General features: G+C 35.6%; 1 non-coding gene across 1 annotated transcript; it reads right to left on the bottom strand.

Moving 5' to 3' along the window:
• Positions 1 to 42,997: 42,997 nt before the first annotated feature.
• On the bottom strand, positions 42,998 to 43,071 carry TRNAW-CCA (transfer RNA tryptophan (anticodon CCA)). Its single transcript has one exon. It is a non-coding gene; the product is annotated as a tRNA-Trp (tRNA).
• Positions 43,072 to 72,089: the final 29,018 nt, after the last annotated feature.

Genomic DNA, 72,089 nt, shown 5'->3' with positions numbered 1-72,089 from the left:
GACAATATCACTATAGCGTGGTGCAACCCACTATAGCTATAGGCTGCAGACAATTGCCTTCCAATCCGAACCTGGGCTAGATTTTTTTCTGGAAGTTCTTCTCATGCAATTATATGAGTTATAATCCCTTACATGGATATTTTGTAGATTTTATGGTATGATGTTTGACATGACTGAGGAAGGTCTACCCTTTGTAAGGTTTCCTGATAACATTAGTCAAGAGAGGTACCGCGATTATAGGAGGACCATGTTTTTCTTTGAAAGGGCCTTCAAAATGCAAGGTGTGGCGGAGAAGAAAAGTGTTTTTTACACTTTACTCGATGAGTTTGGTTAGGGCCCACTGGTTGAGGCTCCCCCTGTCACCCATCCTTTCTACTGTGCATTAGGAGGATCCCAACCCCACTATTTGCATCTGAGGGGTAGATGTCCTGTGGATGCCTAGACAATCAATAAGGTGCTTGAGGTATCGAATGTAGAGTAAGAGTTCAGACTAAGAGGGATGGATCTGAGGTGGTTGCGAAACACACTAATCGAGGAGAAGTTCAGGAGCCAGGTCTTCTGGCCCACAACTGAGGGTATTACTAGATTATACTTCACTCCCGATACCAGGAGATGGCTAACACTGGTAGCCTGGAGTATTTATTCATTAGTCAATCTTGTTGATGTGATCTATTTCGAGCTCTAGTGATAGCATGTGCCATTAGAGAGATTAGAATGAATGTAAGGAACATATAGTGTCTGAATGAAAGGATTTTTATCGGGGCAACAAGAAGAAATTTTTCCTTTTATGATGAGTGATAGGGTTGTGCAAGTGGGTTGAGGTGTCTTTGATTGATTCCGACACAAAACTACGCATGGATCCCTATTTTAACTCCTTTTTAGTTAAGTTGGCCTCTTCCAAGGGAGACAAGGCGAAAGATTGGTGAGGCAGAGAGAAGACAAGTCATGACAGGTGCGGATGAGGAGGAGGAGGATTATTATGTTGAGGATGATGTCCCTCATTCCTAGTCACAACACCTATTCTCCAGCAGCCACTTGGAGGAGGATTGGACTTCCATCCGGAGGTCCGTAGGAACTTCTATTGTCAGAGTTACAACCCCATCTCCCTCTACTCAGGATTGTGCAATGCTCTATAGGAAGGTGGCAATGGAGAGAAAGAAGAATATTGTCCACGACCGCATGCTGGCTAGATGTAGAAGATCGTTAAGGTATTGCTGTGCTGCTGCTTTGTCCCTGAGAAGAAGCTTTAACATCTTACACATAAGGACTTTCAGGAGTTCCCTTTCCTAGTCAGAAGGCCCGACTAACTTTTTCACGACCTAGACCGTAGTGAGTGGCACCCACACCAAACCATTAGGTGGGAGAACCAACTACCAATCCAACTCGAAAGATATAACAATTTTAAAACAATAACAAATTTAGTTCCCATAAACAAAATCCATCATATAAATAATTGCGGAAAACATTTTCCCTTGAACCAGAAAGTTGAGATACCCACACTCTAAAATAGTCAAGAATAGGGGATGCAATCCCAAAATAATAATACTAAGTGTCTAAAGTCTAAATAATCTGAGTCTGAATAGATGGACTAAGAAATACGGAGGAATGAATCTTAGTCTGGAACAAATAACTTATCCTTGAATTTAGGAAACAGAGACCTTACAATTAAGGTCGTGAAGCAGTCGCTTCAATATGCATTGTACTCAATAAAGAAAGAGAAAATGTAGTATGAGTCCACAAAATTAGTGTACTGGTAGAATCATTGGCCAGTTTCCAAAGTATGAATGTAAACAAATTACTAGAGCATAGTAATACAAGTAGATGCATAAATCAACAAGTCAACAACAGAAATAGACTCCTAGTCACAAATATTGACTTAACAAACACATGAAACATGCCCCACATGATCATAGATAAAATTCTGTTCACTCAAGGAACCAATACACGTCAACACAATAAAACATGTACCGGATGTGGTACCTAAGCCAATCAAATGATATCTACCAGTCATGGTACATGAGCCAATTGTTAGTATCCTGTACCAAGCATGGTACTCGAGCCAACCAACAATCATAAACAACATGCACAATCACAATCATAATGAAATAACTACATTTGTAAGCCACACGAAAATTTAGCAGGTTCATTGCATGAGATTTACAACATGATAACATTTTATATTTACCCTTAGGTATTCCCCAACATGCATTGCACAAGTAACGGTATAACGCAGTTGATATGCACACATTACATAACTTAGAAAACAAACAATCATAACTTCCCTCGAATCAAGCTTTGGAAACTCTATTGAACTTGAGTTTTTCCCCTTGTTATGAATTTTGGCTTGTTCTTGCTCTTAAATAAATACAAAATAACATAATTAATAAATTGGCAGCGTATTTAAAAAAATAGGTATTCCACACGAGGTGCCTTTTCTAATAATGACGGAACCGATCGTTACAAATTGTTTTATTAATACATTTTAAAAATCTAAATTTATATACTATCACTTTATATAATTAGTTAACGATAAAGATAATATTACAAAATAAAATCTTTCATTTTCTAAAATAGATAAGTAAGAAGCAAAATCTTTTTTTTAATGTAAGGGTCAGGAGTAGAATGGAATGAAGTAAGTAAGTTAATGCAAGAAATTAATACTTCAAATCACGGTTTTCTTTCTTGGTATAACATGAAATTTGAGTCAGGTAATTCAATATGGTAAATTTATTGATTTGGCGTAAAGTCAATTTTTAGCGATCTTGATCTAGATATTATGCTCCTCTAAAATATCATTAAATATGTGTCAAATTCCTTAAAAATATATAACTTTTGGAGGATCCAATAAACATTCATTTTGTAGACGATCCGAGCAACTTAAACAAATTTTAAAGGTAAAAGAGCTTCATATATCTCTCCATTTTTGTTATTTAGAGTTGATATATCCTTCGTTATAAACATGGCTCAGATATATCTTTATTGTTAAGCAAATGACTCGCATATACATTTTTCCTCTAACAGAAGTGAAAAGATAATTTTAAATTTATTTTATTTATTATTTATTTAAAAAATAATCCATGTACGGATATATTTGATCCTTCTCACATGTCTTTGTTTTTTGACTTCTTTGATTCAACATTTAATTTGAATTTATTATTTTAATTGTCAAATTTATTTTCCACTATTTCTCTAAAATTCCCTAGACAACATTATGACTAATCAATGATATTATCATGTGATTACTTGAATTTTTAATGTCCTTGCCACATCAAATGACATAAAACAAACATATACTCTCGTTCCTATTTATATATTATCCTTACTAAAAATAGATAATCTTTAATATTTGTCATTTCACAAAATCAATGCATAAATAACATTATTCTTCCTATTTTACCCTTTAAGTTATTAGTTTTGAAAATATATACATTTGACCAACATAGAAAAATGAAGTAAATAATTCATGTCCATTGATCAAATTAATTAATTAAAATAAATTAATTCATATTCATTGATTGAAAACTTAACTTCAAAAAACATTAAATAAGGTTAGAATAGTAAACTTACTTAGTTTCTTAATATAAATAAAATATAAAATGATGACATATAAATAAGAAATTATTGAGTACAACTTGTTACTACTATTAAAAAGAATTCAAACCATGTTGAACTATATTTTAATAAACATATTATAACAAAAAATTGGTTACACATACTTTGGTCAATTTTTAGTTTAAATTAAAATGTCATGGAAGATCAATAACACCTTTATAATAATGTCCCATTTGTTATTGTAGGTGAAAACACAGAACAAGAACATTGAATTGTGTACCTAAATACAATGAAAGAATCGTATTTGATTTTGCTATCACAAAAATTTGCCCTAAGTCCACTTTGAATCATTCCACAAACTAAAAGTCCTATGTATTTTTCTTTTGAGAGAAGAGAAACCTTGTTTTTTCAAGAAACCTATTTTAGAAGAGAAGAACTTCTACTCTTTTAATAGAACAGAGAACAAAAAACGTGAGAAGTTACATGGAAAGGAGTTAACTTCCCACAAAAACTGAAAAACTTACTGTGATTTTCTCCAGTAACCTCTTTCAATTTTATCTCATCTAAACGGGTCGAATTGGGTCAGTCGATATGGATGACACACAAACCAAATTCAATATCTAACATCTCCTACTTCACACATTTTGGACCAGACTTAAGATAGTACCATGCCAATAGAACACGCATAATTTATACGAATAAATAGTTCATGCGTTTGCGAGCATCAAGAGTGTCATGATCAAAAAACACAAGTCATGATGGCACCTACCAAAACCCATTGGTAGGTAAGCTAATCCATAGCCCAAAACGACTAGTAACGGAAGCTAGTGGGCAAAAATCTAAAATAAATGGAAATTTAACAATATACATTGAAAAGAACAGCAGAAAAGAGGAAATGACATCAATATACACAATAATACAAGATCCATTCCCATGACCTTGTGGACGATGATACAAAGCTGCTAAAAAGGAGTAAGATACAACATAACCAAAATAAGTACAGACTTGTCTCGAATACAAAAGACTAGCCAAAAACTATATACATATGAAGATGAGTCAAACTAGAACACCATCAGCTCACCTTCTATCTTTGAATGTCCCTGTTGGTGCACAGAATCAACGTTGTCGGCTAGAGCTCAGATTTGCATCAGGAAAATAGATAAAGAGTTTAGTATGAGCCAACTGATCTTGGAAAGTAAACACAAAATGAAAAGAGAGGAAATAAATGGTAGCTTAGGGAAAATAGACCACATAAAGGCTTAAAAGCTAACAAAGCGCCTCAATGATCTAATAAAACATAACGATAAAGAAACTAACTATAAACTAATTGGAACCCCATAAGCCCAAAAGGTGCATTCATGCGCAATTGAAAGGAAACTAACTCATACGAACCCCCATAAGCCCAATGATTAAACAGAAGAGCTATAACTATTTCTAAATAAAAGAAAGTTTATTCTAGAATAGGGGAGAACGAAACCAAAAACTTGAATCTGCGACTAAGAGACCCCCAAGAATAGAACCATGCTGCCAAGTCTCAACCCGACTAGAGGTAATGTGTCTCGAATTCAGACCATGATTTATAATAATATACCCGAACTCAAACCGTTGTTAAAAGAACAGTCAGAGAAGATTCCTATGCCAATAGTTACTATCATAAGGGGCTACCATGGATCGAAACCCAAGCAGAGTCGCCAATGACCTACCCCTATGTAATGATCTAGCCCGTCATTACTAAAAATATCAGTAGTAAAGGTATACGAATCTCGTTCGTTATAAGACTAGGATCAATTCCTTGATATGGGAGTGCATTAGTTATAAATTAAGGTCGTACTATACTCTTATTTTAAAGTTAAGTTGAAAGTGTCTTTTTAATTTAGTTTTGGACTTGAGTTTAAATTAGGGTCAACTTCAAATGACCATATCTCTCAGCCTATAATGAATTAGGTGTTCGATGACCTATCAAACTAAAGGTATATGAGTCTTCTTTCCACTCCATTGAATTTGCCTCATTTAGAGTTCAAAGTAAAAAGTTATGCCCGTTTTACTAAGCACTGTCTGTGGTAAAGTCGCTGTGGCGGGACAAAAATAATTTAAAGTCAGAAAAAATCCAGAATGACTTATTTCATTCCCACTTCATTTTTAAACAACCAGAATCGACCTATAGCGATTTTCTACTGGTTCCACTCCAATTTATGCTAAAGGTAAGTAATTTACTCCCTAAACTTGTAATTTGATTCCTAGAACCCACAATTGTTGGTGGGTGATTATTGAGGGATGGTTTTGGTTTGAAACTAATGGTAGAAAAATCCTAGTCTGGGTGGGAAAATTATGGGACTAGCCTGGGATTTGGGATTTGCATATAATTTGAAAGTGTATAGGCCATTTCTGATTGATTTTGTATTATGCTATTATTATTTTAGACCAAGAACAAGTTAAGTTTCACTAAAGGAGTCAAGGTTCGCAATCAGACTTCTGCAATAGTTGTTTGACGCCCAAATAGGCTAGGTTTCTCAATTGAGTAGTTATAAATCTATTTTCATTTCATAATGTATCATAGATTGATGGAAGATTTCATGTTTAGGCCTTCGGGCATGGAGTCCGGATGGCTGAATGTGTTGTTATTGTTGTTTATTGTAGGAATGTACTATGTGGGTTATGATTATCCTTTGACTAGTGATGTTAGTCTAGTTCTCGATTGTTAACCTTAAAACTTCTTTATGATATGGATGATGTCCTTGTAAAGTAAATGTGTAAGAAAATTGCTGGGTTAGAGTGAGATCCTGAGACTTGTGATAATCAATGGGGAGATCCAGTATAAGGCTATTGATCCATATAAATATAGGAGATATATGTATATATTTATATGTGTGTTCGTAGTGGCAGTTCCATGTGAAATGGTTAAGTAATGCGCGTTCATGCAATAAGATGAAATAAAACTAATGAAATGACTATTTGTGAACAATTACATGCAATGAGCCTGATTACTTAATTGTAGCACGTTTGTGTGTACTTTTTTTTTTTCCAAAAATTAACTCATCATTGCATTAAAAGAGGACCATACTAAAATAAACATTTGTATACAGTCACAATAACGTTTGTGTGTACTTGTTCACTTTTGTGATAGTTTAAGTGTCTACTTTTGAAACATTAAAATTATAAGACATAGACATCAATTAAAAGTTAAAAGACACATTTATGTTTTATGCCTATAAAATTGTAATACATTCGAAGAAATCAATTTTCTCTGAAACAACATTATTTGTTTGGATATTTTTTCTTAATGTATTATAGGAAATATATAATACCCCATCTGTTCACTTTTACTTGTTTATTATTTCAAAATGTGGATAATTATTTTTATTTGTAACTTTTAATATATAAATAAAGACACATATTTTTTTTCTCATTTTACCGTCAACATAATTACTTATTCTCTAAATCATTTCTCAAGACCTAAAACTATACATCAATTAATATGAGTATTATGATAAAATGTTAATAATATAAATCATTCCTTTTTAAGGGGCATGCAAAAATTTAAAGTAAACAAGTAAAAATAAACAAAGCGAGTATAATATAAAATGAAAAATCAATTTCAAAAGAAATATGTGTTATAATAAAATATTATAGTAGAGCATGACTATTATAAAGAGATCCAACTATATATAAACAGTATTTTTTGCTTTATCTATCCAAATAATGTAATTTTTCAATGCAGAAAGTGTCAATTAACACCCTTCACACCTTGGACAAAGGTGATTCCACCTCTAGATATCTGATGATTAGACCAAGGGAAAAAAAAGCTACTAGTAAAAGTAAAACCAATTAGTATGTGAGTCAATTTCACTGCCAGTGGTTACTCATGTGGATTATGGACCACTTATATATAAAAAGTATAGTACCCCAACATCTAAGGCAGAGCAGATTGTCCAATGCAGTCAAAAATGAATTCAACTCAGGAGAGTTACAAATCCATTCTCACTCTGCTACAACATGTCCCTTAACCAATCGTTAGTACTCCGCTAGATATTTGTGTGCGAAGTGACAGAATCAGAATTTTTTCACTTTAAAATGTAAAAAAGTAAATATATAAACTAATCGAAAGGGGTTTGACATATACTATATATATATAAACAAATAATTTTAATCATATATAAATAATATAATTTTCCACCGAAGGAGGCTCATCACAACAAGCTGGCTCCGACCCTGCTTGTGAGGAAAGGATTCTACTCCTCTTCATTTTTTTTTTTTGAGTTTTTACTTTGATGAAAGACATGTGTCATGGTTAAAAAAAGATATTGATATTTAAATTAATTAAAGTAAGGTTCTAATCATGGTAAGGAAATAGATTTTTCATGTATTTGCTTTCAATTATTTTGGCAAACCCCATAATTTTGGTAAAACACTATTTCATTCAATAGTATTTAAATACTCTTCTCTTTGGGAAACTTACTTAAATATGTTACATTAAGAAAAAATATTTATCATCTATAGCAATAACATTTTTTTCACTGGACACTTATAATACATATTGTAGAGAAAAATTTATAAAATATATTTAATACAAGTTTTATTCATGAATAATACATTTATCATACACTTTAATACACTTATAATATATTATGATAATTTTTATTACCAAACAAGCAAATATATTTTAAACAGTTATAATACATAAATATTGCATGCATAATTCACTTTTAATATATAATATATTTATTATAGTATTATTATGTATTGTTATATATAATAATAAATAAAAAATTATCGCTAAAATTAGTAATAATTTATTAAAAACTACTCACCAAAAGTAATTTTTACTTTCCCTCTATATTTGCAACCTCTTACGATCGACTTTCATTTTTATTTAAATATATATATTTTTTAAAAGATGCAGGGATGAGAAAATAAGAAATATCTAATGTTTAGTGGGAGTAAATTCCAAAAAAGCTAATCAAATCAACATGTGATATTTATAATTTTTCTTTTTTGGTCTAATGTTAAAACTTCAGTGGCCAGTGATTGAGAGATTGACTAGTCAATAGTTTAAACAAAAAAAAATGGAAACACGACAAATAATCAAATCTCATTTTAACTATTATTTTAACTATGGTTAGAACTTGACTTTGGTCAATAAAATCTCATTCATTATCTTTTAAGTAAGATGTTGAGAAAAATGGTGAGAACAAAAATGAAGAAGAGCCTCATCCAGTCGTTCCTTTTGATCCATTCATCTTTTTGATGTCCGTAAATTGTTTCGCATTTATCCTTGCTATTAATGAAGCTCCAAAGGTAAATAGATGGACTTTATCTATCCAAATGTGTATGTTGACATTTGACTATGATTTATAAAGACTTCTACGTTAGATTAGGAATCAAGATCAAAATAATTTTTTTTTTACGATAGAGGTAATATAAGACAAAAAATCTTATAAAGATCAAAGTTACTCAATTTTGAGTAAAACAACGATAAATTTATCCATTTTTCATAATAATAACTAGTAAATACACGGGATTTAGTGGATTTAAACAACATAGTCAATAAATCGTAAGTATCATTATACACACTATCTATATGATAGCTAGGCATAAATTTAATTTCCCCGCCCCCGCCCCAAATATTTCCTAAACTATTAGTAGTCTTAGTTGCTTCTTTAAATCTACCTATTTGATTGTCTATAGCCTGCATTTGGATATGCAATTCCATTATGATTTGTGATAAATCAAAATTAAAAATCTGAGTTTTGAAACTCTTCAATAGCAGTAAATATTCAAGAGTTCATTTAACGAGTATTTCAAGCAAATTGTAGTATGTCCAAATTCTCACGTTTACATAGAAAGCAAATCACATCCACCATGCAAATCTTCCCAATACAACAACTAGGGTTGTACATGGACTGGGTTGGTTCAAATTTTTTACAAACCAAACCAAACCATTTGTGTCGGGATGCGACAAGGAATTTCGCTACCTTAGGACAGTTATTAAATCTATAAACCAAACCAAACCAATAAAAGTCGGGTTTATCAATATCAATTTTTCTCGGATTTTTCGGGTTTTTCGGGTTTCTCGGGTTTTTTTGGGTTTTTCGGATTTTATATAGTATCTAATAAAAAACACAGAGCAGTGCTTCTTAAAAAGAGTTCTAGTACAAAATATCAACATATAAGATGGACGCAGAACACTGTTTGAAGTTTTAACTTTATAATATACCTTTATAAGATGGACTTTTTTTTGTATATTATTTAAATAGGCTTCTCAAGTCCAAATATAAATGTAAGAAAGAAAACAAAAATTATGAAAAAATTTTAAAAAATATTTATAAATTATATTTTAATAAATATTTTTATGTATAACATAATTTAAAAGTAGTATATCTATAATCGGATCGGTTTGGGTTCGGTTTGACTTTTTTTAGTTAAAACCAAACCAACCCTATAATGGTCGGGTTTTTTTTTCCAAACACCAAATCAAGTCAAACCAAACCACTAGTCGGGCTTTTTTTCCAATTTGGTTCGGTTTGTCGGTTTGGTGCGGTTTATCGATTTGCCCTGTACAGCCCTAACAACGACACTCACATTCATCTTCCAGGACCTTCTTTGAATGGTCAATTACAGTAATAATGGATAATTAGGATATTTTGAATAAGGAATTTTGATCAATTGGATATTTTGTCTAATTTTTCCATCTTATTTTGTAGTGCTAAATGTAATAATGAAACAAGTTCTATATAGAATGTTAATTAATCTTTTTGGGATTGTATTTATGAATCTTTCCCTTTAGTTTAATTTTGTACTCCAAACAAATCCAATTGCAGATGTGGACAAGAGTTAGGGTTCAAGTGGGTGAAGAGAAGAAGAAAAGCAGTCCATAATGCATTTCGCCTACAACAAAGTGGGCGAATGACCATGTTGGGTAACAAAATAAATTGGATTCATTAGTGAAATTATCTACTCAAATTGGATCCAATCCAAATTATTTATTTTTAATAGACTCATGACCCAAACTATTTACGCGCCTACTCCACTTTCTCTTTTCTTATTTTGCTCATGACATCAACACATTGCGTCATCATTACAACTATGAATTAATTCTCTGTGATACTCCGTCGGTATATTGACACCATATCGATATTATATAGAATTGAGCTCTTTTTTAAGAAATAAATAAAAAATAATTAAGAGAAAATTATGAAAGTCACACTACTAAAAATAATACAAAAAACGACGGAAAAAACAACGACGGACTGCGTCGCTCAAAAAAGCAATGAAATTTGAGACGCTGTCCGTCGCTTTTTTATTTATTTTTATTTTTTAAATAAAAAGCGACAGACAGGGACTATATGTTCGTCGCTTTTTTTTGGCGGATTTGTTGATTTGTTAGTTAATTTATTTCATTTAATTTGTTTAATATATGTTATTAACATAGTTAATTTGTATATGTGATTTTGAATTGGTGAATGTTAGAAATTAGATTTTAGGTCTTTGCTTTGATTTGGGTTTTTTTAAATTAAATTGTGAATTGAATATTTTTTGAGTTGGAATTAAAGTGTTCTTGATGTTCAAATGTTATTAACATAGTTGGTTAGTTCTTGAAGTTAGAATGTGAATGAAAATTTTAGGGCTTTAGTTTGAATTGTGGTTTTTTTAAAATTAGATTGTGAATTGGGTATTGTGTTAGTTGGACTTGAAGTGTTTTTGAAGATAAAATTAAAGTTAGAACATGAAGTAATTAGAAATTAGAATTTAGGATTTTTTATGTTTGGAAGATATTCAAGTTAGAAAAACATTGGGTTGAATGGTTTTTGATGTTTGGAAGATATTCAAGTTATGAACTTGGACTTTAGGTTTTTTGAACTTGGATTTTTTTTTTTTGGTTTGTTTAAATTTTGAACTTTAGACTTTTGAACTAATTAGAACTTAGATACTTGAATTTTAGGATACTTGAATATAATATAGAACTTGAACTTAAAATTTGAATTTTGAACTTGAACTTAGAACTTTGAACTTAAAATTTTGTTGACTTTAGAAATTTTGTTAAATTGTAGTACTTATGAACTAATTAAACTAATTAGAGTTAGACGATATTTAAAGTCATGAACTTAAACTTTAGGAATTTTGGAAGTGGAACTTTAAAATTTTTAGGTTTGTATATGTTTGAACTCTTTAAACTTTAGAAGTAACTAGAACTTAGAAGTTCATGATGTAGTTATTAACTTGAACTTTAAATACTTGAATTTTAGGAATTCAGAACTTTATAAATTATTTTGATTTGGATAAATTTTGAACTTTTAGACTTTAAAACTAATTAATTAGAACTTTATATTGTCATGATCTTGAACTTTAATTAGATACTTGAATACTCTTATTTTAGAACTTTAATTTGTATATACTTGAAACTTGTTATTTTATTCTTATTTAACTTAGAACATCTGACTTAAATTAATAAGAACTTGAATTATTTATAATTTGAACTTAATTTTAAGTTAAACTTAATTATTATATGAATTAATTAATTATAACTTGAATTAATCATAACTTGAACTTAATTATTATATGAATTAATTAATTAGAACTTGAATTAATTAGAATTTGAACTTAATTATAAGTTGAATTAATTATAATTTGAACTTAATTATTATTTAATTAATTAATTATATATTGAATTATTCATAACTTGAACTTAATTATTATATGAGTTAATTAATTATAACCTGAATTAATTAGAATTTCAACTTAATTATAAGTTGAGTTAATTATAACTTGAACTTAATTATTATATGAATTAATTAATTATAACCTGAATTAATTAGAATTTCAACTTAATTATTATATGAGTTAATTAATTATAACCTGAATTAATTAGAATTTATAGTCTCGATGAATTGTAGTCATTATGAACAAATTAATTAAGCTTGAATATATGTAATTTTGTAGATGGATCATCGTTTGTGGATGTATAACATACATTATGAAGTTGATAGTGGTTTGAAACCTGAATTTATTGACGGTGTAAGAAGTTTTATCGATCATACCATGACACTTGATATTTTTAAGATAAATGGATTGATTAGGTGTCCTTGTCGTGAATGTAGGTGCTTGAAATTTTTTAATCCAGATATAGTTATGGTTCATTTGTATGGTAATGGATTTAAGCCTAGATATTTTGTATGGGTTAATCATGCAGAAATAGATGGATTGAATAATATATTTTATAATCTATTGCCCGTGGATGAATATAATATGCTTGCACCACATAGTCAAATTAGGGTTGAACATGATAGGGTTCTACATGATAGAACCCGAATAATATTTTGATAAAACTCCTAATGAAGAAACAAGACTCTTCTATCAACATTTAGAAGAGGCTAGTTGTCCATTATGTGAAGGGAGTCCGCATTCTGCTTTGTCAGTTACAGTTAGGTTAATGAATATTAAATCAAATTGGAGTGTTTCTCATGAGGCTATGGACTCAATGATTGATCTTTTGGGCGAACTAGTTAATCATGAGTTTAACATACCTAAGAACATCTATCAGGCAAAGAGATTGATTTCCAAGTTAGGATTGTTGTATGATATAATTCATTGTTTTGTTAATGGTTGCATGTTGTTCTACAAAAATGATAGTGAATTAGAAAATTGTAAGTTTTGTGGAGAAACTCATTATAAGAGGACTCCTACTAGAAAGATGGTCCCAATTAAGGCGATGCATTATTTACCTCTTATTCCTAGATTACAGAGGTTGTATGCATCAATGAGGTCTTCCCCACATAAGAGATGACATCGTGAATATAGAAGGTCGTCGGGTGTCTTGTCTCATCCATCCGACGGATAAGCATAGAAATATTTTGATAACATGTATCCTGATTTTGCTAGTGAACCAAGAAATGTAAGATTGGGGTTGTGTGCAGATGCCTTCACACCATTCTCTAATGCTGCCTAACCTTATTCTTGTTGGCTTGTATTTCTTACCCCGTACAACCTTCCTCCTGAAATGTGCATGAAAAGTCCGTACATCTTTCTAAGTTATGTTATTCCAGGTCCTCGTAATCCTAAATGTTTGATTGATGTATATCTACAGCCATTGATAGAGGATCTTAAACAATTATGGTTTGAAGGCGTAGTGACTTATGATATATTAACTAACCAAAATTTTCTTATGCGTTCTACTTTAATGTGGACTATTAATGATTTTCCTGCATACGGGATGTTGTTTGATTGGATGACTATTGAAAAGCTTGCTTGTCCTTATTGCATGGAACATAATAAAGCATTAACCTTAAAGCATGGCAGAAAAAAATCATGGTTTGATTGTCATCGTTAGTTCTTGCCAATGAACCATGAGTTTAGAAAGATGAAACATGCATTTAAAAAATACGCTTGAAAATGACCCTCTACCTCCATCACTGACAGGACATCAAATTTGGGAGAGAGTTTCTCAATTGCGTAAAGTTATAGAAACCCCACCATCTAGAATTTCTGGATATGGTATTAAACATAATTGGAAAAAATAGAGCATATTATGGAAGATGCCGTATTGGAAGGATAATCTCCTATGACATAATCTTGATGTGATGCACATTGAGAAAAATTATTTTGATAATTTATTTAACACAGTGATGGATGTTAAGGGCAAGACAAAAGACAACACAAGAGCTAGAATGGACTTACAAGAATACTGTAGGAGAAAAGAATTATGATTGCAAGAACTACAAAATGGTAAAATTGTCAAGCCTAAAGAAGTTATTCATTCACATTGGATGAGAAACGTGACATATGTGAGTGAATTAAAAATTTGAGAATGCCAAAGGGATATGCTTCGAATTTGGGTAAGCGGACAGATCTCAATGAAGGAAAATTGATAGGTATGAAAAATCATGATTTTCATGTATTCATGGAAACTTTGATTCCTATCTCTTTTAGCTATCTACCTGACAGGATATGGAAGCTAATCACAGAGGTAAGTCTTTTCTTTAGAGATTAATTTTCTGGAAAGTTGTTGGAAAGTACTTTAGATAGGATGAAGGAAAATATTTCTATTATTACTACAAAGCTGGAGAAGATTTTTCCATATGATTTTTTTGATGTGATGGAGCATCTTCCGATTCATCTTGTAAAAGAAGCCCGCCTTGGAGGTCCATTTCAAACAAGGTGGATGTATCCATTTGAGAGGTAATATTTTTCTTATATATGTAATTAAGTTATTTTTCTTATATATATTATAATTATTAGTTAACATATATTTATATATACATTCAAAAAAATTAGAAGCTGCAAATAAATAATTAAACAAAGAGGAAAGATCGAAGGATCAATTGTTCAAGCATATTGCGAGAGAAACTAGTGATTTTTATTTCTATTACTTTGGGGATGAAGTTCCATGTAAGAGAAATAGGCCTAATCACAATGATGAAGGCGATAGTGATCCGATGTATCCACTGATTTTAATTTTTAATCAAAGTGGTCGAGGATCTAAACAGCGTGGAAGACGAGGCTTCACTACTATGGAAAGTCAATCAGCTATGACCCATATTCTGCTTAATTATCTAGAAATTCAGCCATATCTTAAGTAAGTGTTAAATGATATTATTAAATTACATAGTAATAAGTGATTACTAAGTATCAAAATTGTACATATCAATACCAGCACGTTCGTAAGCACATGGAGCAATGAAGCCATATATACAAGGTTTTCCAAATGACTAAAAGATTATGTAAGTGTGAAAGCTTATATTGAATCAATAGGTATAATGTTTTCACTTTATAGTAAATTGTATTATTTTGAAATCAATTTTTAGGTTTATGATGAATACTCAAATGTCGAACATTTGATATTTGTGAGAGAGATCGCACTCGGGCCTGAATCTCATATTCATATAATGAATAAATATTGTGTGAATGGTTTTAAGTTTCAAACTGAAGAAGTTTCTATGTACAAGAAAACCAATAATAGTGGTGTGTGCGTTCAAGGTGATGTCGACGGTAATGGCCAAACTGTAGAATATTATGGTGTAATTCAAGAGATTATTGAAGTAAGATATTAGTTGGCCTAAAAATAGTATTTTTTTGTCACGACCCAATTTCTTAGGTCATGATGACACTTACTATAACCCACCAGTAGGTAAGCCAACCAGTCAACCTGGAACTTCAAGTAATGGGTTTGAGGGCAGAAACTAAACAAGAGTGGTGAAATATAAATATAGGTAGAAAAAATAAGCGGAAGTAAACCAAAACATGATATAAACAATGAAAGATCCCTCCCAAAACCTAGAAGTCACAAGTACAGAGCTGCTATAAAATACGCGATGAGTACAAGTCCCGAAAGTGGACCAAACATATATACCACAACTGACTAGTCTCAAAAGGCAAAAGACTGGTCATCCATACTGAAGGAGACAAGAATGATCCAAAAATGCCAAGTGCTCACCTTAATCTCCGAATCTAACTGCAATAGGCTCGATCTATCCATGGGGGTAGTTGGTGCTCAGTCTTGCATCACGAAAGTAGATACAGAGTGTAGTATGAATACCAAGACAACAGGTACCCAGTAGGCATCATAGGCCGAATGAGCAGAAAAGGTAAACAAAATATGAAAAAGAGGAATAGCCTAAATAGGAGTCAAAATAAACATCAAAAAGGGAAAATAATACTACCTATGAGGACTACAGCTAACTATACCCAACTGGGCCCCCATAAGCCCAGCCAGGACACTCGTGCGCAAGGTAAATAAAAACCCAGACGAACCCCCATAAGTCCGCCGAGTATACAGAATAGCTACAACTACCAAGGCTAGGAACCAAGAATCTGTGATGTTAGGAAATAAAGTATTATATCATTTTCAAACCCAGAATCTCTAAGAGTCAATCGATCTAGGGGCGACTTAGGGGTCGAGGCTGGAACTGAGACCCAGATGCTCACCCGAATGTTTAAAGTGGCCAAGGCCGGGACTGGGTACGCAGATGCTTGCCATAACATATAAGTGCGGTCGAGGCCGGGACAGGGTACCCAGATGCTCTCCATAATACATCGCTATGATCGAGGTTGAAACTGGATATCTGGATGCTCATCATATTAGCAAGCCGGTAGAGGTCGAGGCTGAGTACCCGGATGCTCCCCTATAATTCAGAATGGAGGCCGAGAATTGGTACCCAAATGCTCATAGATAATTTATCCCATGATGCCAAACATTCTACTTCCCAACTAGAATACAACAGTACCAAAAAACTTTTCTAAATGAGTCAACCGATATGCCGCCAAAATTGGAACCGGAGCCAAAGTTAACGATCACAAAATCTAGTGTTACCGACGCATCACAAAAGTCACGATTATACTGATTTATGGATGAGGATATTTTTTAAGAGCAAAGGTAACGCCTAACTAAGGCCAAACTACCAGGCATTAGCCCGCTACACCATTCTATAAAGATCTAAGTCCACTAGAGCGACACTAGGACATCTAAAGTAAGTTTACATCCATACAAAGGCCAACATACCCCACAGTATCAACAACATGCTCATTCAACTCTACTTATAATACTAACAAATAAAGACAAGATACACATGGTTCTAAATATCCAAAAAACCCGATAACAAGCCTAAAGCATGATTTCTAACACCTAAAATATACAATCAAACTACCCAACCCAAATTCCAACTATTTCAACATGCTTTCATATATTCCAGCTCAATCTAAAGAAAGGTAAAACTGTAGCCTACCTGAAGGCTAAACACGCGGGCTCCAAATCACTGTGCTGGAGCTTTTCTCTTCCGAACTACCTCAGAATGCTGCCACGCTGTCAAAAATAGAACCATGACGTCAATACGGTTATTTAGTCACAAATTTCATCATTTTTGGAGATGGACCAATTTTGGGGTCTAAAACGGGAATTGTGGACCCATATATGAAATTACGAATTTGACCCCCAAAACAGGTTTCAAACGTCACCCCGAGCTTATAAATCAGATTTATAACATAATTTAGGGTGGGAAATTATGCGGGACGAGCATGCAACCAAAACTTATAAATTCCGACTAAAGGACCAAAAATGGCAGCATCAAAATAAGTAAATTCTGAAAAATGAGACTCTTTCAACCCAAAAAAATTGCACTATGACGATCCTAGCGAAAAACCCTACAATCTAGTCTCAAGAATCACTTAAAACGGAGTTATATTGACCAAGATACACTCTTCTAAAATTCAATAAAATTTCATTCCGAAAATGACTAAATCAATAATTAAAAATATAATTTTACCTCAAACGAAGCTTCCCCTCATGTTTCTGAGATCACCACGAGATTTTTCACAAAATTCTCTTAAATTTAGACCCTTGAATCATCAAAATTGGATTTATATAGGTCAAGAAATAATTTCTCAAAGTTTTTCAAAAACTCAATCCGAAAATGGATACTGCTGCGAATAGAATCATGATTTTTACCTGAATCGAATGCTCCAAATTAGTTTTCAATCTCTCCAATGCATTTTCCATGAAAAATCTCACAAGTTTGACTTTTGAATAACCCAATTTGGAGATATATAACTCAAGTTATGGGGTTTTAAAGTTGAGACCAAACCCAAAAATGACATTGCTACTGCTGCTGCAACAGATTTTGGAAAAGTCCAAAATCTCCGATGGGGTGCTCGGAATTCGTTCGGAATTCGATAAAAATAAACCAGATATGGTATCCCACTAAATTCGATGTTCCAGACTCAATGGAGCATTCATAATTCCCATACGGGATCATTTTAATAAAAAGTAGGTCCCACACCCAAGAGCCATTTTAAGCCACATTCTACAATGGGCCTCGATATTAGTCCGAAAGCCTCGGAAAGCGAACGAAGGATCGCTCTAGATCAAAATCGACATTCCAGAACTAATTACACTGTCAGAATTTTTATTTGAGTGTGTTTTCAAAGAATGTTGACCGAAGTCAACCATAGACTAACTTTCAAAGTCAAAAGCGCCAAATGGCCCCAAACTCGTATCAATTGCCTCGATAGTCATTCAAATAGTGCTACTAGCCTAATTTGGTCATTCCGAGGCTGATGGAACCATCAAAAGTTAAATTCGAGATCTCGTTTACCCAAAACTCGAAAAGTCACAATTAAACCAACTTAAGCCTTCAAAATACCAAAATGGACTCGGGACCTCTAAAAATTAACCAATACTTCTTCTAGACCAAAAACCATCTCCCGAATCCAACAGAGTCATTGGAATTCCATTCCGAGCATTGAAACTCCAAAAGTTGACCAAAGTCAAACCTGACTTAAAGTTCCTCAAATTCTCAACTCAAGGCCTCAAATCTTTGTTACAACTCCAAAACTGATTTTGTAAAGTCTTCCAAGTAAATCTCGACATTTTGGAGCTGATGGAATCGACTGAATTCTGTTCCGAGACCCGTAGCTCTGATTGATCCCAAATACCACTTTTTAATACTTAAAGCTTATGAAACTCAAAATTTCCCAAGACTTAACTTTTAATAGGATTTTCTAAAAATCAACACCTGGTACCAATCAAAAATGACCCAGGGAACTAAAGGGAGGGGTAAAATGGTCATTTTACAAAAAAATCAAAAATAACCTTTTGGGTTATTACAATATCCACTACTAAAAGAACTTTCGTCCGCGAAAGTAAAGACAAAGGTATATACATGGATGTCCAAATAAGCCGGGGAACTGCTCCCGCATCTCCTTCTCGGTCTCCCATGTAGCCTCCTCAATCAGACGATGGTGCCACTAGACCTTAACCACCAGGATGGACTTAGAATGAAGCTGGCGAACATCTCTGGCTATAATAGCAACCGGCTCCTCAACAAAAGTCAAACGATCATCCAACTCAACAGATTCATACTAAAGCACGTGAGACTCATCTGGAATGTACCAACGCAACATAGAAACATGAAAAACAAGGTGTATAGCTATAAATGCTGGTGGCAAAGACAACTCATAAGCAACCTCTCCAACTCTCCTCAGAATCTCAAACGGCCCAATATAATTGGGGCTAAGCTTATCCCGCATGCCGAATCTTATCACGCCCTTTAAGGGCGACACCCATAAGAACACCTGATCTCCTACCTCGAAGCGCAAGGGTTGATGCCTATAATCAACATAACTATGGTGCCTACTCTGAGCTGTCCTTAACATATCCTGAATAACCCGAACTCTAGCTATGGTATCCTAAAGTAAATTGGTACTGTGCGGCCTAGACTCTGAAGACTCAAACCAACCAATCAGAGTGCGACAACACCTACCATATAAGGCCTCAAACGGGGCCATCTGAATTCTAGAGTGGTAGTTGTTGTTGTACGAAAACACTGCCAAAGCTAAGTACTGCTCCTAATGAACCTTGAACACTAATACACAAGCTCGCAACATATCCTCTAGAACCTGAATAGTACGCTCTAACTGGCCATTGGTCTGTGGATGAAATGTCGTACTAAGATCAACCCAGGTGTCCAAATCTCTCTGAAAGGCCCTCTAGAAACTGGAAGTAAATTGAGATACACTATCTAATATAATGGATATCTCTACCCCGTACAGACGGACCACCTCCTTAATATAGATCGAGCTAGACGATCTGCAGTAAAAGTAGACCGTACTGGCAAAAAATGTGCTGACTTGGTCAATCAATCAACAATGACCCAAATACCATCATTACCTCTGGATGTTCGAGGCAATCCCATCACTAAGTCCATGGTAATCCGTTCCCATTTCCACTCAGGAATGGCTAATCTCTGAAAGACTCCACCAGTCCGCTGATGCTCGGCCTTAACCTACTAACAACTTAAACAATGGGATACATACTCAACTATATATCTCTTCATACCACACCACCAGTAATACTATCTCAAATCCCGATATATCTTTGCGGTGCCAAAATGGATAAAATATATGGAATTGTGGGCTTCGTAAAGGATCAACTAAATGAAGTCTCCAACTCTTGGAACACAAAGGCGACCATCAAACCGTAGTATACCAGCCAAATCTATAGAAGCCTGGCTACCCTCGCCTCACAATACTAACTCTCAAAGCTCTACCAATGCTCCATCCTCAAACTGCCGGCTACGAATCTGGTCCAGTATAGATGATCGAGCTCTCATAAAAGCCAAAATCATTCCGGAATTTGAGATTTCGAACCTGACCATTCAATTAGCCAAATACTGGATATCCAAGGCTAGGGGTCGCTCCACAGCAGACAAGTAAGCTAAAATACCCATACTCCCTGTCTTCCAGCTCAAGGCATTCGCTACTACATTTGCCTTGCTTGGGTGGTAGAGGATAGACATATCATAATCGGCCAATAGCTTAATCCAATGCCGCTGTCTGGAATTAAGATCCTTCTGACTCATAATGTACTATAAGCTGTGGTGATCTATATATATCTCATAATAGACTCCATATAAGTAGTGCCTTCATATCTTGAGCATAAAAACTACTGTCGCCAGTTCCAGGTCATGAGTTGGGTAGTTGCGCTCGTGCACTCTCAACTATTTGGAAGCATAAGTAATAACTCGGCCACGCTGCATCAGTACACACCAATACCTATACCAGAAGCGTCATAATATACCAAAAATATCTCTCCCTCAACTGGTAGAGGTTAAATGGGTCAATGGGGCTGCAATAGTAGAGAAACCCTCAATAAATCATCTATAGTACCCAGCCAATCTAACAAAACTCCGAATCTCTGTAATAGATGTGGGCCTAGCCCAACCACAAATAGCCTCAATCTTTGCCGGATCCACTCTGATACCCTCTCTAGATACCACGTGTCCCAAAAATGCCACAGATTCCAACCAAAACTCGAACTTTGAGAATTTAACATAAAGATGCTGATCTCTCAAAGTTTGGAGCATAACCCTCAAGTGTCGTGCATTCTCCTCCCTACTCTGCGAGTATACCAGTATGTCGTCGATGAATACAATCATGAAGGAGTAAATATAAGGCCTGAATGCTCGAGTCATAAGGTCCATAAAAGCTACGGGGGCATTATTAAGCCCAAAAGACATCACAAGGAACTCATAGTGCCTATAGCGAGTCCGAAAAGTAGTCTTAGGAATGTCAGCTGCTCTAATCTGTAACTGGTGGTAGCCAGACCTCAAGTCAATCTTAGAAAAGATGGTCACACCCTGAAGCTGATCGAATAGATCATCAATATGAGGCATGGGGTAATGGTTTTTCACCGTCACCTTGTTCAGCTGCCTGTAATCAACACACATCCGTATAGTCCCATCCTTTTTCTTAACAAACAAGATGGGTGCACCCCACGGTGACACACTCGGTACACACATGCAAAAGTTAAATAAAAACTCAGACTAACCCCCATAAGCCCGCCGAGTACATAGAATATCTACAACTACCAAGGCTAGGAACCAAGAATCTTTGATGTTAGGAAACGAAGAACTATATCATTTCCAAACCCTGAATCTCTAATAGTCAATCAATCTAGGGGTGACTTAGGGGTCGAGGCCAGGACTGGGACTCAGATGCTTACCCGAATGTTCAAAGTGGCCAAGGCTGGAACTGGGTACCCGAATACTTGCCATAATACATAAGTACAGTCAAGGCTGGGACTAGGTACCCTGGATGCTTGCCGTATTACATCGCTATTGTAACACCCCAAAAAAATTTCTACGCTAAGACCCAAACCATTTTTCATATGCGTATAGGATCAAACTCGTAGACTTCTAGTTGTATATATGAGTTAGGATAAATTCCTAAGTAATTAAAGTGTGTTACATGTGTTTAGGGGTCATAAGGGACCTCTAACACCTAGCCAATTCCAAATAATTTTTATCGGCTAAGTTTCCGAATGAGTTCATATAAGGGTCAACTTCAAATGACCATATCTTCTAGAATATAATGAATTGGGTATCCCATAACCTATCAAATTAAAGTTCTTTGAGTCTTCTTTCCAACTCCACCAAGATTTCATTTTTTTAAGTTCGGAGTAAAATGTTATCCGCATCGTGGACCTGTCATGGACTTGTCCAGTTTTCCAGATTTTGTAGGGACATTTTGGAAAAATTACCTAATACCTATATATACACCTTGGACGCATTTTGGATCATATTTTTCAGTCTTTTGCCTCTCAAAAGAACCCTAATATCCATCCTCCTCTTTATTAAAAGCATCCCCTCAAATTTTTCTATCAAACTCAAAGGATTCAAGGCTCCTTATTGAATACCAAAAATCAAGTTTTCTTAAAGTTTCACTCTAAGGTATGTGGGTTTTCATCCATGGGTTCTTCTACCCATGGAGCCCAAATATTTTTTCAACTTAACATTTCAACTAAAAATAATAAAATCTAATGTGTTTTTACATGATGGTTCCAATTGCATAGATTATGTTATATTTGAAGTTTATTTATTTATATTGATATATACTAACTCTCAATTCCAAGTGATGAGTTTTTATGGATTTTCATACAATAATTCAAAATGTATAGATTCTTGAATATTTGAAGTTAATTACCTATATTGACTTATGTTGATTCTTATTTACATAAAATGGATAGTTTATCAAGGTACTTATATGAAGGTTTGAAAGGTAGTTTTAAAGTGCGTATGGCGGGTGGTTTTTAAGATATTGGATTTGATGCATTCATATCACTCTCATGCATACAAATATTCTTTAAATGTATTTGAAAGTTATATAAAATGAACCCACCTAGTCTTCTTATGTTGAAATGAAGTTGAATTGAAAGTTTGACTCCAAATGAAAGTTTATGAAGCAAATGCCTATGTTTAAGGGAGTCTTGTGAAATGATTAAATGATGATGAAAGGGCTTTTTTGTCAAAGTAAGGTTTTAATGTGAAAGGACAATTCTCACATTGAATCAAATGAAATGTTTAAGGTTATGATATGACATGTTTGACCTCCCTATAGGCCGTCAATGCTTTTGAACATTTTTTTCAAAATTGAAGGTCCGATTAGCATGGTACCCAGAATGCCATCACTGATTATAGACCTAATTTTCTTATAAATTAAGGTTCATTAGTAGAACGGTAAATAGGGCATGGTAGTCATGATGATATTATAAACCAAAGGTTTTAATGAGCTATTCCACCGATGATGATTTGATGTCTAAAGTTATACAATGCTTATGTTATTATGATACTTAAAAGTTATTCCGTGGGATTTGACCTAGCACCGAATGTAGCATGTAGATAGGGACTCCACCTAAGGGATCCTTAAGTAAAGTCTCGTGTTGCATTAACTATGTGCCACCATAGGAGCCCTTGTCGGCTAGGCCTTTGTAGCCACCAAATGTTAAATAAATGAATATAATCTGAATGGAGTTCTACCTGGCAAGTGGTCTCCCCGTGCCAACATAAGGGTTTATGTTGGATTTCATGTAATAGCTCGCATGATCTTAAATGTTGGTTATGGTCACTTCCCCACAAAAATAAATATTTTAAGATTTTATATGATAATGTCTAATGCATGCATTCACTTATGCATATTGATTTCTCATGTCTCTCTTGTGTTCTTCATTTCATAGCATACTCACATACTTAGTACATTCAAAGTACTAACACATACTTTTGCCTACATGATATCACCATGTAGAAACTAACGCCACTCCTCGACTCTCTCCACATGGCTATCTTAAGTTAGTTTGAAGATTTCTTATGGTAAGTTCCCATATTTCGGGAACAACATCCTTTTTATTCTAAGCTTATGTTATGTAGAATAGTAAGACTTTTATTAAGGCATTTTTTGATACTTATTTTGAGGGTGAGTTAGGGACATGTCTTAGCCCCTGCCAAGTCTATTAGTAGAGGTATGTTTGGACACAAATGGAAAAATGTTTTTATTTCCACTTATTATTATTTATCATTACCAATGAAATGTTTAATGAATGCTAAGAGGCTTGGGTGAGGTACCTTTGAATGTCTCATTCGCCGTGTCACGTCTAGGCCTTAGGCTTGGGTCGTGACAAACTTGGTATCAGAGCATGAGGTTTTGAAATGGTCCTCAGAGTCCAATATACCACATCAAATAGAGTCCTCTTCATGGTTGTGAAGCGCGCCATAATTATGAATAGGAGACTATGAGGTATTTAGGAAAGTTTCCCTTGCTTCATGATTCATATCGTGCCTTAGAGTTGTCCTAAAACTTCCCTTATCTAACGAAATGTTTTGTGTTCTCTAGATAATACCTCAAAGAATATTACCTTCATCGAGCATAATGGATTCTATCATGGACCAAGTTACTCCGGCTTCGGAGGCTCTAGTTCAAGAAGGGACTAATGCTAATGAGGGACAAATCCCTAATGACCCTTTAGCCGAACAAGTGACTAATGCAGAATTTTTTGATGCCATCCTATTGTTGGCACAGGCTGTGATGGCTCAGTTGAATTAACAATAGGTGATTCTTGTGAACGTAGGAAGGAAAGGAAGTGGGTGAATAAGATGAATGCTATAAGGGAGAAATCTAGGGAATTCAACGGTGTACGGACTGATAGTTGTTCATCTCCTGCTAATTCCCCAGTGTCTAGGCCTAATAAGGAGAAACGTCAATTTCCCCTTTGCGATAGGTATGGTAGGACCCACCAAGAAGAATGCATAGCTGGTAAGGAGGGTTGCTACAAGTGTGGTGGTATGGGTCATAAGATGAGGGACTGTCAGGTGGCTTCTAGTAAAGGGAGGGAGTCTAAGAAGGCTAGATGCAAGGGTGGAGCTTCTCAATCCAAGACCGGTGGTAGTTTTAGTACATCTACTATTTCTAAGTATTCCAAGTGTGGGAAAAACCATAAGGGAGAGTGCTTAGTGGGGTCGGGTGCTTGCTATAAGTGTGGAAAGCTAGGTCATTATACAAAAGAGTGTAGGAGTGGTACTAGACCTCAAGATATGTACCAGACTACAAGTCGTCTAGATCAATGTGATATTACGTCGGGTCGCGGTCAGTACCAAGAAAGATGGTATGCCTTTTAGATTCATCAGAAGTTAGAGGATTCTCCCGATGTTAGGATTGGTAAGTAACAGGTTTCTAATTTTGAAGTGCATGCATTGTTAGATCCGTTACCAAATTGTGGGTTGTTGCTTTATTTCTTGCTAAGAGGTTTGATGTATATATAAAAATATTAATGGAACCCTATTTGGTGTCTACCCCCATTAGTGAGTCGGTTGTTGTTAGGAAAAGAAATAAATCTATATGGGTTGTCTTATGTTTATCGTGCACAAAATTGTTCCTTGTGATCTCATTGAGCTTGACATGACAGATTTTGATGTTATTCTTGAATAGAAGAGTCATGATTCGGTAGTAAAGGGTTAGTTCATTTCCTTTCTTAAGGCCCAAATATTTATTTCTAAGGGTTATAGATGTCAACTTTGAAAGTCCTTCTCTTGAGTCGGCTTCCGTGGCTAATGAGGTTTATGACATGAGTGTGAATTCTCATCCGAGTAAGGCCAATGTGTGGACGGTTCACTTAGTAGGGTTTTTATAGGGAGCGTGCCTCATGTTGATGAATTAAAGAAGGAGTTATAAGGGATGTTCATTAGTTGGCTAGATTGGGGGTAAGGTTGAGTAGTTCTGATTATGGTAGTACAAATTCGGTCCGAATCGTGTTTGGTTGTAGACGTTAAGTAAAAAAAGACCTTGATTCATCATTGGTAAAGTTGAAGGAATTGGTGGGAGATAAGAAAGTAAAAGTCTTTTCGCAAGGGGGAGATGGAGTATGTCATTACCAAGGTTGGTTGTGTGTCCCAATATAGATGGCCAAAGACAAATGATATGGAGTAGAGTTCATAGCTCTCGATGGATGACTTATAGAAGATTGAGGGAAGAGTGGGTATTCTATATTGTGATAATTATGGTATGCTTGGTCCATTTAAGGTTATAGACATGGAAGAAGAGCTAGATGAGACCTCGTTGTATGCAATAGATAGGTAAGAGTATATTGGTGTGACCTTTGGTAGGAGTAAATACCACTGAGGATATAGAGATGCTAAGGTAGACATAACAATTACTAAGTGATGTTGACTTCAAAGGAGCCATAAAGTGGTTAGAATGGTAGGCTTGAATGTGTGGTTGTAAATATGTGAGTGATTATAGTAGGCTATTGATGACTTTTGTTAAGGGTTTCAAGTGATTGTATTAGAGTGGTTATAGAACTAAGCTTGAATATAATGTTGATGGCATAGGGGTGAATGTACGATGTATTGGATGTTTCGTTATTAGGTATTGAGGTTTGTGAAATATGGTAGTAAGGGGTAGTACTCTTGGAATAGATCTTCCTATAGAGGTATGGGGTCCTATGGCTTTTTGGTAAGGTGACCTATGAATGTGATTTGTCGTTGGAGTTAGCCTTCTTTCATCCGATGTTTCATATGTCGTTGTTTAGAAAATGTGTGGGTGATCCTAGTTCCATCGCCCTATTGAAAGTAGTGAATGTTCAAGAAATCTCGACCTATGAAGAGGTTCCGGTTGGAATTTTGAACCGACAAGCTAAGAGATTGAGGAACAGGGAAGTTTCATCTGTCAAAGTCCTTTAGACAAATCAACAAGTTGAAAGCGCTACATGGGAAGTGGAAACGGATATAATGAAATGTTACCCTCATATGTTTCACTCTACTCAAGCCTAAGGCACTAAGTTATCCAAGCTCAAGTATTTAAGGCTCCTATGTTTCATTTTTTCCAAAGTCCTTATATGCATGCATGTATATTTATGAAGTTGAATTTAAAAGCTATGTTTTATGTTTAAATTTAAAGATTTCATATTTGATGCATTTCAAGTGTCATTGTATATATGTTGGGTTGCTAGTCCTTGTGCCATGTCCCCTTCTATGCTAATGATTCTCATTCGAGGACGAATGTTCCCAAGGGAGAGATATTGTAACACCCCAAAAATATTTCTACGCCAAGACCCAAACCATTTTTCATATGCGTATAGGATCGAACTCGATGAATTCTTGTTGTATATATGAGTTAGGATAAATTTCTAAGTAATTGAAGTGTGTTACATGTGTTTAGGGGTCATAAGGGACCTCTAACACCAAGCCAATTCCAAATAATTTTTATCGGCTAAGTTTCCAAATGAGTTCATATAATGGTCAACTTCAAATGACCATATCTCCTAGAATATAATAAATTGGGTGTCCCATAACCTATCAAATTAATGTTCTTTGAGTCTTCGTTCCAACTCCACCAAGATATTATTTTTCTGAGTTCAGAGTAAAATGTTATGCTTAGTCGACCGGAAAAGTGCGCAATAAGTCTGCGTCGCAGACCTATCGAGGACTTGCCTTGTTTTCTTTATAGATTTTTGTATTTTGTTGAACGAAAAGGTGTAAGACACGTCTGCGTCGCGGACCTGTTGCGAACTTGTCTAGTTTTCCAGATTTTGTAGGGACATTTTGGGAAAATTAACTAATACCTATATATATACCTTGGACGCATTTTGGATCATATTTTTCAGTCTTTTGCCTCTCCAAAGAACCCTAATCTCCATCCTCCTCTTTCTTAAAATCATCCCCTCCAATTTTTCTATCAAACTCAAAGGATTCAAGGCTCCTTATTGAAGACTAAGAATCAAGTTTTCTTAAAGTTTCACTCTAAGGTATGTGGGTTTTCATCCATGGGTTCTTCCACCCATGGAGCCCAAATGTTTTCTCAACTTAGCATTTCAATTCAAAATGATGAAATCTTATGGGTTTTTACATGATGGTTCCAAATGCATAGATTATGTTATATTTGAAGTTTATTTACTTATATTGATATATATTGACTCTCAATTCTAAGTGATGTTTTTATGGATTTTCATACAATAATTCAAAATGTATAGATTCTTGAATATTTGAAGTTAATTACCTATATTGACTTATGTTGATTCTTATTTACATGAAATGGATAGTTTATCAAGGTACTTCTATGAAGGTTTGAAAGGTAGTTTTAAAGAGCGTATGGTGGATGATTTTTAAGATATTGGATTTGATGCATTCATATCACTCTCATGCATACAAGTATTCTTTAAATGTATTTAAAAGTTATATGAAATGAACCCACCTAGTCTTCTTATGTTGAAATGAAGTTGAATTGAAAGTTTGACTCCAAATGAAAGTTTATGAAGCAAATGTCTATGTTTAAGGGAGTCTTGTAAAATGATAGAATGATGATGAAAGGGCTTCTTAGCCAAAGTAAGGTTTTAATGTGAAAGGACAATTCTCACATTGAATCAAATGAAATGTTTAAGGTTATGATATGACATGTTTGACCACCCTATAGGCCGTCAATGATTTTGAACATTTTTTTCAAAATAGAAGGTCCGATTAGCATGGTACCCCGAATGCCATCACTTATTGTAGACCTAATTTTCTTATAAATTAGGGTTCATTAGTAGAATGGTAAATAGGGCATGGTAGTCATGATGATATTATAAACCAAAGGTTTTAATGAGCTATTAGGAGCCCTTGTCGGCTAGGCCTTTGTAGCCACCAAATGTTAAATAAATGAATGTAATCTGAATGGAGTTCTACCTGGCAAGTGGTCTCCCCGTGCCAACATAAGGGCTTATGTTGGATTCTATGTAATAGTTCGCATGGTCTTAAATGTCAGTTATGGCCACTTTCCCACAAAAATGAATATTTTAAGGTTTCATATGATGATGTCTAATGCATGCATTCACTTATGCATATTGATTTCTCATGTCTCTTTTGTGTTCTTCATTTCATAGCATACTCACATACTTAGTACATTCAAAGTAAGAATGCATACTTTTGCCTACATGATATCACCATGTAGGAACCGACGTCACTCCTCGACCTCCTCTACGTGGCTAGCTCAAGTTAGTTTGAAGGTTTTTTGTGGTGAGTTCCCATGTTTCGGGAACAATATCCTTTTTATTCTAAGCTTATGTTATTTAGAATAGTAAGACTTTTATTAAGGCATTTTTTGACACTTATTTTCAGGGTGAGCTAGGGACATGTCTTAGCCCCCGCCAAGTCTATTAGTAGAGGTATGTTTGGACATAAATGGAAAAATGTTTTTATTTTTGCTTATTATTGTTTAGCGTTACCAATGAAATGCTTAATGAATGCTAAGAGGCTTGGGTGAGGTACCTTTGGATTTCTCATTCACTGTGTCACGTCTAGGCCCTGGTCTTGGGTCATGCAGCTATGATCGAGGTCGAGACTGGATACCCGGATGCTCATCATACTAGCAAGCCGGTAGAGGCTGGGGCTGAGTACCCGAATGCTCCCTGATAATTTAGAACGGGGGCAGGGACTTGGTACCCGAATGCTCACAGATAATTTATCCCATGATGCCAAACATTCTACTTCCCAACTAGAATACAACAGTACCAAAAATCTTTTCCCAAATGAGTCAACTGATATGTTGCCAAAACTGGAACTAGAGCCAAAGTTAATGATTACGAAATCTAGTGTTGCCGACGCATCACGAAAGTCACAACTATACCGATTTATGGATGAGGATATTTTTTAAGAGCAAGGGTAGCACCTAACTAAGGTCAAACTACCAGGCACTAGCCCGCTACACCATTCTACAAGGATCTAAGTCCACCAGAGCAATGTCAGGATATCTAAAGCAAGTTTACATCCTATACTAAGGCCAACATACCCCACAATATCAACAATATGCTCATTCAACTCTACTTATAATACTAACAAATAACGACAAGATACACATGCTTCTAAATATCTAAAAAACCCAATAACAAGCCTAAAGCAGATTTCTAACACCTAAAATATACAATCAAACTACCCAACCTAAATTCCAACTATTTCGACATGTTTTCACAAATTTCAACTTAATCTAAAGAAAGGTAAAACCGCAACCTACCTGAAGGCTAAACACGCGGGCTCAAAATCATTGTGCCGGAGCTTTTCCTTTTCGAACTACCTTGGAATGCTGTCATGTTGTCAAAAAAAGAACTACGACATCAATACGGTCATTTAGATACTAATTTTATAATTTTTGGAGACGGACCAATTTTGAGGTCTAAAACGGGAATTGTGGGACCCACATGTAGAATTTCGGATTTGATCCCCAAAACAGGTTTCAAACATCACCCTGAGGTCACAAATATGATTTATAATATAATTCGGGGTGGGAAATTATGCGGGACGAGCATGCAACCAAAACTCATAAATTCTGACTAAAGGACCAAAAATGACAACATCAAAATAACTAAATTCTGAAAAACTGAGACTCTTTCAACCCAAAAAAATTGCACTATGACGATCCTTGCGAAAAACCCTACAGTCTAGTCTCTAGAATTACTCAAAATGAAGTTATATTGACCAAGATACACTCTTCCAAAATTCAACAAAATATCATTCTGAAAATGACTAAATCAGTAATTAAAAATGCATTTTTATCTAAAACGAAGATTTCCCGCGCGTTTCTGAGATACCATGAGATTCCTCACGAAATTCTCTTAAATTTAGACCATTGAATCACCAAATTCGGATTTATATAGGTCAAGAAATAATTTCTCAAAGTTTTTCAAAAACTCAATCTGAAAATGGACACTACTATGAATAAAATCGTGATTTTTTCCTGAATCGAATGCTCCAAATTAGTTTTCAATCTCTTCAATGCGTTCTCCATGAAAAATATTACAAGTTTGACTATTGAATAACCCAGTTTGGAGCTAAATAACTCAAGTTATGAGATTTTAAAGTTGAGACCAAACCGAAAAATGGCCTTGGTACTGTTGCTGCAACAAATTTTGGAAAAGTCCAAAATCTCCGACAGGGTGCTCGGAATTTATTTAGAATCCGATAAAAATAAACCAAATATGTTATCCCACTAAATTCGATGTTTTGGACTCAATGGCGCATTCAAAATTCCCATACGAGATCATTTTAATAAAAAGTGGGTCCCATAACCAAGAGCCATTTTAAGCCACATTCTACAACGGGCCTCGATATTAGTCCGAAAGTCCCAAAAAGCGAACGAAGGGTCATTTTAGACCAAAATCGAGATTCTAGAACTAATCACGTTGTCAAAATTTTTATTTGAGCACGTTTTCCAAGAATGTTGACCAAAGTCAACCATAGGCTAACTTTCAAAGTCTAAAGCGCCAAATGACCCCAAACTCATATCGATTTCCTCGATAGTCATTCCAACGGTGCTACTAACCTAATTTGGTCATGCCGAGGCTGATGGAAGCATCAAAATTTGAATCAAGATCTCGTTGACCCAAAACTCAAAAAGTCGCAACTAAACCAACTTAGACCTTCAAAATACCAAAATGGACTCGGGACCTCTAAAAATTCAACCAACACTTATTCTAGATCAAAAACCATCTCTGAATCCAATGGAGTTGTCGGAATTCCATTCCGAGCATCGAACCTCTAAAGGTTGACCAAAGTCAAATCTTGGCTTAAAGTTCCTCAAATTCTCAAGTCAAGGCCTCACATCTTCGTTACAACTTCAAAACTGATTTTGTAAAGTCTCCTAAGCAAATATCGACATTTTGGAGCTATTGGAATCAACAGGATTCCGTTGACCCCAAATACAACTTTTTAATACTTAAAGCTTATGAAACTCAAAATTTCAAAGACTTAACTTTTCATAAGATTTTCTAAAAATCAACACCCGGTACCAATCAAAAACGACTCAAGACAAATTAAAAGAGGGGTAAAATGGTCATTTTACAATAATTTCAAAAATGACCTGCTGGGTCATTACAATTTTGGTGTAAGTGGTTTGACCCATCACACAGAGGAACAAAGGTGGACCAACAACATAATATAATTGAAGTTAAGCACACCAGACAATACAGAAGTTATGATCCTTTTATCATAGCCAAAATGCTAAGCAAGTCTATTACGCTCCATATCTATTGCGTAGAGATAAGGCTGATTGGTGGGTTGTTATTAAGACAAAGCCTGTAGGAAGAATTGAAATTGAGAATGTATTAGATTTGGCGTACCAAAATGATGTTGAACTTATTCAACAATAAGTTGATGTTGAGTTGGAAACATACTAGAACATCCTCAACACATACTAGAAGAGGTTTTCGATGATGAACATATAATGCCAAATGTTGATGAAGAAGAAAACGAGGAATATGAATCATTTGAGGAGGAGGAATGGAATGACAATGAATATGAAACAACTGAGGAGGAGGAATGGAAAGATGACGAAAATGAAACAAGCGAGGAGGAATAGAGTGGTAGATTATAACTAGTATGTAAGTTATTTATTTTGCTAATCCTAAATGTATTTAACTTATGTTTTTTATATATTGTATTATTACTTTACATACAGATGACATCTGGTGATTGTGATAAATCTCGGGATCTTCTTAGGGTTAGCCATTCTGGTAGAAGTAAAATGAAGTCTAGGAGACCTGTTGATCCTGAGGATATCCTAGGACATATTTCTTCAGCGCTGGAGATGCAGCACCGCCGAGTTATTCCTACACATATTAATGTTGTGCCTTTTGGGACTATGGATCCTTTAGTTTACCATATTCAGTTCCGCCAACCACGCGACACTTCTTCTACTTCACAGGTCAGATATACTTCATATGATCAGATCTACCAGCTACCCATAGAGGTTATTGTTCGACCCCCTAGAATATCAGCTTCTTCTACTCTATCTCCCACAATTCGATCTCCCAGATCTCAGTCTCCTCACATATCTACTCTGAGACTTAGAGATTCTAGAGTTGAGACTGACACTTCTACAACATCAGCTTCACCTTCTTCTGCTGCTAGACCAGAGGCAGTACATGATGTGCCTGGGTTAGTTCCTAGGCAGAGGGACAGACTTGGGAGATTCATGATTGAGCATGATGGATACTCGTAAGTTTAATATTTTATTTATTTATTTTTGCTACATTAATAAATTATTCATGAACTAATTACATATTTATTATGTGTCTTGCAGGTGGAATCCTTCGAAGGAGGCTGCTAGAGCTCTTCAGGAGAGTGTTAGGAGGCTATATACTGATCCCTATCACTCTTGGTGGGAGATTCTAAACAGTATCCGCCAGGCGATGTTTAATAAATTCAAGGTATATATATGTTTAAATCTATTTTTTAAAGTTATATTTAATATTTTTACTATACTTTACTTAACTAATTATTTAACGTTATTTATTTTTTCAGACATTATGTACCTGGGAGCCAAGGTACAATATGGTCATTGCGACCACTTTTGAAAGAAAAGCGAGCGTCAGACTGTCTAGCTGGCTAAAGAAAGCTAGGGATGATCGGGCACCTTCGAGTTGGATGTTGCCTCATATATTTGAAGAATTATGCCGGTATTAGGATACCAAAAAATTCAAGACTTTGTTCGAACAAGGAAAAAAAGCAAGAGCTAGCCTAAAGGGTGGCTCGATGCATACCAGAGGTGCAAAAAGTGTTGGTACGATTCAGAGGGAGATGGTAAGGTTTCTAAATTTTAAGTTTAAATTCATTTTCTTAAATAAATTATTTGACAAAATATTATTTTATTAATTATATTTTTATTTATAGGAAAAAGAATTGGGACGCACTCCCTATCATCATGAAGTATTTAAAAAGGCTCATGTGAAGAAAAAGACTAATGCGTCGGATTCGGATGAGTGGGTGGAGAAAAGGACCGAACGAGCCGATGTAAGTTATTTAACATAATGTATAATATATTTTGATTCTGACTTTTATTTTTAATACATACATATATATATATATATATATATATATATGTATATATTAATTATAATATTTAGTTTGTAATATGCAGCAAGATTATTAGCGGCACATACGTGATATGAGATTCGATCCAGCTAACGCCTAAATAGTCCACTCAAATTTGGATAGAAAAAGTGGTTGGAGGCAGCTACAAGGGCCGAATATATGGAATGGGATCTAGGAATAATGTACGAAGACTCTAATCTAGTTTAGAAGGTATTGAATCATTGCGTCAAGCCGAGGCCATTGACGGGGTTCAAATAACTGCAATATCTCAGCAAATTGCAGAACTTACACGTGTATTGGTAGAATCTGAGAAAAGAAGGGTTGAGGAGCAAAAACGTATGAATGAAAAAGCTGAGCAAATTAAAGAACAAGTGCTCAACCTCGCCCGTCATCCTCCGCCCCATTGTTTAAGAGGGTCCACTCTGGATGAATCCGACGATAGTGATGAATACATAGCAAATAGTCCTTAGGTTCCCTATGTTAGTTTATGAACATTTTAAAATTTTTTGTTAACTTTGAAATACTTTAAATCATTCTAAATTATGACTTTATTCGTTTTAAGTGTTTAATTATGTATGTTATTATGTATTTTACGTATTTTATTTGTTGCTATTTGTGTTTGAATGGGCTGAATTGCTATGAAATGAATTGAATTTTAATTGCAGGTTGGCAGCAGAAACTGCAGGTTTCTACTGTCAAAAAATGTTGCAGAAAAGAGACGGACCAGGTCCTTTAGTCCGTTGCTTTTCTGGAATTTTTTTAAATGCTTTTTCCAGAAAAGCGACAGATGGAGACCAATAATCCGTCTCTTTATATTAAATAATTACTTTTAAAAAAATAATAAAAATACGGAGTCCTTCATTTTATATATATATTTTTTTTAATTAAAAAATTTAGGGGCGATGCAGTCCTCGCTTTTTACGACCCTATCTGTCGCTTTATTAAAAGCGTCAAGCAAAAAAGCGACACAGTACGTCGCTTTTTTAGGTCATTTTTCACCTTTTTTTAGTAGTGTCACAATCTTATTTTATTAAACAATAAATTAGTAGAAAATGTATTTTTATAATTTTTTTCTCTTTTTGCAAAATTAAAAAAAATTGTATCTAAATTATGACTCTTTTTTAACTGTTTTAAAATTAAAATATTGAAGAATTGAAACATACATCAATGATACTGTGACAGTATGTAGATATACCGTAATGATATCATGAATGATTGAGTAATCTCATCGAATGACAGAAACTGTCACAAGCCAACCTACCGAGCCGTGCGGGCACCTACTCTAATACCTAGATAGGAGAACCCTTACAAACCTCAATGAAAACACTGCTCAATTACTCTTTGTTACCACCAGAGTATATTATACTTTGACATGGTATCAAGGAGGAAGAAGCAATGTCTTCCTTCAATGAAGACACTGCTTATTTACTCTTTGATACCATCAAAGTATATTCATATACTGGATGGTACCAGAGAGGGAAAAAAGGGTTGTCCTAACGTCAGCACGCAAATTTAAAAATAAAAATGGGATACAAAAATAATGAGATATTTAAGAATAAATATTTTACTTTTTTGGGTATGTATTCTTTCCCAAAATGAAATGATTCTGTTGGTGAAGTAAAAATCTAGTGGCCTCTCTACATGCTCAGAAGCTTTCTCCATCAATGTGGTGGCCCTTACCATATTAAGAAATACAGAAGCAATAATGCTTTTTTCAAGAATCTATTTTTGAAGTTCTATGTATTGACGGTGTAAAAACAAATAACACATTTTATGTCAATTTTAAAATATAAATTTTCTTATTTGTGAATTTACACACAATGAAAGACATACAATAGTATTATATAGGAATATCATTTTTGTTTCTTTTATAAATAAATAAAAAAGACTACTATGATATGTCATCTCATTAGGAGAGAAAAATATTACTTGTATAAGTATATTCGGTGGAAAATAAGAATAGTTGTCTAATATTATAATTCGAATTGTGACCCGTTGTTTTACTTTAAACAATGGTTATTAACTTTGCTTCTTCATCTAAGTAGTCTCTATGTGTTTAAGTGTGAAATTTGAAAACTTGTACACTGGAATTTCTGACATCCATTTAGAGTTGACAATTCTCAGTGCTTCTTTCCGACATTAATTGGTTACATTGCTGTCTCATTAAAAATCTTATCAATTTTTTTTATTAAGATAAAAATCGGATGAAGGCAAAAAAAGTACAATATGTGTTTTTAGTTTATTGATAAAAATCTTTCTTCTAACTTTATCTTAAATCATTTTCATTTACGATCAATGTTAGTATAAATTTAAGTAACTTTAAAATATAAACAACATGAACCTTAACAATAGTACTACTTCGATTGGCTACTATTTTAATTGTTGGAAAATTCAACTCCATCTTGTCTATTCAACTTATATGAACCTTTGTTTGTTATTTTTGTAACTCGATACTGTCCTTTCCAATTCGAACCTAATTTTTCAATTACTTTTCAGAGAATTAAATATTCCACTTGGAGATAACTAAGATTTGTTCTTCGATTATAATACTGCTCAACTCATTATTTCTGAGTCATTATTCGAATTAAAGCTAAGTCAGACGTTTTTTCACCAAGTCTAATTTGATAGACATTGCTTCATTGTTATATTCTTCACTTGATCGTTTGAATCATAAATTTGATTCCTCTATTTTCATGGTATCAATGCTTCGATTCCCTACATCAATGAAAATGAGATTTCTCTAGTACTAGATTTTGCTGCTATCCTATATGCCCCCAACACTTTGGGAAAACTTCTCACCATTTTTCTTTGCCACTTTAGCTTTTTCTTCAAACTTTGTATTATCAGTTTTTTCGTTGACTCAGCATGACCATTCGTACTAGGATGATATAGGGTGAATGTAATCTTTTAATTTTTAACCGCTCAAAGAATTCAATCACCTTTTTTTTCAATGAACAAGGACCCATTACTACAAGTTAAAGGACAATTGAATTTGTAACATGGTTTAAAGGACACGTGAATTGAATTGATAAATAATACAATAGAATGAACCAAAAAATAGTATACAGTAACAAATCAAATGCAATTAAGAAAAAAAATTAAAATAACATGATTCTGAAGGTGTTTTTGAAGAAGACATCTTTGAAGTAATTCTATGCTTGAAGTGTTATCCCCTGTATTAAAGTTAACAAATCAAAAATAATAAAGATGAAAAGAAAAATAATATCCGAATCCACAAAATTCAGTAAATCCTACTCAGTTTTCCTCTCTCGTTTCATCATGTTTGCCTGTGATATATCCCAAATTCCCCCGCCCCCTTTTTTTTAACTTACCCTGTTCATCTCTCTATTTTAACTTCTTCTTTAACCACACCTCAGATATATATCTAACAATAAATTCATCCTTTGTTCATTAAGCGGACTTTCAAGGCCAAAAATCCTAGGAATTTACAACTATACAACAATTTACACAGTAAATCAAAGTAATAACATATTTTTGGAGAGTTTTTGGGAATAAAACATCATAAAACTTACATGATTCGAAAGAGAGAGGTTTCCCTTTCGGGAACCCCAAAGAACTTAAAGTAACTTGAGATTTATTTCACAAACACACTTTATATTATACTGTAATGACCCATAAGGTCTTTTTGAGTACTAGAGTTTTTTATTTTCATAAAAGACCCATTCCATAAATTTTTAATGGGAATTTGGACTATTCGATAACTGTGGTTATTTAGTTGAAAGGTAACTTTAAATAATTTATTTAGTTGGTAGGCTAAATTTATAATTTATTTAATACCCTATATCACTTTATTCAATTAAAATAAATAGTGGGGTTGATTTCTTTAGATTCACAATTATTTGTAGAAGAAAGAAACTAAAAAGAAGTTTTGGTTGAGAAGACTTACCGTCGCGGAGACTAAGCAGAGCAACCGTGAATTCTCCAGGTACGATTCGTTATTGGAGATGATTTTGGAAAGATTTAATGCTATGCAGTTGTATCAAATAGTGACTATTTATGATTTGTATATTGTTATAAAGACGAGTGGAAGTGGAGGAATCTTTTAGATATAAAATTGATAATGTGGGAAAAGTTTGAGGGGGAAATCATTGCATAGTGACAGAGAAATAATTGAATATAGTATTTGGGGTATAAGAGGGATCCTAGGTCTGCAATGTTGTTCATGAAATTGAACTATTGTGTTGATAATGTTTAATATTTTTTCAGATTTCTTTTTTTTGCAATTATTATATTATGATTCAAGTTTTAAATAGATTAAGATAAGTGATTAAACATTAAGTGTATCATATGAATACTATTAAATTTATGTTATCTGGAGGAATTAAGACTTAGCCCTAGGCTTGAGATTTTAAGAAATTGATTATAGAATTGAGTAATCTGTTGGGTCTAGGTTAAACATATATGTAATATTGGTGTATACCGACTAGTTTACTTATAAATATTATATATTTGATAGATTGAAAACGGTCCGAGGCATTGAACAAAGGAAAGACATTGGTGTATTAGCTTGTTTTACTTTGGTTCTCCGGTTGAGGTAGGTTATGCTTTTATTCTATATCATAGATAGAGTCTTAATAGTGATTGATAGTCATTGAGTAATGTGTGAAGTTTACTATACATTTAATTATTGTGGTTTGGATGGTTGATATGTTGTTGTGATTGTTTTGAAATACCAAGACCGTGAAATACATAATCTTGAACTTGCCCTATCAAAGGTGATGCCTTGAATAAAGAAAGTTTGATGAAATATCATTAATAAAGTGAAATGTGATAATAAAGAATGATAAATTAATTATATTTTGATCGGGTGTCTCATTCCGACATGATATATTGGGATCGGGTGTTATGTTCTGACACGGTATATTTGGATTGGGTGTCACGTTCAGGAACAGTGTATTTAGATCGGGTGTCGCATTCTGATACAGTATATTTGGACCAGCTGTCACATTCTGACACGATATTATTCGATCGGGTTTTACGTTCCAATACAATAATATTAAAGAAAAATAAATTAAAATGACTTAATGCTATCCAATCTCTAATAACTCATTTTTCAAAAGAGCGTGATGTGGAGTCCTAAGTCCTCATGTGTGATCTTGATATTGTTGACTGATTATGTAATTGTTCATTGTGTTGTCACTTTATCATGATCTTTTTGGTTGCCACCTATTAAGTTCTATGGTTGATTTTCTGCTATTACTTTTTGCATATTGATTTCTATTTTGAGTCGCCTGATGATACCTACTCAGTTGATGTTGTCCTGTACTGACCCCTACATGTATATTTCTTTTTTTTTATTTTGTAGAGTGCAGCGAGTGTTCCATCGATTTCGACTCTACCTCAACTCTAGCCAGTGTCCAGTACAGCAGGTTCCAGGGTGAGCTATTTATTCTAGCTCGTGTTGGATTCTCTCGGGCATGGCATGATGTCCTTAGTTTTCGGACACATTAAGTTATTTATTTATTTCGGTGTTTGATTTTTTTCAGACTTAGTATATTAGAATTAGATGTCCTTGAAGTGATAACTTTCAGGTTTTGGGAATTATATGTAGTAGACTCTAGTGGATTGTTATTTCTTACTTTAATAAGGTTTGAACTTCCGCATTATTATCGTATTTCATAAGTTGAACAACTAATATAAATTGAGGTTTGTACCATTGGTTCTCCCACCTAGGAGGTTAAGTGTTGGTGCCATTCATGGCCTATTTTGGATCGTGACATATACACAACTTTATTATACAATAGAGGTACTTGGGTGTTGTATAGGAGTAGTATGCATAAAGGGAATGGTGAAGGTTGGAGGTTGTAAGCTGATTTTTCTTAAGGTATTCTTTTTATTTTTTTCTCTACTCTTACTAACACTTTCAATTCTTATATAGGCATAAAAGAAGATAAACGAAAGGTTTTAAGACTAGCTACGTGGCCCAACTATTGATGGCGGATAAACTGATAAGATTTTTTTAATAATGCAAGTCGGGTGCTCAGTGGGCCCCTTCATCACAGACATTAATAATTCATCTTTTTTAACGGACGCGTGCTTGTCAACAGTTTTTCCCTCTTTTGGAGGGTAGTGATAAAGTGACAGTACTCTTTATTATAGGACAGCTGTGGGCATACCCACATGGCACACTACTATTATGTACATAAGTGTCACGATTCAAATCCTGGTGTGAAGACACTCATCTCAAATACGCTGCTTCAGCCCTCGAATCAAGGAAAAGAGACGACCCCTTCTCTTTACCTTTCTCGTGCCCTACCTCATCCCTTTGCTGGCTTGAATTCCATCTCTTTTCTTCTGGAAGATGCGGAATCTAAAGCTTCAGCTAGAATAGCCCTTCCCTGTCTTTATGGTTCACCAGGTTTTAGAGGTAAGAACCTAAAAAAACGGTTTATGAAAAAACCATTCTGTTCCAATGGCGTCACTTCGTTCCTCAACAAAACCAGTTTTTATTTCCAGAGCCAATTGAACCTTCTCGAACTCTTTCTTTTTACGAACCAAAAAGAGCCCAGGAAATGAGTTGCGTAGCGGTTACCTTAGGGTTAGGGAGGGAATAGCCTTTCAGTCTACCAGCAGCAATTCCATAGCTACCTGAAAACACACTTTCTTTTTTTCTTAAGCAGTCATCCATAATATCAAATAAATCATTTTCGTCTATCTCTGGGCTATAGTCATAGTGATCCTCCTATTCAACTACTTCGACAAAGGCACCATTTTCGCGAGTAAAAAGAACATGTGGTTAACCGAATGGATCACAGGTTGCTGAAGAGAAAAGAGGCATTCGTCAGCGTAGGAAGGCCAACCGAGCGAAGCTTGCATGAGTCCCGGCTTTTTTCCAACGGGCAGATGACATCTCTTGCCTGGTGAATCGAATCAGGCCGCCCTTTGCCTTGAAAGAATTCACACGCGGCCACCGGCTTTCCCAAAATAAGGGGAGATCTGCTTCTTACTGCTCACGGAAACATCCAGAAAGATTGGAATATCAATCTCATCGAGATCATCGATCTCATACCAAATCCCATCAATCGAATCACTTTTTTGAGAAATACGAGACATCTAAGTCATACAATGGCCATCGGGGACCGAGTGGTAAGGCCATGATCCGCAGCCCAGTCCACTTGCAGCCATGTTGATCAAAATGTTTTAAAGAAGAGAAAAAGTTCCGCATTTCCTGATTCTTGATAGCAGGAGAAATAGAGTCTTTTTTGGCGACTGTAGCGGAGCCGAAGATACCTTTTAGCTTTCCTTTAGCTGCTACTTTTTCCCAGAAGTTGCTGGTCGGGATCGTGGAACTATCGCTCGACAAGTAAGAAGATTGGTATCTTTATTTATGAATCAATGACGATAGATGCATTCGCCATAGTTTTAGCCCCTTTTTGGGGATAGACCGACCCCTACACGGGAGCGATAGTGAAGCCAATCCGGGTAGGCGAGCCTTGGCATTTCGAATCCCATTGAATGGCTGTGGTTCCGGGACTCAAGTCTGGAGTCGCCAGGTGAGAAAAATGGGGTTTCTCCCTCGGTGGGATAAAGTTGAGCCAAAAGATCTCGATTCAAGATAAATTCATCGTTGCTCTGGATCTTGTTCTCCCGGTGTGGTAGATCCGGGGGCTGCTTCTGCGCTGGCTTTGCTAGCTTGCATAACGGGCTAAAGGTAAAGGTACGGATTAAGTGGCGAAGAAGAGACGGAGGAGCTTCCTCCCCCATTGGGAATTGAGAGAATTAAATTTTACTAAGATCTAGTTGCTCTTGCTATCTAACCCGCCACTTTATTATATGATCTCTGGTGACCAACGATTCCGAATTCTCCTGCCTTTATGCCATAGTCTACACTTGTCCGTCCAAATGGTCGACCTTACCATCAAGTTGGGTCACTCGATCCTTGAGTGTTTCCTTAACAACAGCCGCCGCTGACAGCACTCCACTACTATCGTCATGTACATGGTACAACAAGAAGAGAATTTGCAGAAATTGAAAGGTTTTTACCCAAACTCCGCTCTGATACCCCCTAAAGCGAAATAGGCACGCGCACGGGTAGAGAGTCTGCCTGAGTCGTGCGGCCCCAGGTAACGCCTAGTTTAGTGTAGCACCTGGGTTCCGCCTTCTCCTTGTCGAGTTTTGCTTCTGATCTCTCTCTGAGTCTCTAGTTCGTTACCTTCTACTACCGATCTTCTCCCTCTGCAGCTACTGGAGCTACTGGATATCGACCTAAGAGATACTAGACCAGGTGCGAGAGGAAGGGATGCTGCTATTGATGGACCGGTGCTACCTCTGGATCTAAGAATCATGGAAGACGTAATTGAAATATGCACCTGGAATGAAATCACATTGGTATAAAGAGCCGGAAAGGAAAAAGAGGAGGAAAGAAGCAAGGGACTGAGCGACGAAGCGAGGTTTGGAACCCTTCAATTCCAAAGTGGAAGATGCCTCTCACAATGGGTAGGATTACTGCATTTATTATATTTGACTCTTCTATTTTCGAATATAGGGAGTTGGGGAAGGTTGAAGGGGAGGGGAAGTCAATTTAAACATAGTGCCACCATAACCCTAAGAAAATGAGATTGGGTTTGTGTGTGTAGACTATCCTTGGAAGTGTCTATTCTACCAAACCACGGGACGCAGCCGTAGATCGAGCCCTGGAAGTCCTCTCCTTACAGTCAAGTGGCTTTCAGCTCCTCCTTTCTTTAATTCACAGGCACAGGAGGTCAAATTCCGATTGTTGTGAAAGTTACTGAATGAATCTATTTCATTCTAATTCGATCTAAGAAGAAAAAAATCACGCTCTGTAGGATTTGAACCTACGACATCGGGTTTTGGAGACCCACGTTCTACCGAACTTAACTAAGAGCGCTTTCTTATCACAGTAGATACGACTATAAAGAAAAAGGATTCTTTTTGTACCCCCAATACATCTTGCATGCATATAGTCTCATAAAATGAAAATCTGTATGTCCAATTTGAATCGACCTCAATGGATCCCTCGTTACTGCCCAGAGGAGAAGAATAGGTAGGGATGACAAGATTTGAACCCGTGACATTTTTTACCCAAAACAAAGGCGCTACCAAACTGCGCTACATCCCTTTCCATTGGTCTACAACAGTGTCATTGTAGAGAATCCCTGCCCACCACTCTCCCTGTAGGTCGAGCCTCCTTTTCAGTCGCCCTCTACATCGTTATTTTTTCCATAGATATCTAATTTATCTTGCCCTTTCTTCTTTTTTGGTCTTTATTGATTTATATACTCATCATCATCCCGCCGCTCCTACCAACGCTTACTTACAACTAAGCAAAAAAAAGGGTTCTAAATAAGAAGCCCTTTGAATAAGCGAGGCTTTCCCGATAGAAAGATTTGCATGCAAGAGAGATCCCAATTTCGTGTATCCAGTTAAGCAAGCCCTGCCCGCCAGCTTCCACCCAGACAAAAAAGGTGAGCGCCTAGCGCGAAAGGTTGCTTTACTAAGTAAGATAAGGCAAGAAGCAAGGGCATAGCAGCTGCGCGAAAGCCCTTGCGCCTTAGCGCATCCCTTTTCTTGCTCGTTAGCGCTGTTTGTTGATTTTGGAAAGAAGGGGCGGAGCTTGAAGAAGCGAAGCGAGCCTAGAGTAGCAGCCTCTTACGTTTTTTTAGGCCGCTTTGATATCTTATTAGTCAAGCGCTAGCGCCCCTTTAGAGTAAGTCTTTTCTATTATCAATGAAAGCGAAAGAAAGAAAAAAATTCCAATTTCATGTCTGAAATGAAATGAGTTCTTCTAGTTGCGGGACGAAATCCGACAGCCAATAAAAAGAAAGAGTTCGAGAAGGTTCAATTGGCCTAAACTAACCTATACATCTCCTTCTGCACGAGTGGCTATCGCGCCTAACCTTTGAAATTGAGCTGCTTCGCTGTTATAGTCCATTAGAGTGTTTGAAATCCCTGAATCCTGACTCTGTACGGAGTAGTAGGCTTGAGTTATAGTCCGTATCCCGTACTACTTGTCTGGAGTTCTTTACCCTCTGTAGCTGAACTTTCTTACTTATGCGATGAGGAGCTTACTTAGTATTGATTTCGAGTTGGCAAAGCCTGACGGAGCAATGCCGCGTGGAGGTAGAAGGGTTCAAGTTTCGATCGATATTTGCGGAGTTCCCAGAATAATAATGTACCCTCGTGTATACAGTTGTCCAACTACTTTCTTCCTCCGACTTCTTTAGCCACTTCTGCATCTGTCGTATTCGGGAAAGCTTGCTTCGTGGCGGAGCACCTAAAAATCGATCACTGATCCAATTTGAGTACCTCTGCAGGATAGACCTCAATAGAAAACTTAAGAGTAAGGGAAGTAAGTGATTGAGTTCAGTAGTTCCTCACTCAAAGATGCGTCAGTCACGCATCCTAATTGGTGCGCTTATGCCGGCCATAGTCCCTTCCCTGCTCTTAGTTTGCTTTAAAGGCACCATTTTCGCGAGTAAAAACAATATGTGGTTAACCGAATGGATCACAGGTTGCTGCTCCACAGTCTGAGTTCCTTGGTTCGCCCTTCCAGGCTTGGCTCCAGTCTCTACGGGCTCAGCAGCAGCTTTTTGGGCTGGGCCACCAGCTTGAGGCTGTTCCTGAAGCTGGACTTCAGCAATGGTAGCCACTGCTTCTTCAGTCTGAGAATCTGCCTCTTTGTCGCTTGCGGCCTGGGCGGCTCGGTTCGGCCGAGCCTGTAGGCATGGTGTTTTGTCCATAGTTGGATCGGCAAATCGATTGGCGATTTGCCTTGCTTGGCTTACTTGCTTGATTGAAAGAGTTTTCCCATTGTACAGCTACTATCACCGAGACAAGTGAGCCTAAAACTCAACGGAGAGTAAATGTAGAAGTAATTAAGATAAAAAAAGGTTTAACTTAGTACGAAAGAAAATACAGTCACAATGTCTTTGTCTCTAGAGTAGGACTAAAACATAATAAAAGAGTAAGAGGTGTCTCCTAGATAGATGTAACATCTACCTCAACACTCGAAATGATAGCCTCGGATGTGGTGGAAACACTAGGAGATCAAGAAAGACCAGGCTCAGAACCTACACAAGTGTAGAAACAAGGGGTGAGTGCCAAAAAACACAGTATTCAGCAAGTGGACAACTCTAAGCAAAGCTCAATAGATACAAGTACTCTTGTCCTCCCGACCAAACCTCCTTAACTACAACCTGAATAAAACCAACCCAATTCTACAATTGTACAATAACAACAGTATTACAGTCCACGAATACTCATCAATAGTCTTATCAATGAATCATATTAAATCAAGTTCAGCATATACAGATCAATAAGTGGTAACAAAAATTTTACAAATATCAAAAAAAATGTGATGCAATGCAATGTGATGATGCATGTCTGTCCTATCGGTACACATCCGCTGAATTACAGTTTGGAACCCATGAGGGACATTTCTGTCCATGTAACCTGCCACGGAGCGTGTGGCCCATCCCCATAATATATATCTCTTGTCATGGAGTGTGTGGCCCAACCCCTTTGTTTCATAATACCTGTCACGGAGCGTGTGACCCGACCCTTTTATTTCATATCATTTTCAGTCTCAACACAATATGTCAGAATTAATGCAATCAATTCATGTTCATATAATTCACGATAATAACATGACAACAACAATAATTTTCCCTATCTCACATCAACGTAGTCATTTTACATGTCCAAAATGAATCCATAATCACAACATATCAATTCCACCAATACATGTCATTAGATCACCATTTTATACCCCTAATCTCTATTTTTAAGACCATTCATACAGTCAATAACCCAATCCAATTCTCATTACTTCCTTGTACACATAACACGGAAATACAAGCATCTATAAACTTAAACTGAGGTTTAAAAATTCACTTGCCTTAATTAATCAAGCAGTCACTCCGGTACTTGAGCCTTCCCTTTTCATTGGGCCTCCAAATCAACATAATCTAGTCAAATAAATAATCACAATAAGATTTTCGAAACTAACAACACCCTTATTACCATATGTCTAGCCTAGACCCAAAAAAACTCACACAAATCTATAATCATGTTCCTAATCTTGATGCTACTTAACATGTCAACTCTCATATTTTCTGAATTTCAAAACTAGGGTTAAACCTCAATTAAATTGAATAATCACTTTAAAACTTGAGCCTTTTGTAATGCTTTCGAATGATCAAAATCTATTCAAATATATAATCTTCATAAGAATACGAATCCAATGACACCCATATTGCTATATTTATTTTTGAATAAAAAAATTGGGTCAAAAAGTCATCCAGAGTCATTAAAGTCAAATCTGAAATTTTCTTTCTGATTATGTTCGCTCATGATAAAATAAACTCACATGCCAAGTTTAAGCTAAAACAGATCGTTATTCGACCCCCAAATCTAGATTTTATGGGAAGAACCCTAGGGTCATATTTTCTTATTTCAGCGTTATTTCTCCACCGATATACCCTAAAAATATGTTCATAATCACATGAAAATTTAATAGAAAGGATGAGAATAATTACCTTGACGCTTTGGAATGAAAATCCTTATTTTTCTCTCCTCCTTTATTTTTCTTTTTTCCTTTCTTTTCTTTCTTCCTCCGTATTTTTTTTCAATTTCTGCATTTTTTTTGTTTACGCCGCCGCTCATCTGATGTTTAAATGCCATATATATATATATTATTTTTTCTTTTATTATTATTTATTTTCTTCTTTTTCTTTTTTAAATTAATCATGTACTAAAAGTGAAAAACCCTACTAACCTATTTTATTAAATATAAGAAAAGTGGTATAGGATATTAAATAAATTCACACTTTAGCCCATCAATTAAATTAAATCTCTAAAATTATCCCTCAACTAATTAACCTAAGTTATCGAATTATCCAAATAACCCATTAAACTTTTACGGGAAGGGTCTCGTATGAAAAAGAGGAGGACTCGTTCTCAAAATGACCTAACGGGTCATTACATTATCCACCACTAAAAATTATGTTCATCCTCGAACATAAAGAAGGAGAAAGAAGAATAACCAACGTTATCAAAAGCCTGAGTTATTCAAAAGTCGGTTTTCATTCCTTCAAGTGAGATCCTCATTAAGACTATTCCATCATGATCAACTTCTAAGAACTGAACTTTCAAATCAAACTTTGGCAAATCTATAAATTAGGGATACTTTAGACGTCACAGATTAACTCATTAACCAAACCTTAACCAAAACCCTCTAAACCCCATCATAACCATCAGGACAATCTTTCATCACATAACCACGAGAAAATTCTAGACTAATACCAGCTACAACCAGAAGTGAACCTGGATCAATCACCACACTCATAATGCACATACTATCACAGATCTTGTTAAGATTGCATTCTCACTACCAAAGCTTCCCACGAACTTAAGCTATACAAATCTGATCTTTAGACATTAGGTACTCATTACTGGAGAATATGATTTATCTAACCCAAAGAATGAAATGATTGAATACCCTCCTAGAGAGCGATACACCCAAGCATACAAAACTTCTAATAACACTATCGAAAATGGTAGATCAGTAGTTGTGATTGTAAACAATCCTTAAGAGCGGTAACACTAGACCCATTGGCCCCCCACATTCTACCATAAATAGCCAGAACTAGACCCCGACGAGAGTTGAATCTTAAGACTGTTGGACAACTGTAAGTATTCATGGTAGCTCTTCTACAAATTCTTATAAAAAAATTGTGCATGTAAAATCACTATTATACTTCAACAATCCCTAACAACACTAAATCTATCACAACTGAAATAACCAAGTTTGCAAAAGCATCCTACCCTACCAAAAGGATATCGCAGGATCGGTACACCGATCAACCACTAGGGATCCATCCACCGAAGTAGAAACACGTGTGGGCATAGGCAGTGAATCATACTTCAAATCATGTACGAAACAAAATAGGTAGTTACATAAGAATGTACGAAATCAAGATTGAATAACACGAGATACTTCTCCCATAGTGCTTATATCAAACATTTTCATTCATCTGACTCCATCACTTTGATTTTTTTGCTACCCATAATCAACCAGTCTGTTCCCCATACCAAAACTTAGAGAAATTCTTGGTCACCTGAATAATTATATATACTATGAGCACATAGCCTCTATTTACCCTCTAGTGCCTATGTAATGCATCACAATAGTTCATATAATCCATCAACAGAGTAGTATCAATCCAATTCGATATCCTTAATAACCATGAAGAACTATACCCCATCTTGTAGTGCATCCATAAGTCACCTACCATAATTTGAGAGTCTAACCCTACATAAAACACATAATCTTTGACACCTCACTATTGATCTTATTGTATCCTTCATTAAAATTTAATTATACTAGTTACCAAACTCGAAACCACAAAAGAACTTATTATCACACTCGAGTCAAACGCCTATAAAGTTATTTCTCAAATCTTATCCAATAATTATTAACCCATATGAATAACACATAACCCTACCACCATAAACAGAGCAAAATAAACAGAACCAAGTGTCACTAAATTTAATTCTCCACACTCTTTGAAGATACATTCGGCCCTTACAACCAGAGTAAATATAATGGTTCTCGCTTTGTTTTGAAGGCTAAACTACATTTCACTAATTATTTTTATTTATGAATATAGATTCTTTTAATGCTATCTAAGCTGTGTCTCAACACATTCTACAACTTTCCATACCACTATGCCACTCACCAAATAGTAGAAAACCGCAATTTAGATACCTATAAGTTATTATTATAATATCAAATCTATTTAACTAAAAATCCTTAAAGTATGGTTGTGTCTTGATCATAATCCATCACAAATTCTTATTACCATTATGCTCAATAACCATTGCCATCATCTCGAAGTCAACCTTCTCAATCGACAAGACACCTTAAACCCAGTTATACCAACCAAATCCAATGGACTAACCCAATTTTATGCGCACTCTCACTAAGATTCTTAATTGCCTTCATACAAGTATACTCACTGCTACTTTCTTTATCCATAAGCTTATCATTCTGATATAGATCCACTCCCTTGGAGTTTATGGTTAAATTACAAGTCCTCACTTAGAATTCTCGGGATACACATCATAACCTAAACGCATTAATCATACCAAAATCCACCACTAAGTTCTTTCTTATAAACAATGCTTACCCCAAGAGTCCGTCGTAACACACTAGTTGGATTTTCAAATGTGAATGCAACATCAAATCTCATCATATGAGAAGATGATACAACTGATAACTCCTTAAGTAGTTAGTAATCACACTTGATAATCGATGTATTTGTTTTTGTATACCAATAGTACCACACCGTGAAAACTTGATAGATCCACCACTAGAATACATCATACCCACCGTAAAGATCATATCTAGATAGTCTACACCTTCCTATCCATTATGTAACTGTCATATATTACGAACGCATTTCAATCTTTAGTTAAAATCGATATCACCCTTTAGTAGGTAAGGTCAATAGCAGAAGCGACACAACCTGTAACCCTAACTAAATAATCATAAGTACCACAGTAGTAGACTTATAATAACCCTTCCTGATATACATCCACCCTATCAAACCGGTGTAGAAATTCTGATCTTGATTAGCGCAAAATCATCCTCATCACACACTATATAACTCATTCTTTCACGACGAACTTCATGGTCGGTAGTCTCCGAGGGCATAGTGCTCACAATATAGTCATTCCCCTAATTATACCATTCTCAATTGTAGAACCACTTCAAATATCGGGTAGGCCAAACAAGCATCATTCTCAATGCTTAACCACTATCCAGAAATATAAGACATTCATATAATCCTCCAAACCATTGTTCCTCTTCCTATACCATATCCTCAAAGTACATTTTTGAACCATAACCTTACTTACTCTTTTAAAATCATCGTGCATTACAAGTCTCACCATACACCCTTTTCATAAGGTTATTACTTCCACCTCCAAATTAGATCTAGACCACGTGATGACATTTCAACTACACGCACACAAAATCAGGCAAGAGTCACTACTATATGTGAGAGAATAAGTGAGGCAGTAGAAAATACATCGGATCAAGAAAGCACAATAGAGAATCAAAAGGTAGAGATATTTCCTAATAGTTTTCATAGCCTCTCAAAGATAAGTACAGACTTCTCCGTACCGATTCTCAAGACTTTACTTAGACTCGGCTTGTATACACATGAAACCTATAAACCTGGGGCTCTGATACCATTTTGTCATGATCCAAATCCAGGTGTGATAACACTTATATCATTCCATCGAGACAAGTTAGCCTAAAACTCAACGGAAAGTAAATACTGAAGTAATTAAGATAAAACAAGGTTTAACTTAGTCAAAAATAAATAAATAATCTCAAAATCCTCCAAGACTAGTTGCCACATAGACAAGCCACTAATTACCGAAGTACGAAAGAAAATACAGTCACAATGTCTTTGTCTCTAGAGTAGGACTAAATCATAATAAAAGAGTAAGAGATGTCTGCTAGATGGATGTAACATCTACCTCAACACTCGAAATGATAGCCTCGGATGTGGTGGAAACACTAAGAGATCAAGTAAGACCAGGCTCAAAACCTACACAAGTGTAGAAGCAAGGGGTGAGTGCCAAACAACACGGTATTCAGCAATTGGACAACTCTAAGCAAAGCTCAATAGATATAAGTACTCTTGTCCTCCCGACCAAATCTCATTAACTACAACCTGAATAAAACCAACCCAATTCTACAATTGTACAATAACAACAATATTACAGTCCACGAATACTCATCAATAGTCTTATTAATGAATCATATTAAATCAAGTTCAGCATATACAGATCAATAAGTGGTAACAAGAATTTCACAAATATCAAAACAATATGATGCAATGCAATATGATGATGCATATTTGTCCTATCGGTACACATCCGCTGAATTATAGTCCGGAACCCATGGGAGACTTTTTTGTCCATGTAACCTGCCACGGAGCGTGTGGCCCAACCCCTTTGTTTCATAATACCTACCATGGAGCATGTGACCCGACCCTTTTATTTGATATCATTTTCAGTCTCAACACAATATGTCAGAATTAATGCAATCAATTCATGTTCATATAATTCACGATAATAACATGACAACAACAATAATTTTCCCTATCTCACATCAACGTAGTCATTTTACATGTCTAAAATAAATCCATAATCACAACATATCAATTCCACCAATACATGTCATTAGATCACCATTTTATACCCCTCATCTCTATTTTTAAGGCCATTCATACAGTCAATAACCCAATCCAATTCTCATTACTTCCTTGTACACATAACATGGAAATACAAGCATCTACAAACTTAAACTGAGGTTTAAAAATTCACTTTCCTTAATTAATCAAGTAGTCACTCCGGGACTTGAGCCTTCCCTTTTCATTGGGCCTCCAAATCAACATAATCTAGTCAAATAAATAATCACAATAAGATTTTCGAAACTAACAACACCCTTATTACCATATGTCTAGCCTAGACCCAAAAAAACTCACACAAATCTATAATCATGTTCCTAATCTTGATACTACTTAATATGTCAACTCCTATATTTTCTGAATTTCAAATTTAGGGTTAAACCTCAATTAAATTGAATAATCACTTTAAAACTTGAGCCTTTTGTAACGCTTTCAAATGATCAAAATCTATTCAAATACATAATCTTCATAAAAATACGAATCCAATGACACCCATATTGCTATATATATTTTTGAATAAAAAATTAGGTCAAAAAGTCATCTCGAATTATTGAAGTCAAATCTGAAATTTTCTTTCTGATTATGTTCGCTCATGATAAAATAAACTTATATGTCAAATTTCACCTAAATTAGATCGTTATTCAACCCCAAATCAAAATTTATGGGAAGAACCCTAGGGTCATATTTTCTTTGGGGATATGACTCCAAGATGACGCTTTGGAATGAAAATCCTTACTTTTCTCTTCTCCTTTATTTTTCTTTTCCCCTTTCTTTTCTCTTTTCCTCCGTATTTTGTTTTTCCAATTTCTAAATTTGTTTTCTTGTTTACGCCGCCGCTCATCTGATGGCATATATATCTATATTTTCTTTTATTATTATTTATTTCCTTCTTTTTCTTTTCTAAATTAATCATGTACTAAAAGTGAAAAACTCTACTAACCTATTTTATTAAATATAAGAAAAGTGGTATAGGTTATTAAATAAATTCACACTTTAGCCCATCAATTAAATTAATTCTCTAAACTTATCCCTCAACTAATTAACCAAAGTTACCGAATAGTCCAAATAACTCATTAAAATTTTATGGGAAGGGTCTCGTATGAAAGGAGGAACACTCATTCTCAAAATGACCTAATGGGTCATTACAATAAGATGTGATAATACTCTTGCCACGTCTCTGAATTTATCTTCTTATCTCTCTATCTTATCATCTTGGAGTTGTCACTGTCTTCTTGTCTTTCGGAATTATCTAAGTTGTGCAAGACAATTGAATTAAAACTCATCCCTGAGTATTCATCATCATATAGATCCTGAGCATCTTGGAAATTGTTGATTCCATATTCACTTTCATATGAATTTGGAGTTCTCTCTCGACTGTTAACATCATCTTCTCAATTAGGGACTAATCTATCACGACCCAAAATGGGTCATGAGTGGCACCCACACTTAACCTCCTAGGTGAGAGAACCAATGATGCAAACCCCAACTAATAAATATAATAATAACACAGAAGGACATCTAAATTCTAAAACTAAGTCTGAAAATATCAACACCAAAACAAACAATTAACATAGTGTGTCCGAAAACTAAGAACACCATACCATGACTTGAGATTCCATCGCCAGCTAGAAGGATAGCTCACCCTGCAATCCGACGAACTGGAGATTGACTAGAGCTGAGGTCGAGTCGAAGCCGATGGAAGACTCACTACACTCCACAAATAAAACAAAGAAAGATACAAGTAGGGGTAAGTATAGGAAAACATGTACTGAGTTGGTATTATTGGCTGACTCAAAATAGAAATCAATATGCAATAAGTAATAGTGGGAAATCAACCGTAGAACTTAACAGGTAGCAACCAATAAGATCAAGATAAGGTAACAACACAATGAATAATTTCATAACCAATCAACAATATTAAGATCACACATGAGGACTCAAGCCTCCACATGACACTCTTTTGGAAAATGAGTTATTGGAGATTGGGTTGTATTAAGTTATTTTAATTTGTTTTCCTTTAATATTACCGTGTCGAAATGTGACACTCGATCCAAATATACCATATTGGAACGTGACACCCGATCTAAATATACCGTGTCAGAACGTGACACCCGATCCAAATATAATTAATTTATCATTCTTCATGATTATATTCCACTTCATTAATAGTATTTCATCAAGCCTTCTTTATTCAAGGCACCATTTTTGATAGGGCAAGTTCAAGATTATGGATTTCATAGCCTCGGAATTTTAGACCAATCACAATAACATATCAACTATCCAAACCACAACAATTAAATGCGTAGTAAACTTCACACATTACCCAATGAATATCAATAACTATTAATGTAACATCCCCCAAAATTTTTCACTAAGATCCGTACCCTTCTTTGCTTACGTATAGGATTGAACTCGACTATTGTGAAGTGTATCATGAGTTAGGATGAGTTCCCAAGTAGTTGAAGAGTGTTAGAGGTGATGTAGGGTCACAAAGGATCCCTGGAACCAAGCTAAGTCCAAGGAATTCATCTTGGCTAAGTTTTAGAATGAGTTCGTATAAGGGGTTGATTCTAATGACTATATGTTTTGAAATATGATGATCTGGCTGGTCCATGACCTATTAAATTAAAGGTCTTCGAGTCTTCTTTCCAACGCCGCTAAGATTGTAATTTTTGGAGTTCAAAGTCAAAAGTTATGACTATCCTAAGACGAATTAGTACTGTAGGAATTTCAGGCCTGGGTTATAACTGTAGGAAACCTGGGCTTGGCGCCGCAGTAGCGCGACGCACCACTATAGCGCTAGGAACCAGCCTCAGTAGTTTGGTCCCTGGCGCGGTGTGCCACTATTGGATGTATAGGGTTTTTAAGCCTATTTTCCAGAACTTAGAAAATTTAGGCTTGGTGTTGTAAGGGCGCGATGCGCCACTATAGCGCCATAAAATAGCCTCAGTAGTTTGGTCCTTAGCGCGATGCGCCACTATCAAATGTGCAGGTATTAAGCCTATATTCGACTTGGCGTGACGCGCTACTATAGCGCCAGGAGTGTTTTAGCCCATTTTTCTAGATTTTTGGAGAAAGGGCAAATTGGGCATTTCCCAATTTATATATACATCAGCCATGGGATGTTTTGGAGCATTATTTCAGTCCATTCCTCTCTCTAAAAAGCCCTAGAAATCCCCTCTCTTCTCCTTCAAATCCATTTCCAACATTGCCTTCAAGAACTTCAAGAATTCAAGCCTTTCATTGAAGACCTAACATCAAGGTTTACTCAAAGTCTTCATAAGGTATGTAAGGCTACTCAAAGCATGGGTTGAGTCCACCCATGTGCCCTACACCTCTTTTGAGGTTAAATGTTAATAAGAATGGAGTTGCTTGATAGGCTTATGTCCAAATGAGTCTTTTCATCTATTAATTTGATTCTTATTATGTTGATGTTGTTGAGTCAAGAAAATTCTAAAATCTTCATGTTAGTGTGAGTCGATGGATATGAGTTGTTAAACATACTTTATTGATTTTCTTAACTATGTTGATTATGTTAAATATGTTAATTTTCTTAAATATGTTGCTCATCTTGAATTGTTGATTTAGAATCTTGGATTTGTGATGAGTCCCAAAGGATGTGTTAAATGAATAGAGGATCGATTGGATAGGTTTGTATGTTGTTATAAATGCATATTTAACTACTCATGAAGGATACAATTGAGATTGATCAAATAGTATGATTGGAAGAGGTTTGATTGTGATAGACTTCATGATTTGATAAGGTTCCAAATGAGACTTGTCGATATGCTTTGATTGAGTTGATTGGATGGAGTTTTATGAGCATTGAGTCTTGGGAAGAGTATCGAGCACTGAATTAGGTAAGTGTAAGTAATAACTCGAATCCAATAACTACGTCGCCAAATGTAGGAGGGGATTGAACCATTAAAGTCGGATGTTTCCCCAAAATTATTGTCCTGACATTATAAGACTTGGTTGGATTGGATCTATGAGTGTTTGATTCATTCATACCCTGGCAAAGTATGAATGGACGCGGCAACAACATCGGTTTATTGTACTATCACTGGCTCATAAGTGATGGTTGTCGGATAAGAGAAACTCCCATAGAGGTCTTTATAGTACTCTGAGTCGGATTGGGTTGAATTGTATGTGATTGGTCCCATCTAAACCATATTCATGTTTAGGTTTAGGACACTTAATTGAGTTGTTCTTCTTTCTGAGTTGAGATTCCGAGTTGGTTTGATTCTCTCTGATGTTGTTTCATTCGGCCATTTTAGATACTCGTACATTCCATGTACTGACGCCATTTGTCCTGCATCGTTTCATGATATAGAGACAGGTACTAGAGATCATCAACTGATGCACCGTTGAACATCTCCTTACTTCTAGCTAGTTGGTGAGTCCTCCCAGTTTCCGAAGGATACCGAGATTATCTTTATAACTTTGTTTTATTTTCTTTATTTTGATCGTTGGTAGCCATGGACTTGTCATTGGCACCTACTGGATTGTTGATAGAGGCTTCATAGACTAAAGTGTGGAAATGTTGATTTATTCGTTTTAACTAGTTTTATTCTAGCTGATTATTGATTTGATAGTTGTTTGGCCTTTGTCTTATATTATGGATAACAGTCCTATAATAGAGTCTTCTGCTGATAGAATGTGATTGAATGAAAGTTTTACTAGACCAAGTGGTTTGCTTGAAGGCTAGAAATTGCTTTCAAGTACTGGCCACGTCTAGGGTACCCTCTCGGGGCATGACAAACATGGTATCAGAGCATAGAGTTCAAGAGTCTTAGGGAGTCTATGAAGACGTGTCTAGTAGAGTCTTGCTTATGGGTGTGTTATGCACCACACTTATAATCAGGAGGCTATAAGACATTAAGAATTGTTTCACTTCTTTCATACTTTGAATTCGTGCGATAGAGTTAAACTCTATAAAACTTCCTTTCTAATTCATGCATTATACGTTGTAGACAATGCCTCATAAATGTACTGCCAGCCAGAGGAACACTTACAACGCAGATATGCCACAGTCAGAGGTACGCCCATCGAGGACTAGGGGCCGACCTGCCAGGTAGGCTGAGGCACCTCAAGTGCCTACTACTCCACCTATACCAACCTCGGAGGCAGATTTTCGAGGAGCAATTACCATGCTCACTCAATTAGTGGCTGCCCGCAATGGTACCCAGGGTTCGCCAACTCTTAGCTCTAGTTCCCAAGAGTCGTCTGCTGCCACAAAAATTAGAGATTTTCTGAGAATGAATCCACCGGTATTCACGGGTTCTAAGGTTGACGAAGACCCCTAGAATTTCATTAATGAGATGTGGAAAATATATGGTATAACCAATGGGAAAAAGGTGGAGGTGAGGATGTTGAACCTGCTATGTGGGATAAATTTGAGGGAGCCTTTCTTGACCACTTCTTTCCTAAAGAATTGAGGGAAACAAAGGTGGAAGAGTTTGTGAATTTGAAACAAGAGGGTGTGACCGTTAAGAAGTATAGTCTAAAGTTCATCCAGCTGTCCAGATATGCTCCAGAGATGGTCCCAGATATGAGGTCGAAGATGAGGAAATTTGTCTCCAGATTGGGAAGACATGAGAAGAAGGAGTGCAAAGCGGCATTGTTAATCTTCGACATGGATATTTCAAAATTAATGGTATATGCTCAACTAGTGGAGGATGAGAAGAGGAAAGACAGGGAGGAGCATCTGAGCAAGAAGGCAAAATCAACGGGACATGAGAATGAATAGAGGCAGAACAAGGGCAACAGATCCTTCTTCCAGAAGAGGCCTTCCAACTATGCCTCGTCCACCACAAGTGCACCTATGCTGCATAACAGGTATGATCGACAGGGACAAAGTCACCAGAATGTCAGATCTTAGGGTTCTCAATCCCAGGCTAGCGTAGGTCAAGGTTCGAGGTAAAACCACCATGCGGCAAATGCGGTAAGCTCCACTTGGGAGAGTGCAATGCGGGAAGGGTTGGTTGTTATAAGTGTGGCCAAGTGGGCCATTTTTAGAAGGAGTGTCCAACATGGGGAGACAAATTCTTGAATGAGGCTGTCATAGAGTGGAAGGGTAGTCCTGTCGTGCCTAAGGGTAAGTTTATTTCCTACCTTAGGGCCAGAAAACTAATCTCAAAAGGGTGTATTTATCACATCGTCCAAGTGAAAGATGACAGTATTGATTCTCCATCCCTTGAGTCGGTCCCAATTGTCAATGAGTTTCCTAAAGTCTTTCCCGAAGATCTACCTGGAGTCTCTCCTGATAGGGAGATTGACTTTGGGATCGATGTCCTTCTTGGTACCCAGCCTATCTCTGTCCCTCTATATAGAATGGCTCCTGCTGAGTTAAAAGAGTTGAAAGAACAATTGAAGGAATTGTTAGATAAGGGATTCATTAGGCCGAGTGATGGGGTGTGCCTGTCCTATTAGTGTGAAAGAAAGATGGGTCCCTTAGAATGTGTATTGATTGGCAACTAAACAAGGTCACCATAAAGAACAAATACCCTCTCCCTAGAATAGATGATTTATTTGATCAACTTCAGGGTGCCATTTGTTTCTCAAAGATAAACCTAAGATCGGGTTACCATCAGTTGAAGGTGAGGGAGTGTGACATCCCAAGGACAGCATTTCGGACCCATTATGGCCATTTTGAGTTCTTGGTTATATCCTTTAGGTTGACCAATGCCCCTGCAGCTTTTATGGATCTCATGAATTGAGTATTTAAGCCATATCTTGATATGTTTGTGATTGTATTCATTGATGATATTTTGGTGTACTCCAAGAATGAGGAGGAGCACGCTTATCATCTTAGAGTCATCTTGCAAACTTTGAAAGACCAGGTATTATATGCAAAGTTCTCCAAATGTAAATTTTGGCTTGCATCAGTGGCTTTTCTCGGACACATTATATCTATAGATGGTATTTAGGTTGATGCTCAGAAGATTGAGGTAGTGAAAAATTTGCCCAGACCCACATCCCCAACAGATATAAGAAGCTTCTTGGGTTTGGCTGGCTATTATCGAAGGTTTGTAGAGGGATTCTCATCCATATCATCACCATTGACCAAGTTGACCCAAAAGAAGGCTAAGTTCCAATGGTCCGATGCTTGCGAGGAGAGTTTCTAGAAATTAAAGACCAAACTGACCACTGCTCCTGTTCTAACTTTGCCTGAGGGAACAGAGGATTTTGTAATCTATTGTGATGCGTCTAGAGTTGGTTTGGGCTGTGTGTTGATGTAGAGGGGAAAAGTTATAGCCTATACTTCAAGACAGCTTAAGATACATGAGAGAAATTACCCAACTCATGATCTTGAGCTGGCAGTTGTGGTATTTTCTCTTAAAATTTGGTGCCACTATATGTATGGAGTGCCTGTTGACGTGTTCACCAATCATAAGAGTTTACAATACATCTTCAGCCAGAAGGAACTCAATTTGAGGCAAAGGAGATGGCTTGAGCTACTCAAGGATTATGATATGAGCATCCTCTACCATCCAGGTAAAGCTAATGATGTTGCTGATGCTCTTAGCAGGTTGTCTATGGGTAGCACTGCCCATATGGAGGAGGGAAGGAAAGATTTGGCTAAAGAGGTGCATAGATTAGCTCGATTGGGAGTTCGTCTGGAAGAGAATAATGAAGGTAGAGTTAATGTTCGGGATGGGTCTGCATTCTCACTCGTGGTAGAGGTAAAAGAGAAGCAAGACCAAGATCCCATCCTTCTCCAATTGAAGGAAGTTGTTCACAAATAAAAGGTGATGGTTTTTACCCAAGGGGGAGATGGTGTGTTGAGATACCAAAATAGATTGTGTGTCCTAAATGTTGAGGATGTGCGAGAAAGGATTATGGCCGAAGTGCATAGTTCTAGGTACTCTATTCATCCTAGCTCTACAAAGATGTATCATGACTTGAGAGAAGTTTATTGGTGGAGTGGAATGAAGAGAGATATCGCGGAATTTGTTTCCAAGTGCCCGAATTGCCAACAGGTTAAAGTTGAGCATCAAAGGTCATGTAGGTTAGCTCAAAACATAGAAATTCTGGAATGGAAGTGGGAGATGATCAATATGTACTTTAGTACGGGTTTGCCGAGGTCCCAAAAACAACATGATTTGATTTGGGTGATAGTGGATAGGATGACAAAATCGGCTCACTTTTTGGCAGTTAAGACTACTGACACCGTAGAAGATTATGCAAAATTATACATCTAGGAGATCGTCAGATTGCATGGGGTTCCCTTGTCTATCATCTCAAACAGAGGAGCTCAATTCACTTCCCAATTTTGGAGATCCTTTCAGAAGGGACTGGGTTCAAAGGTGAATCTTAGTACGACCTTTTATCCCCAGACAGATGGCCAAGCGGAGCGCACCATCCAGACATTGGAGGATATATTGAGGGCATGCGTACTTAACTTCAAAGGAAATTGGGATGATCACTTACCTCTCATAGAGTTTGCATATAATAATAGCTATCATGCAAGCATTCAAATGGTTCCCTATGAAGCCTTGTATGGGAGAAGGTGTAGATCACCAATTGGGTAGTTTGAAGTCAGTGAAGTCGAGTTGATTGGGCCTGATTTTGTTCACCAAGCTATGGAGAAGGTGAGAGTTATTCAAGATAGGCTAAAGACAGCCCAAAGCTTTCAAAAATCTTACACCGATGTGAGGAGGAAAGACTTAGAGTTTGAGGTAGATGATTGGGTGTACTTGAAAATGTCACCCATGAAGGGTGTCATGAGGTTTGGAAGGAAGGAGAAGCTTAGTCCTCGATACATTGGTCCTTACCGGGTTGTGAGGAGGTTAGGGAGTATCGTTTATGAATTGGAGTTACCCTCGGAGCTAACTGCCATTCATACGGAATTTTATGTTTCGATATTAAAGAAGTGCTTAGGCGATCCCTCGATGGTAGTCCCCATCGAAAGTATTGGAGTTAAGGATAGCTTGTCCTATGAAGAGGTTCCGGTCCAAATCCTTGATCGCCAAATTCACAAATTGAGGAACAAGGAGATTGCCTCAGTCAAAGTCTTATGGAGAAATCAATTCGTTGAGGAAGCCACATGGGAAGCAGAGGAAGATATGAAAGCTAAATATCCGCATCTATTCGTGCCCATCAATGAGAATGTTGAACGTAATGCCTATTTTCTTGATTTGAATTCGTATGCGCATTTCGAGTTTAGATAGTAATTTATTTTGAGAATTTGATTGGTTGAATGAATGAACTCTGATTGTGATTTGTACCTCGAGTCCATCCTTGGTTTACTCATCATTCGAGGATGAATGATCCCAAGGGGGAGATAATATAACATCCCCCAAAAATTTTCACTAAGATTTGGACCCTTCTTCGCGTACGTGTAGGATCGAACTCGACTATTGTGAAGTGTATACATTAGTTAGGATGAGTTCCCAAGTAATTGAAGAGTGTTAGAGGTGATGTGGGCTCACAAAGGATCCCTGGAACCAAGCTAAGTCCAAGGAATTCATCTTGGCTAAGTTTTAGAATGAGTTTGTATAAGGGGCCGACTTCTAACGACCATATCTTTTAAAATATGATGATCTAGGTGGCCCATACCTATTAAATTATAGGTCTTCGAGTCTTCTTTCCAATGCCGCCAAGATTGTAATTTTTGGAGTTCGGAGTCAAAGGTTATGACTGTCCTAAGACGAACTAGTACTACAGGAATTTCAGGCCTGGGTTATAACTACAGGAAACCTGGGCTTGGCGCCGCAGTGGCGCGATACGCCAATATAGCACCAGGAACCAGCCTCAGTAGTTTGGTCATTGGCACGGTGCGCCACTATTGGATGTGCGGGGATTTTAAGCCTATTTTCCAGAACCCAGAAAATTTAGGCTTGGCGCTGTAAGGGCGCGATGCGCCACTATAGCGCCATAAAACAGCCTCAATAGTTTGGTCCTTGGCGAGATGCGTCACTATCAGATGTGCAAGTTTTAATCCTATATTCGACTTGGCGCTGTAGTAGCGCGATGCGCCACTATAGCGCCAGGAGTGTTTTAGCTCGTTTTTCCAGATTTTTGAAGAAAGGGCAAATTGGGCATTTCCCAATTTATATATACATTAGCCTTGGGACATTTTGGACCATTATTTCAGTCCATTCCTCTTTCTAAAAATCCCTAGAAATACCCTCTCTTCTCCTTCAAATCCATTTCCAACATTGCCTTCAAGAACTTCAAGAATTCAAGCCTTTCATTGAAGACCTAACATCAAGGTTTACTCAAAGTCTTCATAAGGTATGTAAGGCTACTCAAAGCATGGGTTGAGTCCACCCATGTGCCCTACACCTCTTTTGAGGTTAAATGTTAATAAGAATGGAGTTGCTTGATAGGCTTATGTCCAAATGAGTCTTTTCATCTATTAATTTGATTCTTATTATGTTGATGTTGTTGAGTCAAGAAAATTCTAAAATCTTCATGTTAGTGTGAGTCGATGGATATGAGTTGTTAAACATACTTTATTGATTTTCTTAACTATGTTGATTATGTTAAATATGTTAATTTTCTTAAATATGTTGCTCATCTTGAATTGTTGATTTAGAATCTTGGATTTGTGATGAGTCCCAAAGGATGTGTTAAATGAATAGAGGATCGATTGGATAGGTTTGTATGTTGTTATAAATGCATATTTAACTACACATGAAGGATACAATTGAGATTGATCAAATAGTATGATTGGAAGAGGTTTGATTGTGATAGACTTGATGATTTGACAAGGTTCCAAATGAGACTTGTCGATATGATTTGATTGAGTTGATTGGATGGAGTTTTATGAGCATTGAGTCTTGGGAGGAATATCGAGCACCAAATTGGGTAAGAGTAAGTAATAACTCGAATCCAATAACTACTTCGCCAAACGTAGGAGGGGATTGAACCATTAAAGTCAGATGTTTCCCCAAAATTATTGTCCTCACATTATAGGAATTGGTTGGATTGGATCTATGAGTGTCTGATTCATTCATACCCTGGCAAAGTATGAATGGATGCGGCAACAATATTGGTTTATTGTACTGTCACTGGCTCATAAGTGATGGTTGTCGGATAAGAGAAACTCCCATAGAGGTCTTGATAGTACTCTGAGTCGGATTGGGTTTAATTGTATGTGATTGGTCCCATCTAAACCATATTCATGTTTAGGCTTAGGACACTTGATTGAGTTGTTCTTCTTTCTGAGTTGAGATTCCGAGTTGGTTTAATTCTCTCTGATGTTGTTTCATTCGGCTATTTTAGATACTCGTACATTCCATGTACGGACGCCATTTGGCCTGCATCATTTCATGATGTAGAGACAGGTACTAGAGATCATCAACCGATGCACCATTGAAGATCTCCTCATTTCCAGCTAGTTGGTGAGTCCTCCCAATTTCCGGAGGATACCGAGATTATCTTTATAGCTTTGTTTTGTTTTCTTTATTTTGATCATTGTTAGCCATGGACTTCTCATTGGCACCTACTGGATTATTGATAGAGGCTTCATAGACTAGAGTGTGGAAATGTTGATTTGTTCGTTTTGACTAGTTTTATTCTAGCTGATTATTGATTTGATAGTTGTTTGGACTTTGGCCCTAGATTATGGATAACAGTCCTATAATAGAGTCTTCCGCCGATAGAATGTGATTGAATGAAAGTGTGACTGGACCAAGTGGTTTGCTTAAAGGCCAGAAATGGCTTTCGAGTGTCGGTCACGTCTAGGGTACCCTCCCGGGGCATGACAATTAAGAGTCTATCTATGATATAGAATAAAAACCATAACCTACCTCAACCGAAGAACTGAAGTAAAGCAAGTTAATCCACCAATGTCTTTTCTTTTTTCAATGTCTCAGACCAATTTCAATCTATCAAATATATAATATTTATAAGTAAACTAATCTGTAAACACCAATATTATAGATATATTTAACCTAGACCCAATAACTCACCTAATTCGATAAACACATTCCTAATCTTGATGTCACTTAACATGTAAACTCCCATATTTTCTCAATTTTAAAACTAGGGTTAAACTTCAATTAAATTAAAGAATTACTTTAAAACTTAAGCCTTTTTTAACGCTTCCAAACGATCAAAATCTATTCAAATACATAATCTTCATAAGAATACGAATCCAATGACACCCATATTGCTATATTTATTTTCGAATAAAAAATTGGGTCAAAAAGTCATCCCGAATCATTGAAGTCAAATCTGAAATTTTCTTTCGGATTATGTTCGCTCATGATAAAATAAACTCACATGTCAAATTTCAGCTAAAATAGATCATTATTAAACCCCCAAATCAAGATTTTATGTGAAGAACCCTAGGGTCATATTTTCTTATTTCAGCATTATTTCTCCACCAATATCCCCTAGAATTATGTTCATAATCACATAAAAATTTAATGAAAAGAATGAGAATAATTACCTTGACGCTTTGGAATGAAAATCCCTACTTTTCTCTTCTCCTTTATTTTTCTTTTCCCCTTTCTTTTCTTTCTTCCTCCGTATTTTTTTCCAGTTTCTGCATTTATTTTCTTGTTTACGCCGCACCTTCCTCTTCTCTTCACTTTTCTAATTAAAATATAATTATGTATCAAAGTAATAAACCCTATCCTTTTCCTTTAATAATTGATATAGATTATTAAATAAATTATCAACTTAGCCCCCTAATTAAATTAGTTATTTAAAGTTACCCCTCAATTAAATAATTGTACCTACCAAATATTTCAAAATACCCATAAAAAAATTACAGGATGAGTCTTTTGTGAAATAAAAATCTGTAGTTCTCAAAACGACCTAATGGGTCATTACATAATCTATCCTTACTGGGCTTGGATTGTGTTTGCTAATAATATGTTTGTCTTGTCCCTGATTTTTATAGAATTGTTCTAGAGTCTGTTTAATTATGAATTCTATTTTCTCATTTGTTTCCTTTTTAGAAATTATATTCTTTCTGGAATTTTCATTTTGGAAAGATTTAGGTAATCTTCTTCGCGAGGAAGAAGACTCCTCGTCTTCACTTTTTGGCAAAGTGTCATCCATTAACGGATTTGGTGAGTCTTTACCGGCCACCGTTTGAATTGGACTAGATGTATCTTTATCCGATACAGTGGATTTCTTAGCATTCAAAGGGGAATGCACACCTGTCTCATCCATTTTTAAGTGAGATGGAGAACTCATTTTCGGAGTCTAAGTGCTCGTATCGGTCTTTGGAGAAAACTTGCTTTGGAATGTCTCAAGTTATTTCATGAGTCTCATATTTTCTTGAATGAGGGCTTCATTTTTTGAATTGAGTCTTTTGATGGCCCTAGTCATCGAGGAACAATGATCACAAAAAATTATTTTATTTGAGTCTTTCTGGATGTTATATTGAGGAGGTTCGGTTGGACTTTGTCTGTGAGTAAGTGAAATATAATAGTTTGTCCCAAGCATTCCTCTGGCATAGTCTAGCTTCGGTACAATTATTAAAACCTGTGAAATGCGGGTTTTTAACCCTATTTATTGAGCATACTACTTTTATCCAAGTTTGAAAAATACCATTTGTCTTGCCGTGTATAACTACATAGTATTTAAATTTATTTTCTCTATTTTTATCTGAGAAATATTGACATAAGGCATTAGAAGCAGCAATGAAATGTTTAGTATCTTTCTTGTTATATGCAATCCATAAATTATCGACTAAAGAATTCTGAGATTTGTCTAATATGCAGTCCGACATTATTCTAAAAGATATATTACACTGAGAATAGGAGAGTAAATTATACTTTCAAAAATGAATTTTCTTCATCATGTCTATATTACTTTGAGTTCTGGAATTTATCTTACCTAATAGAGTTTGGCTGAGCTATGCCCTTGCCTTTGTCTGCTGGTTGTTGGCCAGTCGGTCTCATGCTGAAAAGAACAGTAGAATAGTTAGTTTTAAGTTGTAATCTACTTAATTTATCTTCTAAATCATTGTCTTTTCTTTTAATATATTCAAAAATAATATTATTATATATGGATATAATATCCATAAAGTTTAGCCATCTTCACTTACTACTAGATTTGCTATTTATTGTTTGGTGGAACTTAACTATAGCTTCACAGTCTATTCTTACTAATACTTCATTTTTATTTAAAATATATAATTTAAAACTATTTAAACCATATATTATTGCTAATACTTCAGTGTCTATACTACTCATGTCTCCTTTTTCTTTATATTGTCCACTTTGGTATGCAGAAATTTTTTCTTTATTTTTAAAGTTGTATTTGCTAGGTCTGGATTTTAGGATAGCTCCCCATCCTAATTTACTTTCATCTGTGTACTATTAAATAATCTGGTCCTATGGGTATCTGTGGATCTGTTATATTTTTGACTTTTTCTTTAATTTGTTGGACTAATTTAATGTCTTCTATGTTGAACTGTTTCTGTCCCTTACTTCCTGTCTTGGAATATAAAGGTCCAGCTATTGTTCCTAAATCTTGGATAAAATTTCTAACATAATTTACTAGTTCTAAAACTTTTATAAGTCTTTTGTATTATCTAACTTATCAGGCATATCTAGTACCTTTTTGCTATGTGTGGTTGTAGTGTTATCTTTCCGTCCCCTAAAGTTACTCCTAAAAAATTTACATGTGTCTTGCATAATTCTATTTTCTTGTTACTAATTATTATTTTGTAAATGTCCTAAATGCTCTTGCATGTCTTTAGTAAATACTAAAATATCATCTACATATAATAAGACAAAGTTTTTGTAATCTCCAAACATATCGTCCATTTTTCAAAGAAAAATGGGCGTTGCTGTTTTTAAACCAAAAAGCATAGAAAACCATTCAAAATGTCCTTCAGGACAAGTGAATGCTATCCATTCTATACTCTCTGTATGCATTTTGACTTTGCCAATATTTGGATTTACAGTCAAATTTACTAAATATCCTTTTACTTTGTATCCTATTTATTAGTTCACTTTTATCGAATAATTTATAGTCATTAGTTCTAGTATTATCATTTAGTCTATAATTTATTATTAGTCGGGCTTAACTTCTTACCTTCTCACTATGGTTTCTAATCATAAATGCTGCAGGCCTGTGTTTAGAGGTGGATCTTCGTATTACTTTTAATTTTAACAGTTCTTTTATTTGTTTACTAAATTCTTCGGTGTCTTCATTATTTGCTTCTATAGTTGTAGTCTTTATTGTGTATTCAGGGTTTATAATATCTAATTTACACAATAATTTTATTACAATCCCAATGTACTAATGGTTTTTCTCTAATTATTTCTATTTCATCTAATATTGCTACAATATTATTTAAGTCTTTGAGATTCTTTATTGTTCCTATCTTATTTATTCCTTTTTGAAAATTATAAAATTCTGTCTCAATGCTTATTAATGTATAATCCTTTCCAATTTCTTCTAAGTATACTTCGTTTAGATAATTTTCTTTTTGATTTTCTTCATACAGATTTTTTGAAGAACATGTACTATGACTGCCACAGTCGTCACAAAAACAAGTTGAACTTTTGGTGGATTGAAGAGTTTTTATATTATTTTTATCTGGGATCTTCCTTTTGTTTGAATGTTTATAGTCTGTACTAGGGTATCAGTTGTATTTTTAAATAATATTATTACATCTCTAGAAAATAAACAGCTTCCATTATTTTGTATAAAAGATTGTAAACCTATTACAAGATCAGTCTTAATGTCTAAGTCTCTTGCTAGTATTTTATACATATTATAGGTTGATCTGTAAAGTTCATTCCATCCATTTGTACTGCAGATACTGGTTCCTTTAAAGTTTTTTTAACAGGTCTTGTGGTACTATCTTTCTATTTATGAGACAGCTTGTGCATCTCGTGTCTACTAAAGCTAAGGTTTCTATTTCTACATCCTTTATCCTTATTGTTTATAGTACCTTTATTGTTCCAAATTTTTTATCTTCATTACATATAAGGTTAGTATTATTTTCTTTCATGAGTTCAGTTTCTATTTGGTCTAGATGTATTGTTCCCTTCGTAGAGGTGATTTCTATATTCTCTTTACCTCTTTCTAATGAAACCAACCTTTGTTCTGAGTCAATTATTTGAGTCTCTAATGTTATTAATCTTAGGTTAGTAGATTGATATTGTATTTGAGTATGTTCCTGTTGGTTATTTATATTTACTTTTAATTTATCTTCTATACAACTAATACAGGTTTTTTTTTTTTTTTTTGAGGGAACAGACCCTACACGAGGCTCCCACCTCTCGTGCACAGTCAGGGGTTGAGCATCACCCCCAAGACTTAACATAAAATAAAATAGAAAAATACAAGGAGGGGGACATAAACCTTACCTCCGATCCTATGTTGGTTCATAAGTCGGCTAACCTATTAAGGTCGGCTAACTCATCCCCGTAGCAAAAGGAGCTATCTATAACTAGAAAGCAGTCAACCTATGAGAGGACTCCTCCCGATACAAGTCGACTAAGAAAGCATAAATGAGGGAGACTCTCTCCTTCCATGAAAAGACAAGAAAGTAACCTACACTAGTCCTATTCAACTATGCTACATACCATACATAGCTAAATTGAAGAAGAACAAGTATATGAACCTTCTATCTTGCATGGGGTGAAGAAGCTCTTTTCATCTTTGCCCTTTTTTGTCTTGTCGTACCAAGTAAGTCCAAGGGAAGTATGCAACAGCATTGCAATCATGATTATCAGCTAAGGAGGATGAAACGAGAATTTTGCAGCTTCTGATGTTCCAGCAGCCTTGGATATTGGAGGGTTCTTGTGTGCCTGCACAGAATCCAGGAGGGCTGTTGCAGGTGTTGTATCATGGTATCTGTTGGCTGCATCTACAAGTGTAACCATGCACTTTGTAATCCCTGCATCTGCAAAGAAAAACAACCCTTTTGCCACTGCTGTTGCTGCAGCTGTAGCCCATCTGTTGCAGGTCTGTCTTGATGTTGCTTTATGTTCTAGTGAGTGGTTGTATGCTGAAGTACTTGTTCTTTGGGATTGTAGTTGTGTATTGTACCTGCACAAGTAAAAGAACAAGAAGAAAAATACCTCCAATACTTCTGCACAGCAAACACTGTGCTGTGGTTCTGCAGGTCCATTATGGACTTGTAGTTTGTCCTTGTATGCTGCATGTTGTTGGAGTTTTTGTGTGTTGTGGCTTGTAAACATGTCCCCAACTATAACATGCTTTAATGTATCTCCAGATACCTGCAAATGCATAGAGACAAGCCAACAAGACCAAAAACAAATAGACACCAACCTCCTCATTATGCTTACGTCGGTTAACTTGTTCAAGGTCGCTCGACTAACGTTTCCAATTATCCATTTGAGGTGGAACTTCTTGAGCCTTGTTGTTACTGTATTTTCTGTGTTCTTGCAACATTTGGAAGCCTTTTGGACAAGCTGGAATCTCCAAGTAGTGAATTGCTCTATTTGAAGACTTAAGTCGGCTAACTTTTTCAAGGTCGCTCGACTAACGTCTCCAATTATCCGTTTGGGATGAAACTTCTTGGGATTTGTAATTACAGTATTTTCTATGTTCTGGCAAGATTTGGAGGCCTTTTGGACAAGCTGGAAGCTCCAAGTAGTGAAGTGCTTCATTTGGAGAGTTAAGTCGGCTAACTTTTTCAAAGTCGCTCGACTAACGTCTCCAATTATCCATTTGAGGTAAAACTTCTTGGGCTTTGCAAATACTGTATTTTATGTGTTCTTGCAACATTTGGAGGCCTTTTGGACAAGCTGGAAGCTCCAAGTAGTGAAGTGTTCCATTTGGAGACTTAATTTGGCTAACCTTTTCAAGGTCGCTCGACTAACGTCTCCAAATTTCCGTTTGAGCTGAAACTTCTTGGGCTTTGCAACTACTGTATTTTCTGTATTCCTGCCTAGTTTGGAGTCAATTTGATGTTGCATGATGCTTTTGTTGGGGGCTGCAGCTGTGGCCTGTGCTGGAATTTTGATGGCTGTTGCTGCAGCTGTAGTCCATCTGTTGCAGGTATGTCTTGATGTTGCTTTATGTTCTAATGATTTGTTGTATGCTGAAGAACTTGTTCTTGGAGGTTGCAGTTGTGTATTATACATGCACAAGTAAAAGAACAAGAAAAATTCTGCACAGCAAAAACTGTGCTGTAGTTTCTCCTTGTATGCTGCAATTTGTTGGAATTCCAAGCTCAGTTGCTGACACTCCAGCACCAGCCCCTTGATGTAAGTTCTGGTTGTATGGAGGAATTCCACAAGCTGCAAGCTCCAAATGGTGAAGTGCTCCATCCTGCCACTGCTGTAATATGCAGCACACATAGCTGGCCCTCCAACTGTGGATTGATATGTTGCATGTGTACAAGTTCCTGCACAGTCAAAAAGTAGAAGGAAAGGAAAGAAAAAGAAAAAGGCTACTCTAATCCTAGGTAGGTAAGATGCAGGTGAGACTCTCCCCTTTACAATGGTCCTAACTGTAGAACCTTCAAAGTGGTTATCACTAGTCATATTGATATCCAATTTGAAGAGTAAGTTAGAACATTGAAGATAAAAATAGTTCAAGGAGGTTGTTTGATCCTTTTTAATCTTTTTCTCCTGAAGCTTGCCATCCCTATCTTGTCCATCTTGATGTAGCCCTTGGTTTCTTGTGGAAGTTGTTGCATATTATAGAATTGTTGAGTATTGTCAAGCTTATGGCTGTGCTTAGAAAGAGTATCTGCAACAAAATTGGCTTCTCTGAATACATGTTTACAATGAAAGTAGTCTAGTAACTGGACTAAATTCTGAAGTTCTTCCATGTATTTGTGTATGCTCCATGGAGACTAAATACAGGCTTTCATATAACACCTTTTATATTTAGCTCTATTTATTTTACTATGGTACCATTTACATATGCTACATTGATTACTATCTATTCTTTTTTGTCTTTCAAAATCATGATTACATTCTTGTATGACATTCATCATAATACTTATTTGTAGATTTTCTAAGTTTACTTTATTTATTACTAATCCTATTTCATTAATTCAATTGTCATATTTGGAATCGGATGATTCATATTGAGTAGTTTTTTCTTCTATATCTACACTTACAACAAAATATATACTTTCTGTATCTGACATGAATTCTTCAACATTTTATAAGGTTTCTTGAAAGTCTTCTATTAACTGAGAATTTCTAGTTCTACTATTATTTCTTTTAGGACATATATTTGCTAAATGTTCTATACTTTCACATGTATAACATTCAAATTTATTCTTATAGTTTCTATTATTTCTATATTTTCTAACATGTCTATCTTTATTTAGGTATGGGTTTTTAGATGAGGACTTACACAGGAAGTATTTTTTGCTTTTGTATGGCTTCTGGCTATAGGATGATCGTCTCTTATATTTTTGTTGTTTACGTGGTTCTTTATCATAACTTTGGGTAGTATATATCATAGTTTTACAGAAATTCATCTCATTTTGTTTTAACTGTTTTTGTATTTGTATGTTAGTACATTTTTCTTGTAGTATTTTTATATATGTTGTATTTTTTGTCCTATAGACCACGAGGCTGTGGGGTTTTGAACCACACCTTCTCTTTTATACCATCTTTCTTTTATTTCTCTTCCTAAAGCTCTTGGTAATTTATGAAATAATTTTTTTCCTAATTCTTCATCAAATGTATTTTCACTAATAGTACAATAATAAAAGTAATCTTTAAGGAAATTCTTTATATATACCTAATTTGAAATACTTAATTGTTCTAATTATATTACTGCACTTCTTTGTAATGCTACTAAGCCACTATTTGGGTCTTCTCATATTAATAGAACATGTATTTTATTTGTAAAGTTAAATGGGTTTGGTCCTAATTCTATTAAGCCCTAAAACTCTTGGGGGTATGTCTTTTTGTATGATTTCCATAAAACCTTACATGATTCTCCTAAAAAGGTTTTTAAGTATTTATACATTGTATCTACATCTGTTTCGTAATAATTTTTTATAAATTCTTCTACCACTACTCCTTGCCATAAATCAATTACTGTATTCCATATTTGTGGATCATGGACAACTATATTTAGTATTTTTCCTTTATTTCCTCCTTCTTGTAGTCTGATAGGTTCTTCTATTGACATTTTTTTTTCTGTTAGTTTTATATTTTCTTTTATTTCTATATCAGGTCTAGACCACGCTTTTCGTGGTAGATTTCCCATACTATAGCTAACACTAGGAGCTGAAATCGTTCTTTGGAAAGGGAAAGCACTATATGAACTATTTACCTCGTCCATTAGTTCTGTATGGCTAAGTATTGATATAATGTCTTCATTTTCTTCTTCATTAAGAGTTATGTATGATTCTTCTGTTCGATAGGCTAAATTATCATTTCTATCTTTACATATTCTAAAATGTTTTATTGTTTCAATTATATCCATTTTTCCTTTTTTACATCCTTTACATTTAAAGACTATTTAACTATTTTTTTGTATAATCTTTTCACTTCCTCTATAGCTTTTTCTACTTCATAACCTTCTTGTATTAGTTCTATATTCATACATTCTTCCTATTCTGTTTCTATGGTGCTTTCTATTTCTGTATCATCTAGTTCTTTTTTATTAGTATAATTATAGTCTGTAAATCTAATCGTCGTTTCTCCTTTAGAACTAGTATACATTAAATAATTTTCTGGCACAAATACTTTTGGTTTACTAAGTTTGTTGAAGT

The sequence above is a fragment of the Solanum dulcamara genome, chromosome 6, assembly GCF_947179165.1.
Source record: "Solanum dulcamara chromosome 6, daSolDulc1.2, whole genome shotgun sequence".
Taxonomy (NCBI): domain Eukaryota; kingdom Viridiplantae; phylum Streptophyta; class Magnoliopsida; order Solanales; family Solanaceae; genus Solanum; species Solanum dulcamara.
Note: the sequence above shows the minus strand (reverse complement) of the source record. Positions and strands in the feature narration are given on the sequence as shown.